Genomic DNA, 60,948 nt, shown 5'->3' on the forward strand with positions numbered 1-60,948 from the left:
GATACATATCCTAATCTTCACTAGGATCGAAAAAGCATTATTTGATCTCACTAATGCTAATTAATTCTTCTCTCTCACTCTCTCTTTCATCTTTCTAATATTTTTTATTTTATATATATATAAAACTCTGTTATTTAATAGTTGTCAATACCGAATTGATAATAGAATCAATTAGGCTATTAAATTATTGGGTCATTAGTTCAATTGTTAGATTATTAGTGTTGAATCGGTTAATTCGGTACTATGTAAATAAAAAATAAAAAATAATAAAAAATTTAAAATTAAAATTTAAAATATATATTTTCATTAACATTTTAAAAATATCTAATTATTCTAAAACAATATAAAACAAGACCAATAAGTATTTTATTAATTTTACTCTATCATAGATATTTTATTTTGTTTTTATATTAAAATAATTTTTATTTTTAAATTTTAATAATTTATTAATTAATTTATATCTATTTTATTATTATATACTACAAATATTTATTAAAAAATAATATTAATAGATATTATATAATTATAAAAAAAATAAATTTATAATTATTGTTAAATAAAAATATAATTAATTTAAAGATAAGTGAATTTATAACTAAAATTAAAATAAATTAAATAGAACTAAATTATTTGACGAAAGATATCTATATATATTATAAGTCCAATTTTAATAACTATGCTTTCTATTAGTATCCATAAATACTATATTTTAAAAAATATTTCGATTTTGAATTTGAAACATCAAACGTTAAATTTAAAATAGAATTTTATTTTTGTAAAAAGAAAATAATAAGTAAGAAAGATAATAATAATTTGACCTGTATGTGTTTTAGAAGACTAAGTTTCAGTTTGCCAAAAAAGAAATTGGCTAATTTATTATGTATTTTTAATTTGGCTATAAAGCAATTATAGTATGTTGTAGAATGTGATAAGATCCAATGTAAAAACCTTAATCAAGGATTTAGAGTTTATTATTGAAGAAGAATTTAGGAATGTTTACTATGGTTTAATTTACTGAGGTCAACTACTGTATAGAATGTAGTGAGGTAATGTAGGATTTAGTGATGTTAACTAAGATTTAGGGTTTAGCAATATCAATGTGTAATTAGGGCTTTGGATTTGTTGAAGTCAAATAGAGTTTAGGGTTGAGCAGAGGCAATTAGGATTTAAGGTTTGTTGAAGTCTAAGGTTTAGAGTTAAGTAAAAAAAAAAAAAAAAAATAGTGTCATGAAATCTACGTGAAGAAAAATTATCAAATTATGGTTGAATATTTTAATTGTGGTCTAATTTGATAATATAGAAATTAGTTTGGGTGGTGTTGCGATTATTAATTAATTATATTGGCAGTTGGTATGTTCTTTGATGGAAAGAACACGACTGTTCATAAACTTTATAAAGTTTGGGTCTCAAATTCTGAACACATAATAATAAACAAACACACTTGATTCCATCTGACTTTGTGATTCAAGAATTGGAAATTTTAAATTAAATCAAAGAATTTATTGGCAATGACTAGAGGTACGCAAATTACTAGTTTTATAAAATATCTAATTGTGGTATTAGGGCAAAATTGTCTCTGCCTTGCCATTTCAAAATTTAATTACTGTATATTATTTTGATTAATTGTTTTCAAAAGAAAAATGTATAGTATGAATTTTGGAATAAGTAAGAAAAATCATTGAAATTGAAATTGACGCACCATAAAAAGAGGGAATAATAGAAAATACTCTCAAAAAGAATTCTTCAAATTTGTGTCGTAATTATTCTTCATAATAGCATGATTTTCATGATTCCGCTAGGTTTTCTCAATTTAAAAAAAAAAAAGAAATGGGAAACGAAAAAGTGAAGAAGAACGTGTGTATATATATATATATATATATATATATATATATATATATATATATATATATAATGCCGAAGGCAGGGCTAGTGACTGGAGTGAAGTCGTAACAAGGTAGCCGTACTGGAAGGTGCGGCTGGATCACCTCCTTTTCAGGGAGAGCTAATGCTTGTTGGGTAGTTTGGTTTGACACGGTAGAAAAATTTAGAAAAAATCTACATACTGAGAGTAGGTTCAAAGATGTATCTAGGGATTAGTCCTTTCAAAGTGAATTCTCCCTAGATACCCAATATATATGAGATTTTAATTCACAAGTGAATCAATTTAAAAGAGACCTAAAGTTAGGGATTTCTCAATAGGTAATGTTGCTCCAACACCCAACCAAAGGGCTACTGCAGTACCAATCAAAAAGATGGTTGTTGATACTGGACGACGAAATGGGTTTTGGAATTTATTAACATTCTCCAAAAAGGGTACTGTTAATATATATATATATATATATATATATATATATATATATATATATATATATATATATGGTTTTGTTAGTTTTTTTGTCCACTTCTTTAATTTATACTTGACAAAATAGTTGTCCACTAGATCATCTTCATTTTTGATATTATTCATGTTATTGAATTTATTTATTTAATGATTATATTTGCATGCAATATAAATTCTTCCGCTGCATATCATATTGTGATTAATATATGATTTATTGAAGAGTAGCCACAACATTCTTGATAATAATTATATTTAAAGAAATCACATAAATATTAATATGATATATTTGTAATTGTTGTAAATTATATAATAAACTTACCCATAGAAATTTATTATGTTATTTACATATAATTAGATTGAAATAGAAAATATTTCTTACTTCTTAATTAGCCTACAGGTATTAAGAAGTAGTATTTTATTTTCTAGTTTCAATACTTTAGTTAATATAGTGAATATTATGTGTGTTAAAATTTTTGCTCACAGGTAGATTTTAATGACACTATGATTCATATTTATTTTGATATGACTTGCATTGGCATGTATTATCATATATTATAGATTTTGATGTGCATATTTAAAGTTGAGTAATGTTAGCATGATTTATTATTTGCAGCAGTAATGATATCTGAAACTGTATCTGAAGTTCATTTGTTAAGTAGTGACAACTATAAAGAATAGAAAGATAAGATTCTCTTTCACTTAGGGTGTGCAGACCTTGACTATGCTCTTCGTAAGGAAGAGCCTCCGGCACCTACGGATGCTAGTTCTCAAGCCGAGGTAGCATTATACGAACGGTGGGAGAAATCCAACCGTTTAAGTATGATGTTCATTAAGTCTCATATCTCATCTAGTATCCGAGGTTCAATTCCTGATTGTAGGAATGTCAAGGATTACATAAAGGCTATTGATGAACAGTTTGAGTCTTCTAATAAGGCACTTGCAAGTACCCTAATGGCACAATTGTCATCCATGAGTCTTACTAGCGTAAGAGGTGTGTGTGAACACATCATGAGGTTGAGAGACATTGCAGCACAACTGAAAGTTTTAGAGGTTGAGATCTCTGACTCATTTCTGGTGCATCTTACACTACAACAAATATGGTCTTTAGCAACGCCAAATTTTGCAACGCCTTAAAACCGTTCTCTTAGATAGTTTTAGACAACGGTTTTTTGTGGTGTTATTGTTGAATTCAATTTGTCATTATTTTATAGCAACAAATTAAAACCGTTCTCTTTGACTATTTTAAAGAACGGTTTTATAACCGTTACTGTAACAACCCTGATTTTCGAGTACATGAGATCTTTTCTGAAAGTACGGATTTCTCCGGAAGATCAGTAAAGGGAACACCTCTGCTATATCATCAAGAATCTCAATCCTCATTATCATTATGTCATCCTTAAGCCAGAACCCAACAACAGGACACGATACCATCTGGGTAATTGTGGACAGGTTGACAAAGTCAGCGCACTTCCTTTTGATTCGAGTTGACTATACTTTAGAAAGGCTGGAACGAATATATATTCAAGAAAACGTACGACTACATGGGATACCTTCGTAAATTGTCTCAGATCAAGTTTCGAGGTTTACTACTAGATTTTGGGGAGTTTTTCAGAAAGCGTTGGAAACAGAATTGCACATGAGTATAGCATACCATCCTCAAATAGACGGACAATCAAAGCAGACAATTCAGACGTTAGAAGACATGTTACGATCATGTATGATAGACAACCAAAGCAGCTGGGATAAGTATTTGCTTTTGGTCAAATTCGTCTACAACAACAGTTTCCAATAAAGTATCGGGATGGCACCATATGAAGCTCTCTATGGAAGAAGATGTCGGACACCATTGTGTTGAAATGACGATGGAGAAGCTAGTGTCTTAGGTCCAAACTTAGTGTAAGAAACTACTGAGAAGATAAAGGAGATTCGTCGGAAGATCCAGACAGCACAAGGCCGTCAAAAGAGCTATGCCGATAATAGACGTAGACCCTTAGAGTTTAGTAAGGGAAATCATGTCTTTCTGAAAGTAACTTCGATTACTGGAATAGGTAGAGCCCTTAAGACTAAAAAGCTTAACCCACGATACATAGAACCTTTCCAAATACTTAAAAGAGTCGGTCTAGTAGTTTATCAAATAGTCCTTCCTCCTTATTTATCAAACCTTCATGATGTTTTTCACGTCTCGCAACTTAAGAAATATATTCCCGACAAGAGTCACGTTTTACAACCAGAGACAGTACAGTTATGAAATGATTTGACATATCAAGCATCACCGGTTCAGATCGTAGAAAGAAGTGATAAGCAGCTAAAAGGCAAGACTGTTCGCTTAGTCAAAGTAGCATGGGAACCAAGAGGAGAGGAAGAGCACACTTGGGAACTGGAAGATAAGATGAAAGCTGATTACCCGCCAATTAACTACGTTTTTAACAACGAATCAGGCTCATATGATAAATAATAGATAATAATTAGGAAGACAAATTGGTAGCGCTCAGTTTCTGGTATGATCTAGACATATTGAAAATTGGGTCGTTACAGTTACCATGAATTATTTTTAAGCAACGGTTTTTTTTTTGTTGTTTAAAGAATTGTACAAAGAAAACGCATTAAAACTGTTGCTGAAATGCTACACTTTAAAACCGTTCTATTAGATGGTCTTAGACAACGATTTTTACAGTGTTGCGGTTGAAGTTCATTTTTTCATTATGCTATAGTAACAAAATAAAATCGTTCTCTTTGACTATTTTAAAGAACGGTTTTACAACCATTACAACAATTGTTTATGAAACAACTATTTTCTAATATTATTTAAATAATTATACAAATTAAACAATGTTTTCAAAATATAATATTTTTTATAATTTATAATAATAATATATAATATTTATTATAAATTAATTTTATTTTTATTTTTTTAAAATAATATTTATTATTTATTTATAATAATAATTTTTGAGTATTTTATAAATTCAGTATTTATAGAAAAAATAGTTTAAATTTATATAATTATATGAAATTATAATGACTGATATGTCATTTGCCTTGCAAATTGAAAATAACCTTGAAAAGTATAAAGTATAAGGTTACATGACTTTTGATGCATCCATTTATTAATTTTTTTTTAAATTTACATTCGATTAATCGGGAATGCAAAATTTCAAATGGCTTAAAAAATCACTGCAGGAACCCTTTATTTGAAGGGAATTAAGAAAAATCGTGAATCTGATTCCTGTGCGTTGCATCTATTGTTAATATATAACAAATATTAGAATAATTAAAATAAATATATAACAAATATTAATATAAAAAAATAAAATTAAAATAAGAAAGCAGATTAGAACAGACGCGCGTTCTACTTCCTCTTCTCTTTGAACGCTACTCTTCCTTCCTCCACCGCCCTAACCCACGCCTTCAGAATTAGAGACGTCATCGAACCGCCGTTCACTAGGAAGCCCCAAATCGCACCATCATCGCAAGTCACCAGGAAGCCCTAAATCGAAACTCACCATCGTCGCGCCATCATCGTCGCTGCATCCTTCCCAAAATCGTCGCTGCCTCCTCCTTCCCGGCGTCGCTGAGTCTCTCCTCTCTGCGGCGTCGCTGCTTCTCCCCTCTCTGCGGCTTCAGTGCTTCTCCATTCTCCGCTGCGTCCTTGCGTCTTCTTCTTCGCTGCTTCTCCCCTGTTCTGCCTCGCTGCTTCTGCTTCACTGGGTTGTGCTTTGCTGCTTCTGCTTTGCTGCTGCTGCTTTACTGCATCGGCCGTTTGTGGGTTGTCATCTGTATAAGTGTTCTTCTTCTCTGATTTTTTGTTGCTTAGTTAGGGCTTGATTGGCTGTTGGGTATTTTCTGTTGCTTAGTTAGGGCTTGATTGGTTGTTGGGTATTCTCTGAAAGTGGTGATGTTTATGAACATGAGAAAGAAAGGTGTTGAATGTTGACTGAGTTTCTGTTCTGGTTTGAATGTTGTTCTGAGTTTCTGTGTACAGGAGGATGTTACTTTAAATTTGTTTTTAATTAATTGAAATATTCAATAGCTTAATCGTGTTCATGAGATTGGTTCAGTTGGTTCTAACAGGTTTTTCTACTACTCTTACATAAAAGAAGCAGAATTTTTAACGAACTCAATAGTGAGAAAATCTTATTAGAGTAATCTGAATCAATTCCATGAATACAGTTAAGTGGTTGATTACTCAAATTACTTATTAAAAACAAATCTAAACTATTAGTAATAGTTTCCTTCTTTCTATTGTGCTTAACTGCATATCCATTTTTTAGTACATAAAATTTCTTTTGGGATAACTGAGGCAACTCTATTGCCAACCAGTGTGTGGTTGTGACCCTGTTCGGGTAGCAATACAAGCAAATTTATATAATATTGGGCAGTTGCAATTTTTAACACATCCTGTGATCTGTATTGTTTGGGTGGGAGCTAAAAAGTCTTGTTTTTTTTAAAAGACTGGATTTTGATAATTCTATTGTTTATGTTTATGTTTTGCATCTTTGTTTATCTCTATCCAATGGCTGTTTAGTAGGTTTGCATATAAAATCTATGGGTAATGACACCTCTGTTGTGCCACCATCTGCTATATGCATGCAATGCAGTTGAAGTATTTTCTTTTTCTTCTTTGATTCATTGTGCTATTAAATTATAGAGATATGCTTAGCAGCTTAGCTATGGTTTTTTGTTTTAATTTATTAACCCAATTTTGGCTAGTTGGGTACTGTTTGATTTTTTAGTTATATATCACTTTTGAAAATAAGATTTCTAAAAAATGGTTTTAAAAGTTAATTTTTTTGTTAAAAAATCTGGTTATGAATTACTTATATTTTTATTCTTTGTTGTCATTGTAGTTTGTCTCTTTAAAACCAGAAAAAGGGAATCAAATAGCGGGTCTCTCTGTAGCTGCGACTACCCTAGACATTGAGCTACACTACAGGTGAATCTTTTAATATATTATCTTTTTAAATTTGTTTGAACATTTAATTGTTAAGAATATTTAGTGATTAATTGATTGCTGAAGCTTCTTTGCATAATTTGTTAGATACAAATTGTTAGTCTCATGATTGGTTGAGATGTTCTCTTTTGAACATGTGTGGTTGATTTCTAGAAATCCTTTAGAAGCAATAAGCTCTTGATTGAAAAAAAATCACTTATAGTTAGTCTAAAACATATGTCTGTGTCTTTTATTTTAGTTGACAAAGTAATGGACAAAGGGTGGACTAGTTTACCAAGACATACTGAGGGTTACCAACATGGTGTTAATTCATTTTTGGATTTTGCCTTTTCTAAAGGTAGACCACAAGGACAAGAAATTCTTTGGCCTTGTTCTATATGTAATAACTTTAGTTGGGGGCGAAGGGATGAAGTTTATGATCATTTAATAAGTAAGGGATTTCAAAAAGGTTACACTGTGTGGGTTCATCACGGCGAAAGGATAAGTCACATGGATAGTGATTCCGATGAGGTTGAAGTCCATGAAGGATTTGTCGACGATATTCCTGGGCTGCTAAACGGGACGTTTCGGCATGTGCTTGAATGAGATAAAGATGGTGATGGGCCAAATGAAGATGCAAAAAAGTTTTATAACTTTCTTAAAGAAGGAAAACAAGAGTTATATCCTGGCTGTAAAAAATTTTCGACATTATCATTCGTTATCCGATTGTATTTGTTGAAGACTCTTAATGGTTGGAGCAACGCATCCTTTACTGCTCTACTTGAGTTACTGAAAGAAGCGATTCCTCATTTGAATATTCCTGATTCTTTCAATAAAATCAAGGCAATGGTAAAAGATTTAGGACTTGGTTATAATAAAATTCATTCTTGTCCCAATGATTGTGTTCTGTTCCGGGATACATATAAAGATGATGAATTTTATCCAATTTGCGGAGCTTCCAGGTACATAGAAAATGTTGAGGTAGATACAGAAGTTGATAAGTTGAAGAAAAAATCTATGCCTGCGAAGGTTTTGAGGCATTTTCCCTTGATTCCAAGGCTTAAGAAGCTATTCCTTTGTTCAAAAACAGCTGAATCATTAAGGTGGCACGATGAACATCGTTCAAAGGATGGAAAGTTAAGACACCCAGCTGATGGCCAATCATGGAAAGACTTTGACAGGCTTCATCCCGATTTTGCTAAAGAATCTCGTAACATAAGATTAGGGCTAGCTAGTGATGGATTTAATCCATTTAGAACCTTGAGCATCTCCCATAGTACATGGCCGGTAGTTTTGGTTGCATACAATCTTCCTCCATGGTGTTGCATGAAACCAGAGTATGTCATGATGTCCTTGCTCATCCCTGGACCATGTTCGCCTGGAAAAAGCATTGATGTGTATCTTCAGCCATTAATTGAAGAGTTGCAGGTTTTATGGGAAGTTGGAGTGGAAACATATGATGCTTCAAAGAATAAAACTTTTCAACTACATGCAGCACTTTTATAGACCATAAGTGACTTTCCAGCTTATGCTATGTTATCTGGTTGGAGCACAAAGGGAAAGTTAGCATGTCCTTGCTGTAATTATGACACCTCCTCCTGTTATTTAAAACATAGCCGAAAGATGTGCTACATGGATCACCGTAAATTTTTGGCTATGGATCATCCATATAGGATGGATAAAAGATCTTTCATGGTGATGTTGAATTAAGGTCTTCACCAGCTTTATTAGATGGGGAACAAATTTTTGAAGATTTGAAAGATTTTGACAATGTATTTGGAAAGAAGCAAAAAAATAAAATTGATGGTCCATGGAAGAAAATGTCCATTTTCTTTGAGTTGCCATATTGGAAGCAAAATATATTATGCCATTGTCTTGATGTTATGCACATCAAGAAAAACGTATGTGATAACATAATTGGAACTTTATTAGACATTCCAGGAAAGTACAAAGATCATGCAAATGCTCGTTACGATCTCAAAGATATGGGCATAAGAAAAAAACTACAACCAAAGGAGATAGATGGTGGCAATAAAGCGAAAATTGCTAAGGCTTGTTTTAACCTTACTACTCAAGAAAAAACCATTTTTTTTTGTGAAATCTTGAAGTCAGTAAAATTGCCATCTGGTAGTGCCTCAAATATTTCTCGATGTGTTCATGTTGCTGAGAAAAAGATATCAAGCTACAAAAGTCATGATGCTCATTTTATGTTGCATTATTTGTTGCAAGTAGCTATAAAATGCACAATGCAGAATCAAGTAGCTGGCCCTTTAATTTATCTAGGTTCATTCTTTCGTTCCTTGTGCCAAAAAGTTGTTGAAAATGATACAATAGATCATTTGGAAGTAGATATTAGAGAAATTTTGTGCCAATTGGAAAGAATATTTCCTCCTAGTTTCTTTGATATAATGGTACATTTGCCTATTCATCTGGTAAACGAGTTGAGGTTGGGTGGCCCAGTTCAATTTAGGTGGATGTACCCCATCGAGAGATATCTGTGTAGGTTAAAGTCCTATGTTCACAATAAGAGCCACCCCGAAGGTTCAATTGCTGAAGGATATTTAGCCGAGGAAAGCTTGACATTTTGCTCAATGTATTTAAGTCCTGATGTGGATACAAGGCTGAGTAGGAGGACACAAAATTATGATAATTGCAGTGAAACTGAAGTATGTCATGATAGCTATTTTGCGTGCTTGGGGAGACCAGTTGGTGGAAAGAGGAAAGGGCAACCTTTTTCTCTAGATACCAACTCAAAAATACAAGCTCATCGGTACATCTTATTCAATTGTGATAAAGTTAAAGACTACATTAGGTATTTTTTTTTATATATTTTCCAACTACCAATTCTGTATTAGCAAATTTAACTGACTCACTTTTTACTTACTTTAGTGAGTTCATATGGGTTGATTTTGCTGTTTAGTGCTGCTTTATCCTTGTCAATGGCTGATTTATGCCTTGTTTTGATTGAGCAATGATGATGATGGCCTTATTCTGAGCTGTTTTATTAGTGCTGATTTGATTTTAGTGAGTTCATATGGGTTGATGTTGCTGTTTAGTGCTGCTTTATCCTTGTTAATGGCTGATTTCATGCCTTGTTTTGATTGAGCAATGATGCTGATGGCCTTATTCTGAGCTATTTTATTAGTGCTGATTTGATTTTAGTGAGTTTATATGGGTTGATTTTGCTGTTTGTTTAAATTCAGAAACGTCCTATTTACTGCCATAATGTTGCCGAAATTTCTAAAAATTTGTGTGTTAATTGAACTCCAATTTGTGAATTGAATTTGGTAATTTGTTGCTTTAGTTTTTTTTTCAATTAAATATCTTATAAATCAATAAGAGGGATAGAATATAATTAGTATCTTTGTATAGAGACAACAGTGAAGAAAATACGAGGACCTACACAATGCTTGAAGATTCATGCAAGACAGTTGGAAGATAGAGAAGAAATTACTCTAGATATTGAAGGAGAGGCAATTGGTCCTACTGATGAAGCTGTAAACAACTTGAGCAAATTTTTGGACACAGTGGCAAGGAATTCAGATTTTTGTCCATTAATTTACACAAATTGGAAGGGGACTAAAGATAAAGAAACCATTTGGGAATATGTTCAAGTGAGAATATTATTATTATTTCTTTTAGAAACTATTTGAAAATGTACACATGTATTTTATTCTTACTAGTAAATAATATTTGTGTTTTATAGGCTAAGTTCATTATTCCAACTGAAGGAAAGAGGATAGTCCTTGCTCGTATCAATGACAACTGGAGACGGTATAAGACCACAATCAAGCAAAATCATTTTCTGCCATACAAATGTGTTAATGAAATGCTGAAAAATCGTCCTAAAAGCATACCTGAGAGTCATTTTCGCAAGTTGATTGCTTATTGGAGAACTGAGAAAGTTAAGGTAAGACATGTGCAACTTATTGCAGTCTGTTTATGCAATTATGAGTTATATACATTTATGAGTGAAATATGATAATTTTTTGATAATACTTGTCTCTTGCTATGTAGAAAATGTCTGCACAGAATAAGAAAAATAGGGCACAACAGAAATTTAGCCATCGAAAGGGACCAATAAATTTTGCAAGAATACGTGCAAGATTGGTACAATTTTTTATTCTTTGTGCATTTGTATGTGTATGTGGGGTGCAAGAATACGTGCATTTTTAACTCTATATAAATGCTTGTTGAACTGGACTTATAGGCTACTTCTAAGGAAAATAATGAACCACATACTCAAGCATCAATGTTTGTTGAGACTCGCCAAAGCACAAAGGAAAAATCATTGGATGAAGACACTTTGGATGTTATTGTAAGTATTGGGAGTTAATTTGATTAAAATAGGTTACGAATTTCTTGTGTCTTGGTAATTTGTCCATCATTTGTGGTTACCTTTATGCTTGCAGTTGAGTTAAACAATGCTGATACTATTCTTAATTGCTATTATTTGTTTTGACGTTGTCAAATGATATATTTTTTAAGTCCAAGTGTGTAGTTACTCTTTTTTTATTATTATTTTTCTTCACATTAATATAGGTACATCTGCAAGCTGAGAATAAAAAGTCTAAAGAATCAGCAATTAGAGATTTTCAATCCATATTTGGGAAAGAGAAGGCAGGGAGAGTGCGATGTCACGGAAGAGTTACCACACTAGCTTTGTTGAAGAAAAATGAAGAAATTGCCACCCTTAAGTAGCAACATGCAGCTGAGAAAGCATCATTAGAGGGTAAAGTTGATGTGATGCAAAAAGAAGTAGTTGAACTAACATCGCTTGTTAAGATGATGCTGTAGCAAAAAAGTTCAGGAGTGGACCTTGATATGTTAGCTGCTCAACTAGGAAGCACTTTAGGCAATCCGAACAATGATGCGCATGAGAAGATATTATTTATTGTTAAAGTTTCTATATTGTTATCATATCTTAAATAATGATTGATTATGTTGATGTTGATTCAATTGTTTTGTGTATCTAAATAGAAGAATGTTATGATATATATGTTTCTCCTCTCTCTCTCAAACATTTTTAGTAGACATTATTAGTATTAAAGATGTGTAGTTTTATATTTTTTTTCTTTTTTTATAGGAAAACTATGTTGAAGGGGAAATCGAACTTGATTAAGGTCAAATTTTTAAGAGCAAGTGTTACAGAGTAAAAGTCATGAACTTGTGGATCGAACATGATGATAAATCTATTTGCTACTTAACTATTTCAACTCTTCTTTGTTATATTTTTTGCAACATTAGATGATATAGTTCGAGGTTGTCATGATAGTATTGTGGTATTTTGAATGTGATTGTGGATCTTACAACAATTTTTATAAGTCAAATTTGATGAAAAATGTTCAATTATTTTTCTTTAGTGACTTTATTCAAATAGTTTAGATTATTTATTGACTCTAAATAATTTAAAAAAATGAAATTAATTTCATTCACGAGAAAACTACTATTGTAAATAAAGAATTATATATTACGAAAAACCGTTGTCAAAAGTTACAAAGGACAACAGTGTTAAAACCGTTGCCAAAAAACGACACCAACGGTAACGCTTTAAAACCGTTATCTTAGATGACTATAAAATGGCAATGGTTTTAAAACCGTTGCCAAAAAAACCAATGGTAACGCTTTTAAACCGTTGTCTTAGACAACTATAAATTGGCAATGGTACAAAAACCGTTACCAAAAAACGACACCAACGGTAATGCTTTAAAATCGTTGCTATTGTGGATAACGAAACTACTATAGTTTAAAACCGTTGCCTATCCAGGTATGATTTTAAACCGTTGTATCATGAAAAAGAACGGTTTAAAACCGTTGTTTCTTGAGTAACGGTTTGAAACCATTGTTCAAAATTTGTTTTCAAAACCGTTGCCTATACCAGTAACTTTGGCAACGGTTTTTTGGTTACCATTGCCTTAGGCAAAAAACCGTTGCCTTTGAGCATTAGCAACGGCTGCATATACCACAGGTCAAAAACTATTGCCAAAGCATTGCCTAAAGTTTAGGAAACAGTTTTTCAATATACGTCAATGGTTTTTTCTCGTCCTGCCTAGTATGGACCATTTAAGATTTCTTATAACACACATAAGAAAAAATGGTCCATTAACGAATTACTGGTGATGTGTGTGCAAGAGGAAGGAAGGCTAATTTAGAAATTTGGTGAAAGTGCACTATTAGTGACAAATGAGGGTGGTAAAAAGCAAGCTCATAAGAAGAAAGGAAAGGGTATTTCATCCCATCCTATGAAGAAAGAAAGTGCACGGTATTTCTTTTGTAAAAAGAAAGAAAACATGAAGAAGGAGTGCCCAAAATTTAAAGTTTGTCTTGAAAAGAAAGGTACTAACCTTTATGATCTTATCCCTTTAGTGTGTTTTGAATATAATTTTGTTGAAATATGTCATAACACTTGGTGGATTGATTCTGGTGCTGAAATTCATATTTCAAATACCATGCAGGGTTTCATAAGGAAAAGGAAACCGATAGGAAGTGAACTAAGTATCTATATGGGCAATCGGATGCATTCACATGTGGAAGCTGTTGGAATATTTAGGCTTATATTAAATACTGGTTGTATTTTAGATTTAGAAAAAATCTTTTATATTCCAGATTTTTCTAAAAATTTAATTTCTTTATCTAAGCTTGTAAAACAAGGATTATGTATAAATTTTTATGATGATTTTGTTGACATTATTAAAAATTCTAATATTATTGGACGTGGTACTTTAATTGGTGATTTATTTAAAGTCTATTTAGCTAATAAAGTTCCATCTGGTCTTATGGTTATGCATGTTAATGGTATGAATGAAAAATCCTCCATGTTGTGGTACCAAAGGTTGGGACACATCTCCATTGAGAGAATGAAGAAATTAGTATCTTGAACCTCTAGAATTTACTGATTTTGATACTTGTGTGGATTGCATTAAGGGAAAGCAAACCAAAAAGTCTTAAAAAGGTGCTAAGAGGAGTTCTGACATATTAGAAATAATTCACACTGACATATGTTGTCTTGATATGTCGTTAAGTGGTCAGAAATACTTCATCTCCTTTATTGATGATTATTCACGATATATGTATCTCTATATGCTTCATAATAAATATGAGAAATTGGACACTTTTAAAGTTTATAAAACTGAAGTAGAGAAATAATGCAGAAAGCAAATTAAGATCGTGAGATCAGATAGAGGTGGAGAATCTACGGGAGATATATTGGAAGTGGACAAGCACCCGGTCCATTTGCAAAGTATCTTCAAAAGCATGGTATTGTGGCACAATACACTATGCCCGACACACCAGATCAAAATGGTGTAGCTGAAAGAAGAAATAGGACTTTGCTGGATATGGTGAGGAGTATGCTTAGCAACTCCAATCTTCCTTTATCCTTGTGGAGTAAAGCCCTTAAGAAAGTCGCGTATATATTAAATAGAATTCCAACAAAGACAGTTTCTAAAATGCCATTTGAGCTATGGAAAGGTTGAAAACCTAGCTTGAATCATATACGCATTTGGGGTTGTCCTGCTGAAGTTTGGGTTTATAATCCACAAGAAAGGAAGTTGGACCCAAGGACGATAATTGCCTATTTTATCGGCTATGCAGAAAGTCTAAGGATTATAGATTTTATTGTCCCTCCCATTCAAGTAAAATAGTTGAATCTAGAAATACAAGGTTTTTAGAGCATGATGTGGAAAGTGGGAGAAATCATCCTCTTAAAGTTGTTGAGAATGATAATGTTTGTCAAACCTCTCCATGTACAAGAGTGATTGTTCAATACAATGTCCATACAGATAGGGTCAATGTAGAACAATCTATTACTGATATTCCACATCATGAAGATAATGTTCAAGTAGATCATATGGTGGAGGATCAAACTCTTCATAATGAAAATATTGTTCAAGAACATATTGCTCAAGAGCAACTTTAAGAAGAAGGAGAACCTATTATGCCACTACCTTTATAAGAGGTTGATGATGCAACATTAAGAAGATCAACAAGAATAAGAAAGCCTGCAATTTCTAGTGACTGTGTAGTGTATCTTACTGAGTCTGACTATGATGTTTGTGGTGAAAATAGCCCAACAACATTTTCACAAGCAATGGAAAGTCGTAATTCCAATTTATAGCTAGATGCTATGAAGGATGAAATAAATTCTTTGGCAGATAACCAAGTTTGGGATCTTGTAGAATTGTCTGATGGGGGAAAAGGCCATTGGCTGTAAATGGGTCTTTAAGACCAAGAAGGATTCATTAGACAATATTGAGTGCTACAAGGCTCGACTTGTTGCTAAAGGATTTACTCAAAGAGAAGGAGTTGACTACAGGGAAACCTTTTCTCCTATTTCAAAGAAAGATTCTTTCTGCATCATTATGGCATTGGTAGCACACTTTAACATGGAATTGCATCAAATGGATGTGAAAACGGCATTCCTTAATGGAGATTTGGAAGAAGAGGTCTATATGAGACAACCCGAAGGGTTTATCTCAAGTGCTGGTAAGAAGTTAGTTTGCAAGTTTAAGAGAGCAATGTATGGTCTTAAGTAGGCTTCCTGACAATGGTATTTGAAGTTTCACAATGTGATTTCTTCATTTGGGTTCATTGAGAATATTTCTGATCAATGTATATATCACAAGGTTAGTGGGAGCAAGATCATATTTCTCATCTTATATGTAGATGATATTTTGCTTGCAACAAATGATATAGGGCTGTTACATGAAGTGAAACAATTTCTCTCTAGATATTTTGATATGAAAGATATGGGTGATGAATCTTATGTCATTGGCATAAAGATTCATAGAGATAAACATAAAGGAATTTTAGGTTTATCTCAAGAAGCCTATATTAATAAAGTTCTTGAGAGGTTTAAAATGTAAAATTGTTCACCAAGTGTTGCACCTATTGTGAAAGGTGACAAATTCTGGTTAGATCAATGTCCCAAAAATGAACTTAAAAAGAAACAGATGCAAAATATTCCTTATACTTCAGCCGTTGAAAGCCTAATGTATGCTCAGGTCTGTACAAGACCTGACATTGCTTTTGCTGTTAGCATGTTAGGAAGATATCAAAGTAATCCAGGAATTATCCATTGGAGAGCCACAAAAAAGGTCTTAAGGTACCTTCAAGGGACCAAGGACTTCATTCTTACATATAGACAAACTGACAATTTGGAAATTGTTAGATACTCAGATTCAGACTTGGCGGGATGTGTTGATTCTAGAAAGTCAACGTCAGGATGGATACATCTTTATGCTTGTTGATGGAGTAGTATCTTGGAAGAGTGCAAAACAATCACTTATAGCCACTTTTACCATGGAAGCCGAGTTTATTACTTGTTTTGAGGCTACATCACAAGGTGTTTGGTTAAAGAATTTCATCTCTGGGCTTAAAATTATGGATTGTATCTCTAGGCCATTGAGAATATATTGTGACAATTCAGCTGCTGTATTTATGGCTAAAAATAATAGAAGTAGTAGTTGAAGTAAGCACATCGATATTAAGTACTTAGCCATTAAAGACCAAGTTAGGTCTAATGAGATACAGATAGAGCATATTAGTACTAAACAAATGATAGCTGATCCTTTGATAAAAGGCATGTCACCAGGATTGTTTAAGGATCATGTTACTAGTATGGGTTTATGTTCTGTAACATCACTTATATGACTTATGTTATATTTGGATATGAAATTCTTATTATTGTTTGTTTCTCATTTGATTAGTATATATGCGTATACATGATTGAGAATGACAAATAAAATTCATTGAAGGATCTAGAATAAGCATTGGGCTTATTCCTACAGAAATACCACATAAAGAGTTTATTCAATTAGGAAATGTTACATTGTAATACATAGAAGGTAATACTCGATTAATGAAAAACCTACTGCTATGATTCGTGTAATTTGTCTTAATTGTTTAAGCATAGTATGTAATTACAGACTATACGTAACAAATGTTGGACCAAGTGGGAGAATGTTAGAATTTTTATTCTAATTGTGGTCCAATTTGTTAATATAGAAATTAGTTTGGATGGTGTTGTAATTATTAATTAATTATATTAGCAATTGGTCTGTTCTTTGATGGAAAGAACATGACTGTTCATAAACCTTATAAAGTTTGGGTCCCCAATTCTGAACACATAATAATAAACAAACACACTTGATTCTATCTGGATTTATGATTCAAAAATTGGAAATTCCAAATTAAATCAACGAATTTATTGGCAATAGCTGGAGGTACGCAAATTACTGGTTTTATAAAATATCTAACAGTGAGGTTATGTAGGATTTAGTGATGTTAACTAAGATTTAGGGTTTAGCAATATCAATGTGTAGTTAGGGTTTAGGATTTGTTGAAGTCAAATAGAGTTTAGGGTTGAGCAGAGGCAATTAGGATTTAAGACTTGTTGAAGTCTAAGGTTTAGAGTTAAGTAAAAAAAAAACATAGTGTCATGAAATCTACGTGAAGAAAAATAATCAAATTATCATTGAATATTTTAATTTAAATTTTGAATGTGAACTGTAAATTAGGATTTTAACTTTATTAAGACATGACATTTTGTTTAATTATTGAATTTATAATGGATAAAAATATAATTTTCAACATTAAAAATGAGAATTAGTTTAAAAAAATAAAAAAATTAAAATTGAACCAAGAAATATATGATGGAGGCAATAAATGGTAAAATTATTTTAGAGTTAGGGTGTTAGTTCCTAAGCCTAGTTGGAGTAAGGAGGATGTTTTTCTCCAAAATTTGACACATGACTTGTTTCTTTTTTTTTTTAATTAAAAATAGGAAAACTCGAACCCACAACTTCTAAGTAAGTATGGGAATTATGAGACTATACAATTTAAGCTATCTAATTTTTACATTTTAATTTATATGTAATTATTGTCGTCCTTTCTTTGACCCAATATGCTGTTTTAAAAATTTTGTCCTCATACCAAAAACTTCAAACCAAACCAACTAAAATAAAAAGAAATTGAGAAACACACTTAATATTAGAAACAAAAAATGGTAACTCCTAGCAAAAATAGGCAACACTACCAAAAACAGTCCAATAAACAAATTAGTCATTACCATAAGATTAAACTTAACTCTCAATTTCAATTAAAGAGAAAAAAAGCTGATAGAACTGTCATGAAAAACCGATTTGTCCCCACTGGCGTCATTTATTAATGCACCCACGTCACTTTCATCATATGAAGAAGGGAATTACCTTCATCACCACCCGAGCATAACCCTGTCAATTAATAAGTCATCCAAAGAATCGAAGTCATTCTGCTGCAAAACGTAGGCATCTCAAATTCAGAGCTCTGGTCGAATGAAAGTGTAGCCTCATTCTGCTGGCTGGCAAAAAATTCATCAACTCTCTTTATGCCAATGTTGTAATTTTGGTTTGACGCATGTCCCAAAGCACTTGTGTCTCCAATAGAAGAAGAAATGCGTGCATCTAAGTACTTCTTATGTTGCTCCAAACCTTGCTGAGGGATGCTACATGAAGCCTCTATGATATTTCCAATTAGGCCTTCACTTCTTGAAGAAAGATCAACCATAATGTTCCCAATATGAGAAGCAGAGGAGGAAAACTTCAAGTTACTATGAGGCAGTTGATCATTGTTGAAAGACTGACTGGATGGAAAAAAGTTGACACGAACTCTGGATAACTTAGTTTTTATCTATGTGACATCGCTACACAGATAATGATCCAGCAAATTAGATGAACCACGGATGCCAGTGTCGGATGAGCCTACTCTCACATAAGCAGTTCCAAGAGGAGAATAATTTCTAAATGTATTTAACTTATGAGTTTTTGGATAATTTCCTTGTAGCAGTGGATTATTACTTGTGAATCTAGATAAATAATTATCACTTTAAATATTAGCTAGATTCAATTGCCTAATACCAGCTTGAAACATCACATTTGGAATATACTACATAAAATTATTCCACAATGAGGTATCAAACTATTTATCCAAGTGCCATGTTTTCAAGTCAAAGAAACAAAACTCACTATCAAGGCCCAGTTGATTTACTACAGCTTCGAATTTTCTATGTAGCTCTTTGCTCTCATGTTAAAAACTAAAATTATGCCAAAATTTGAGGTCAAAATTTAGATCATTAAATCTAATGTCATAGAAGAAATGAAAATGTTATTAAATTGTTTAAAAATACAATATATATGTATATGAAATGAAGTTAACAAAATAGAATATGCTGATTGATGAGTCCATATTTGACGATATATTTTAGATTGAATTGGATGGATTTCATCATATAAACTCACACTTATTCACCTATATAGCATACTTTTGTGTTTTCTCTCTAAATTGAGGTTAATTGTGAAAACATGCATTTTTGTGCTTAAATTGAACAATTTAATCCTACTTTAATTCCATTCGCTACCGTGATATGTTTGTTGAGTGATTTCAGGTCATAGAGGCAAGAATGGTTTGGTAGAAGTGGAAGAAAGCATCCAAAAAGGGAGAAAACATGAAGAAAATAAAGGAGAAAAGCATTTTAGCCTGTGCCCACGCACACCTTCTGTGCCCACGCACAGGGGTCAAAATCAGGACCTGTACCCACGCACAGGCTGTGCCCATGCTCAGGGCAGAATGGAAATCAGGACCTGTGCGTCCGCACAGGACCTGTGCCCACACACAGGAGGAAAATCAGCATCTGTGCCCATGCACAGACCTGTGCGTCCGCACAGGTACCAGCGCATGCCTCCATTAAAAATGCACGTGACTCGCGATTTTGGGGCTTTTTTGGCCTATTTTTGAAGGCTTGGAGGCTAAAATGAAGGGCTATATGAAGGAGCAACAACACATAACAAAGGGAGCCATCTTAGAATAGTTTTTAGGAGTAGTTTTAGGGTAGTTTAGTTTAGGTTTTCTCTCAAGTTTCCTTAGGTTTAATTAGGGTTTGTAGCATTTTATACTTCAATTTTGCTTTTGGATTTTGCCATCTCATTGTAAGTATTTCTTTAATTTCTTTTTTAATTACATTACTTGTTCTACACTTTCATCTATTTTCATTTCTCTTGTCAATATATACATAGTTTTGCAATTTTGGATTTCTAGTTGTTGAATTTGATGTTTGATGCTTATTTTATGTTTGTTGAGTTGCCTTTCTTGCTTGTTATCATTTATGGTTCATAGCTTTTATTATTTTCCCAATTTTGCCATGTTTTATGATTATGCCCTCTATGTGTTCGATGAAATGCTAATTTTAGTTATGGGGTAATTTCCACCCCTTGGCTTGGGGGAAATGAGTGTATGGATTACTCGAGCCATAATGTCCAACATTTAGTGATAATTCTTGGGTTGTTAATTGTTCTTGTTCCCACTAATGCTAATTTGTTGCTAAGGTAATTAGCAAGCAAGCTAGGATTTGTGGGTTAAGAACACTTATGCTCATTTAACTTACTCTCCGATGTGAGGGTTGACTTAGTGAGATTAATCCATCATAATTATCATAGTTGTGGTTATGGCAAAGAAGGAATTCCATAACTCATCCCAAGCCAAGGTTTTATTTAGGTTTTGAACCACTTTTCCATTACTTTTTAGCGTTACTTGTTTCTATTACATACACAGTTCTTTTATTCCTTTATTAGTTTATTAATTGCAATTTTGTTTAGTTCTTTTATCTCTTTATTTGTTTACTTCCTTATTATTGAAAACACCCCTTGTTTCCCATAACCAAAATTGTGTGCACTCTTTGGCATTAGTTCCTAGGGAGAATGACCTGGGACTTAAAACTCCCGGTTATTTTGTGTTGATTGTGACATCTTTAGGATTATAATTTAATTGATGATCAATGGTTAGGTTTGGACTATACTTGCAACGTCAATCCTATTTTTAGTGTGAAAATCCAAACCTATGCTTTTGGTCGTTATCAAATTTTAGCGCCATTGCCGGGGAGCTAGCGTTATGAGTGCTATATTTTGGTTGTTATAAATATGTCCATAGTTTGAATAGATACTTTTTGGTTGCTTGTTTGCTTTTGTTGGTAATTAGGATTTTGTTTATTTTGTTAATTGATGTCTTTAGTTGTTATTTTCAATTTTCTCTATGAGTTATCACCCTCTTGGTTTGGAGTTTGGTTGTGCTTATTTTGTAGGGCTTGATAACCTCAATTTTGGACTGCATCATGGGATTGGAGCATCAATTTTGGAAGGAGCCACCTTCTTTATATTATAATGAGCCATACCCTTCCCAATGCACATACCCAACCCAAGGATATGGTGGATTTCACTTTGATTATGCACCTCCACCACCATATGCCTATGACCTATACCCCAACATAACCTTCAATCACCACATTTTCAAACACCACACCACCACCACCATACACCTTCTTACATGCCACCTCAAAACACTTGCCAATATGAGCCACCTCCCACATATACAACCTTTCTCCCAAACTATGAAGCTCAATTTTCACCACAATATGAAGTTCCCCAACCCTTGGCCCAAGACCAACAAGACCTTCAAGCCTTTCTCCAAGAGCAAGAAGGATTACGAAGCACACAAGGGCAATTCATGGCTACCATAGCCGAAGCGGTGAACCGCTTGGTTTTGCTATGCTCATCCAATTAAGACACTCCTCTTGAAGAGTGTGAAGGAGCAATTGAAGGGTGTAGTGAAGAGGAGAGCATGGAGCCACAAGAAAAAGAAGAAGAGATAGAGCATGAATTGGAATAAGAGGGAGAAAGTGGAGTATGTGAATCGGAGGAGAGAAAAGAGGAGTTGAGGGAGATTGATCAAGATGAGGATTCCATCATTGATGATTTTTGGTCCTCCTTGATCAATTCCCTTGATGATCTTAATGAGCCTCTTCCCATTGAGTTTGAGAGAGACATGGAGGTAGACTTCTCACAACCTCCGTGTTATGACTTGAGTGATAGGGAAGAAGAATTTGGTGAGAAAGCAATTCCGGTCCAAGAACATATTGAACGGGTGGCAATTTCACCTATGAACTTCATTGGCCCCCATCAATATGCTATCATCGAGACGGATTACCAACTCAAGGTCCTTCTTGGGTTGGTACATGGTGGAGGAAGGAGCATTGGTTGCCAAGAGAATCCAAGGCCCTTCAAGAAGAACATTTTAAGCTTTGGGATTCTAGTGGGGTGTAGAGCACAATTGGGTGATTTTTGGAAAATGTTGGGTTGTTACAAGATTTAATTAGGAGCTTTTTCATCCGGCTTGGAGCATAGTGATCAACAAGAAGGAGACCGGATGCCTAGAATATGGGATCCCAGAGGAGCCTCAAAATGCAAGCTTGGATGGAGATTCAAGGAGGAGTGGAAACACAAGCCACCCTAGCTAGAGTCTCCTTAATAACTCTAATTTAAGGACTATAAACCAAAGTGCTAGGTGGAAGACACCCCACCATGGTAACATCTTTCTTACCCTTTCTCTTTGCTTATAGTCCTAGTTTCTTGCATGTTTGCTTGTCTTAGTTAGCTTATGATTAGTTTAAATTTGAGTTTAGATAGGTTGAATTACAAATGGATCATGATTTTGTGATGTTTTGAATATTTTGGGATTGAAATGTTGATTGAGCTAAGGCATAACACCTTAGAAATGAAAGAAATTTTTTTTTGCAAAACAGGGCATCTGTGCATACGCACGCTTCTGTGCGTGCACACACAACTATGAGCTTCATGACTTGTGCGAGCGCACAAGCCTGTGCGCCCGCACACTCTTTGTATTGCCCTCTGTTCGCAGCACCAGCACGGTCTGTGCGTGGGCACTCCCCTGCTTTCCTTGGTCTGTGCGTGCACATCATCTTGTGTGTACGCACACATGTTCCTTATCGCGCTCTCTGTGCGGTCGCACAGACGTGTGCGTCCGCACGCGAGCTTGAAGAACCTCTGTTGGGAGTGTTAGCACAGCTTGTGCGCCTGCACCCCAACATTCCTTGCTTCTGTGCGAGCGCACGGACCTCTGTGTGTGCGCACACATGATCCCTTTATAAAAAAAATGTTTTGTGCGTGCACACACATGGGTGCGTACGCACACGTCTTGTTTCCCTCTCTGTTCGCAGCACTCGCACACCTTGTGCGAGCGCACACATCCCCTGTTTTACTTTTTCGTGCGTACGCATACGTACCTGTGCGTGCGCACAGGTGCTGTTTTGGGCAACATTCTTATTCCACTTTAAATAAGCCCTAACGCACTTCCCACCCATCCACCCCTCTCTTCTCTCTCTTTTGCCCTATTTTCTACTTCTTCTTACTTAGTTTTTCTTGCATCTCATCTTTGTTTTAGTAATTATATTTGTTTTGCTTTAGTTGTTGTTAAGTAGATAAATTGCAAGTGTTTGTTGATATTGATTGGGTTGCTTGTTGCTTGAAGTTTCCACCAATGCACTTATACTTTCCCTTAATTTACTAGTACCTAGTGGGTTTAAATACCCATATTTTGACTGTACCACTAGGACAATTATGTAAGTGCATATGGAATTAGGTGAATTGACTTGAAATTACTTGTTCATCATGGTTTCCGTGTTAAATTTATCACATGACCAGTACTTGCTCCTTGTTAATGCTTGGCATTTGTTTGAGTGACTTTGCTTGATTGCTATCAAGTGTATCACTTTTTGTAACAAGTACCTATACCATGTGACTCTTTCTTTGTGTTTCATGATGAATAAGTAGTTTTCTTTTCATCATTGCATTGGTTATTGCTTGTTGTGCTATTTTATCAATCTTGCGCTTTCACTTGCACAATATCAATAACCAATCTCTCATAGGTTCAATTCACTTTTGGGTTACCTAGGGTTGCTTGCGCCTTAAGTTTTGCTTATTCTTTATTTGCAACCTAGGATACTTAATTGAGAAAATCATTCTTAACTATTTCTTTTATGTGGTTGCCATTTTAACTGGTGAACATGTGTGTTCTAAACCGTGCATACTTAGAATACACTTAATGCATTTTACTATACCACAATACTATGCAAAATTCCTCAATTAGATGCTTATTTACTCTCTCCTTTACCTTTTTTGTACTACTTGTCCTATGATTCCTAATTATACTTTATTCATTCTTTTTGGGGATGAGACACAAGGCAAGGAGCCAGGAAATGAGGAGGACATCGAGGATGGAGATGCCGAGCATACAGTGGACTTGGCGATTTCCACACAACCCAAGCCTCCGCATCCGCCATCTGAAGGTGGAGGAACGTAAAGCTTCATTCTCCTTGGATTGTATTCGTGCACGGAGGACCGTGCAATGCTTAAGTGTGGGGGAGGATTCGTCATTTTGGGCGTAAATTTTCTTTACCAAAAACCTTGCACTGTATTTTTTGTTTTCTTTTATTATGTTTCTTGTAGATATTTGTTAGTATTTTTGACTATTGCATCCTTACTCTAGTTAGTATATATATATATATATATATATATATATATATATATATATATATATATATATATATATATATATATATATATATATATTACATATGCATGGTATATATTTTATAGATAGAAGTTGTGATTGGATGTTGTGAATAGTATAGCACTTAGTTCAATTTTGGTCCTAATTGTTCATGCTAGTTTTTGGTTGTTGAAAAGTAGGAACAGAACTAGGGAAATTTTGAAAATTGTATCCATCACATCATACATACATATAGGAAATAATTTCGGTGAAAAATAACAAGGACTTTCCAAGAATTTGTTTAAGGGCATTCTATTAAATTGATTTGGAAAATTGTTTTTTTTTTAAAACTTGCTTGAATGAATTTTTGTGGAACATAGAAGAGAGATAGAACAAATACCTTGTGAGTCTTAGAGCTTTAATGAGTGGTTACACATTATAACCACAATTTTTGTTTATTGTGTGCTACATCTCTTCTATGATTGTAATCTTGCTTTTGCTTGATTCTTTATTTCCAATATTTGATGTTTTGATTGCATTTAGCATAATTGAGGCCATTTTTTGAATTAAACTCACTCACCCATATGGACCTACCCTTGCATCTACCTTTGTTAACCCCTTTTGAGCTTTTTAATCACCTTTATTCTAATTGTTAGCACATCACAATCTTAAGCAAAAAACCATGAATAACCTTGAATTGCTTCTTTGATTAGCTTAGGTTGAGGAGTGTGTGTCATTTAAGTGTGGGGGGAAATTTTGGAAAATATTGGTAGTGAATAAAAATTTTTATTTTGGATAATTATTGAAAATTTGGGAAAAATGGGTGCACATTCATGTATCAATTTTCTTTAACCATATGCATTTGTCATAGAAAAAGAAAAAGAAATAGAAAAAAATTGAATGAAATGAAAGAGAAAAAAAATTATAGTAATAAGTTGGGACAAAAGTTATCCCAAAGAAAAAGAAAAAAAATGAATAAGAATTGCATATGTGTTCTGAATAGAAACTAAGGCATGAATGTGTGTGAAAAGAAGTAATGGGTGGCTAGGATGCATTTTTGTTATTTAATTGATATAGGTTGAGTTGGATACTTAAGCTAATCAAAGATTCAATCTTTTAGTCCACTTAGCCATATATTCATTTTACCCTTACCCCAACCCCATTACAACCTTCTAAAGACCTCATGATATTTGCATCCATGCATCATACATTTGTTGATTGTTAGATAAAAAGCAAATCCTTGAAAGCATGATTAGAGGAGACTTGAGTGATTAAATCTTAAACACCGAGTGATTAGAGTGCATACACACCTAGTGAGGGTTCGATCACTCAATTCTATGTCTCCACCCTTCTTATCATGCGTTCTTGCAAATTGCTTTATTTTGATGAGTTAAATCAATTCTTTAGATTTTGATTGCATTGAGCTACTTCTTTGCTTAGCCCTATACGTCTAGATACTTGCTTGGGAATTTGATTGTTTGTTTTCACCAATTCAATAGGATACTATAGTATATATAGTTATATATAGTATATACATACTTGCATGCATATAGATAGTTGCATTCAATAAGTCGTTTCCCTTTGATCATTCTCCTTTGAGTGTGTTTAGCATGAGGACATGCTATTGTTTACGTGTGGGGAAATTGATGAGTCCATATTTGACGATATATTTTAGCTTGAATTTAATGGATTTCATCATATAAACTCACACTTATTCACCTATATAGCATACTTTTGTGTTTTCTCTCTAAATTGAGGTTAATTGTGAAAACATGTATTTTTGTGCTTAAATTGAACAATTTAATCCCACTTTAATTCCATTCGATGCCGTGATATATTTGTTGAGTGATTTCAGGTCCTAGAGGAAAGAATGGTTTGGTAGAAGTGGAAGAAAGCATGCAAAAAGGGAGAAAACATGAAGAAAACAAAGGAGAAAAGCATTTTAACCTGTGCCCACGCACACCTTCTGTGCCCACGCACAGGGGTTAAAATCAGGACCTGTGCCCACGCACAGGCTGTGCCCATGCTCAGGGCAGAATGGAAATCAAGACATGTGCGTCCGTGATAAACCCCTATTTTATGATTCATCTTGTGCTCAAATTGAGTATTTTTATCAATTCTTCACCCACTTATTCATATGAATTGCATGGTTTTACTTTCCCTTCCTTATTTTATAATATATGTAAAAATATGTTTCCTATGCTTTAAAAATATTAATTTTAATTATCCTTTATTACCATTCGATGCCGTGATCTGTGTGTTAAGTATTTTCAGGCTTCATAGGGCAGGAATGGCTTAGAAGACAGAAAGGAAACAAACAAGAATGGAGGGAAAGAACAAAAATGGAGTTTTGAAGAAAAGGCAATGACGCGCACGCGTGGACGACGCGGACACGTGCCTAGCGCAAAATGGCAGCGACGCGTACGCGTGACCAGAAAAAGCTCCAAACAACGCGAACGCGTGACCCACGTGTACGCGTGACGGACGCCACGTATAAGAATCTGCAGAAAATGCCCTCAGCAATTTCTGGGCCTCTTTCGGCCCATATCCAAGCCCAGAAACACGGAATAGAAGCCAGAGAATGGGGGAATCGAAGAGGACGATGGAGAAAACTTTGAGAATTCACAATTTTAGGTTTAGATGTAGTTTTAGAGAGAGAGGCTCTCTCTTCTCTCTAAGGATTAGGATTTAGGATTAGGATTTGGGATTTCTATTATGATTAGGCTACTTCTCTTCAATCACAAGTTCAATGTTCCTTTAATTAATGTTTCTCTTCTACTTTTATTTATTCTAATGCTTTTACTTGTATTTGACTTATGTTGCCAAATTGGCTTATGAACCTTCTCATGTTAGATTTGAATATTCTATTTAATGCATATTGAGATATTTCATATTTAAGATTGCTTTCTTCAAGTTTATGCTATTAATGCTTTTAATTTAATTTAGATTTTTCTTCTTTTGGTTTTGGTTAAGTAATTGGTAACACTTGAGTTGTCAAACTCAGCAGTTGATTGAGATTTAGAAATTGCTTATTGATTTGGATCGCTCTAAAGCTAATCTTTCCACAGGAGTTGACTAGGACTTGAAGATCAAATTAATTAGTCCACTTGACTTTTCTTTATTTAGTAAGGGTTAACTAAGTGGGAGCAACAAATAATTCTCATCACACCTGATAAGGATAACTAGGATAGAATTTCTAGTTCTTATACCTTGCCAAGAGATTCTCTTAATTATTAATTTATTTTCCCTGCCATTTAAATTACTTGTTCCCTATTTCAAAAACCCAAAAATACACATTTTTCCATAACCAATAATAAATCATACCTCCCTGCAATTCCTTGAGAGACGACTCGAGGTTTAAATACTTCGGTTTATTATTTTTATTGGGTTTGCTTAAGTGACAACTGATGTCAAGGCATCTTAGGCTAGTTTCACTAGCATTTTTCTGTTAGTTTTAGTTGTTTTATGCATTTTCTTGAGCTTAAAGTAACCAAGAATGGTTAAATGAATAACAAAGCAATGAACCATCCAAACAGTATGATTTTGATGCAAATTCCATGAGTTTTTAGTTATATTACTTGAATGCTATGAATGGAAGATTTCTCATGAAATTTTGCAAGACTTTGATGCAGTTGTTTGGATGATTTCAGGGAAGAAGAGGCTAGGCAAGGAAGCAACAAAATCAATAAAGGAAGCTTGAATATCACATGTGGAGTTTAAGTTCCAGTTTAAGCTTAAACTGGAACTCAAACTACCAAGCCATATAATGCTGGGAACTATCAGTGGCGTTTAAGCTCCAGTTTAAGCTTAAACTAGAGCTTAAACGCCAAAATCATGAAAGCTGAGGAAAAGCTGAAAGTGGCGTTTAACCTCCAGTTTAACCTTAAACTGGAAGTTAAACGCCAGAAATGAGAAATGCACCAGGGAGCCATTTCCACGTTTAAGCTCCAGTTTAAGCTTAAACTGGAGCTTAAACGTGTTCGACCATTCTCCTCCAGGGTTGCTTTCTTCATTTCCACGTTTAAGCTTCAGTTTAACCTTAAACTGAAGCTTAAACGTGTTCGACAATCCACACTCCAGACTTGCCTTCTTCCATTTCCACGTTTAAGCTTCAGTTTAACCTTAAACTGAAGCTTAAACGTGTTCGACAACTCCACACTCCAGACTTGCCTTCTTCCATTTCCACGTTTAAGCTTCAATTTAACCTTAAACTGAAGCTTAAACGTGCTTGAATTATACCACCTCCAGGAGTGTCCAACGTTTAAGTTGCAGTTTAAGCTTAAATTGCAACTTAAACGCCAGTAATTGAAAAGGTTTCTGGGCCAAAGATATTGCAGTTTAAGTTAGCATTTGAGCACAAACATTAACTTAAACGTACTCTGGTATGAAACCCAATTGAATATCATGGTTTATGGGATTGGGCCTGAAGAATTGATGAGTCTGGAATTTCAAATTGTTGAGTCATGTGTCATTACTTGATTATCACTAAGTTGGCTCAATGAATGTTACAGAATTGGATCAGCAGCCTCATCAGGATTATGGATCATAAACCCAAAGCAAAAGGAAATCAGGGAAAGGCCTCAAAGCCCAAGAAACACAACAGAAGCTCAATTTAGAAAGTGTATAAATAGGATAGAATTTAATTCGGGGGAAACTCGGGGGAAAACTCGGGGGAAACTCGGGGAAATTTTGGGGGATCACTTTTTCTAGTTTTCATACTTTTTGTAATTGAATTCAGAGCTATGACTCACTAAACCCCCTTTCATTGGGTTAGGGAGATCTATTGTAATTCAATGAATCAATAATAGTTTTTATCTTCTTCTTCAACCTTTTCTCTTGAATTTTGTTAGAAAGCTTCTCGATCTAATTCCATTGGTTAGTTGTCTTGGGAAATAAACTATCCATAATTGGAATCCTTCGGAACCTTGGGAAAGGAATGGAGGATTCATGCTAGAGAAGCTTTTTCACAGTGAATTGGATTGGGGTTTGGATGGATATTGTGACATGTAATCCTACCAAATTGTGGTTCATGAAACTGTGTGGTATAATCAGTGATCGAGCATCATCTCTTCTTATGAACATTTAAACCAAGGGATTGGGAATTTGTTTGTTTTTAGAGAGAATTGGTGAGCCAAGGGATTGGGATCCAATCATATAAGATTGCCAAGCAAAATTCAATGAATGCATTGGTTGAGGAAGGGAAAAAAAATGTTTGATTCGGAGATCTCAATATCTCCTGAAACCCAATGAATTTCCCATTTCTGATCTATCACTTCTCTTTACATTCTGTAATTAAATTCATGCAATCACCCCGATCCCTTTTTAATTTCAGCAATTTAGCTTCTCGCTCTTTAATTCATGCAATTTTACATTCCGCAATTCTCATCTAAATCTTGATTCCGCTCAACTAGAACACACTTCTAATTCGAATTGCTCACTCAACCAATCCTTGTGGGATTCGACCTCACTCTATTGTGAGTTTTTACTTGACGATAACCGGTGCACTTGCCGGAAGGAATTTTTGCCGATCGTGCAATTTCTTAAAATCGTAGCATCAACAACCAAACTTTTGTATGAAAGGATTATTGCTTGGTTTAGAAACTATACTTGCAACGAGAATTTATTGTGAATTCTAAACCATCAATATTCCGATCATCAAAATGGCGCCGTTGTCGGGGAGTTGCAACTGTGTGCCTTATTATTGGTTATTGTAAATATTTTATTTTGCACTCTTTATTTGTTTTTATTTTTTGTTTTAATTTTTATTAATTACCATGAGTTCTCACCCCCGTCGCTTTGAGTTTGGTTCTAATATTGTTGAAAGGAATGGAAGCTATAGCAGGAATATGCATCAAGGTCAAACCAATCAAAGATGGACGGAGCCACGAGGATCTGATCAACCCTTTAGGCAACAACACCTTCTAAGGTACCATGGATGACGACCATTCAACAATGCATGTCGAGACAATAGTTATGGTGGACCCCTTCGTGACAACCATTACCCACCAAATTACTACGGTCAAGAGCCATTCCGAGGTGCGTACCAAGATGATAGATATGGTGGACCCCCTTGTAGTTACCAATAAACCCCATCATATGCCTATGAACCACCTCCTCAACATAGTTATGAACCACCATACTCACAAGTCTCCTACCACCATTCACCTTCATATGACCCTAACCCATATCCACCCTAATTCTAATCCAATTACTCCCAAGAACCACCACTTCCCTATGCACCATGTCCATATCCATTGACCCAAGAATCACGGGAGCGTCTCAAGGAAACAGTGGAAAAATTTCATGCAACCCTTCACCAACTGGATCAAGCAATCAATCGATTACCTTCCCGATGTTCGGACACTCAAGGAACCCCCATGGCTTCATGTGGACAATCTAATAAAGAACGTAGCATGAAGGAGATACTGGAAACTCCAATGGACAGTAAGGAGCATGACTTTGTACTGGAACAAGTGGAGGAAGCTAAAATTATCGAAGAAGAAGAATTGGTTGAAGACTTAGGAGATGCTGAACCTCCATGGGAATCCAGAATTATGGAGAATTCCGTCAAGGAATTTGCAATTGATACTAAGGAGGATAGTGCACAGCTCCCAAAGCAGGTATCTTATGAAGAACTGGACGGAACAACTCAAGAAGCGAGTTTCCTTGATAATGATAATCACGAGTCAAGTTCTCCTAGCAATGAACTTGCATCCGCAAGTGAATTCTTTGAGACTGAAGAATCTAAGTTTGCAAAGAAGTGGAGGCATTCACAGACGAATACGAGGGAGTAGAGCTTGCAAAACCACAGGAAACACCTATTCCAAGGCCATTACCACCCAATACAAATTTCAAGTGGGTAAAATCCTTAGCCTTTATCTTTACTTTTCCACTTGAATATGGTTTTCTTGAAACAGATGGCCAGCTTAGAGCTCTTTGCGGCTTTAAGATTAAAAGAGAAATGATTCGCACTCAGAGCTGGTATGCAAGATTCCATGAAGTTCCACACTTTAAATTGAGGTACAAGGATTGGTCTCGAGTTCGATTGCATGGGTTTCGGAGGATGTTTGGTCATCTTAGTGAGAATTCAAATTCCGTACCGCCCGGTTGGAACAATGTAGATAAAAGCGAAAGCGGTTACAAAAGCAAGGTTTGGAATCCTGCAATCTATTCTGACATTCAACACCCCGGGAACCTGAACACCTGTTTGAATTTACTCAAAGGCTTTATATGCCTAGTTTGGGACCCCAGAGGCTGTTGGCATTCCAAACAGTGGTGGAGATTTTTAGATGAATTCAAGCACAAGCCACCATAACAGGGAGCTCAGCAAATGTCCATCTTAAGGACTTTAACCAAAAGTGCTACGTGGGAGACAACCCACCATGGTACGATTGTTCCCTTTTCAATTTTTATTTTATTTCGTTTTGTTTATTTTTAAGTTTTATTTTATTCTATTTTTATTGAACCTGGAATTATTCATAACATCCATACCTGCATTTGCATTTGCATACTGCATATATATTAAAAAAAAGAGCACCCCATGTGTGCGCATGGGCCACGTGTGGGCGTCGATTGCAAATCGACGTAACACTCCAACGCCCAGAAAGTTGGGCTGGAATCGTGCGGCTGGTATACGTTAGGCACAATTTGGGCCACGCGATCGCGTAGGTGACGCGAACGCGTCACTTTCATTATACCTCTCCCACGTGATCGCGTCGGTGACACGAACGCGTCACTTTCACTTCACACACACCACGTGAAAGCGTGGGCGACGCGTACGCTTCGCGTGGAAATCTTAGCCCCCCTAATTGGAAACAGAGAGTTGCGCCAAAACGACGCTGGAATTGTGCATTTAGCACAATTCTGAGCGAACGCGTACGCGTGCCCCACGCGTACGCGTCACCTTCATTATCTCTCAATCACGCGATCGCGTCAATGACGCGTTCGCGTCAATGACGCGTTCGCGTCAATGACGCGTTCGCGTCATTGCCTTTTCACCATAACCACACGTTCGCGTGACCCACGCGTTCGCGTGGATTCAACACTAACCCCCAACCCACGCGAAACCCTACCCCTTTCGCGTCCCAAAACCCTCTCCCCTCTTCCCTCCACGACCCCAGCCCCATACTCGAGCCGCCCCAGTACCGCCGCCACCACCGATGACCTCCGGCCGACCACCACCCCCCATAACCCTCATCATCCTCGCCCGCTTCTTCCCTTACCCCCCATATCCTCCTTTCTCCCCCAACCACTTAGAACCGTCGCCTTGCCTCCACCACGGAATGCCGCCACTTCTCCTCCCAGTGCCGCCGCGTCACCACCGCTACTACCACACCACCACCATCTCCCTGAGCCCAATTCTTGTTCCTTTGCACACCAGGTTCCGCCAAACAGCGATTCCTCTTTCCGTAGTTAGTTAGTTTTTTGAATTATGTTCAAATTAGGATAGTTAGAGATGCATGATCGTAGTGGATTTTAGGTGGTTAGGTAGCTAGGATGTGGTTAGTGGATTTAGGCCTGATAATTGCACCGTTCTTGTTAATTGTTTCATCTGTTTCGCAATGTGAATATGCTGTGATGATAATGTTGTTCATATGCTGCTCTTTACTATTCTTTGATGCAGATTGAGTTTGTTTATTTTGAATTCATGTGAATTACTATTTGTTACTCTTTTCTGCACTATTTTATCATATGAACTGTTTTTGCTGTTGTTTATTACCCGGGAATGTTCAATTTTTAGCCGAAATGCTGCCCAATTTTTTCAGCAACATGTTTCAATCAACTCCCATTCATGAATTAGTTTTAGAAATTTTAAGTTTGCACTAATCCATTTCAACCAAAACAATTCATGAATGCACGGGCTAACTTTCTTATTCTTTCTGATTCCCTTATTCATTAAACAACATTATTGATGATTTCACTTTAATTTTGCATCAATAATCTGCAATATTTACTTGAATTTGAGTTACTTGTTTTCAAATTTGTTCAGTTTTAGTTAATTGGAAACCAAAACACCATGCCACTTACTTTAACTTCATTTTTAACTCTTAACTACTTTAACTTTCTAACTTTTCTATTAGCTTTCAACTAACCACTTTCAAACCACTTCAATGCATGATTACTATTTTTCCTGATTAACAAGAATTTCGCATATAATACATTTTGGATTGTGATTTTCATTCTCAAACTTTCCACTTGAATACAATTCAAAATTTTACATCTATTTAACTCAATTCATGCTTATATTGCTACTTTATGCCTCTTTTGCCACTCTATGCTTATATTGATAAAATCCTATTTTTTACCTGTTTTCCTGCTTTAGTTCATAAACTGTATCCTAGAATTTCTGCTTTTCAGGATGTCTGACCCTAAAAGTAAAGGAAAGGGCAAGGCAACCATAGGCAAAAGGAAAAGAGGAGAATCCTCTACCTCTATTTTGGATATCCTCCACGACGATTTCTGGCGGGAAAAGAATTTTACCCCGCAGGAAAAGGCCAATCAGTTGGTGACTGCCACAGACCCTGTCAAGTTTGCCAACAGATACTGTGAGCTAAAGTATCCATTTTTGCCACTTCCAGGAACCTATACCTGGAAAGGACCCTCAAAATTCCAGAAGAACTCAAACAATACACTTCAGAACAAATTAAACAGAGAGGCTGGTTCTTCTTGGAAAGAAACTTGACTGAAGTCAACTCATCATGGGTCAGAGAATTCTACTGTAACTACTTCAAAACGTCCCTGGATGCAGTACAGCTTAGAGGAAAGAAAATTCTGATTACTGAAGAAGCCATTGAAGAAATCCTCCAACTTCAACCTAAGTCAGATCAGCCAGACGGTTACCAAAAGGCTGATGAGGATATGAGATTCATGAGATTTGACTGGGATGCAGTCAAGAGGACTATAGCTCTTGATCCTACTGTCCCATGGTTCATGAGCAAGTCCATAGTGACCCCAAAGGGAATTAAGCTCATTTATCTGAATGATGAGGCTCGGCTTTGGCAGCAGATTCTGAGTAACTACGTGATGCCGAGCACTCATGAGACTGAGGTGCCAGCTACCATGATCACCCTCATCTGGTGTGTGATGGAGGGAAAGGACATATATCTTCCCCGCTTTATCCGGTATTACATGGCCAGGGTCCATGTTAGAGGCATTCTTCCCTCTCCCTACTTGATTACTCAGCTGGGCCGCCAAGCTGAGGTGCCCTGGGAGATTGCTGATGAAAAGCCAACCGCCGCAGACTGCAAGAAGATTATCCCTCACAGCAGGAAGTTCCAGGCCTTGGGCTACCGACCTCCTTTTCTCACTGACTCTGCTGAGGCAGCCACATCTTCTGCTGCTCCTTCAGCACCTACTGCCCCAGCCACCACTACTGCACCCTCACCTGCCTCAGAGCCCATCTACCACCTCGTGCATCGCCTATTTGACCAGTTGGACCAGATGGAGCGCCGCAACCAGCGACGATATGAGAGATCTGAGCATCGCAGCAAGCGACGCTATGAGCACTTAAAGTTGATGATCCAATCCGGCAGTGACATCCCCTCCGAGCCTGACACCCCTTCTGAGCCATCTGAGGAGGAGGCGGACGATCACGAGGAGGAGGCACGTGCAGAGGCTGAGCAGGAAGAACCTGAGCAGGTTGCGCCACATCATGAGGAGCCCCATCAGATACAGCCGGCTGATCCAGAGATCCCTCTATGGACAGAGCCTCCGCTTCAGCAGGCAGACCCTCCGACACTCATACAGACTGTAGAGCCTTAGACCACCACAGAGACACCTACTACACATCCGTCTGGAGATGACCCTTCTTCACACCCAGCTTGATTGAGCATCGAGGACGATGCTATTATTTAAGTGTGGGGAGGTCGCCATCTCTGGCGAACTTTATTTTGGTGAACCACTTTTCAAACTCTCTTTTATCCTATTTTGTTTATTTTCTGTATTTTTATTTTTATTTTATCTTATCTTATTTATCTTTCAGTACTTGCACATTTTTTCTTTTGCTGTATTTTTACTTTATTTCTGCATTTTGCACTTTGGTTTATATATATATATATATATATATATATATATATATATCTTAGATATTTAGTTTAGTTTGCACTTTTAGCTTATTAAGTTGTGATATAGAAAATATGGATTAATTAGTTTAGTTTACCCTTTTAGCATATGATAATTTGGTTTAATTGAAAATAAAAAGAGTAAACTAGAAACTTTAGTATAACAGAATCACAACAATCCACACACCTTATATATATATAGCAATAAATGTTGGTTAATTGACAACATTTTTCAAGGAAAATACTAAATTTTATAAAAGCCATTCTAAGATTCACATTGATTTGAATGGAAACTCTTGATTTATACTTGCATGACATACATAACTGATATATGATTTTTGAGCCAAAGAACACACAACTCGTGAGTTTTTGAGCTTAATTGTATGGTTATATTCAACCATAAATTTCATTCCTGTGTGTTTCGCACTTCTTTTTTATGCTTGTAATCTTAACTTTGTTTCAATCTATATGTCCAATATAGAATGTAGATACATACATGCATGTGATTGAGGCCATTGCTTGTTTTGCTCACTTATCCCAAATAAGCCTACCTCTTACATCACTCTTGTTAGCCCCCTTGAGCCTATTAATCCCCTTTTGTTCTATAACCACATCACTAGCCTTAAGCAGAAAAACAAATTAAAAATCCCAATTTGAATCCTTGGTTAGCTTAAGATAGAGATTGTGTATCCACTAAATGTGGGAAAACGTGGGAACATGGGTTGATAGGAAAGGATTAAATTAGTAAAATAATCAGAATTTTGGGAGCATGCTCATGTGAAACCAATTTAAATTAAAATACCATGTGCATTGATATATGTTGTGTTTATGCTTCAAAAAAAATCATTTTTAATTAAATAAATAAATAAGGGGACAAAATTACCCCAATAATGAGTTTAGTGAAGAAATCAATGCACATGAGGTAAAATCAAAATAAAGTTGGTATATGAGTATGTAATAAGAAAGTGAAAAAATTGGGAAGACCAGGATAATTTTAAATTTTTATAGAGAATGTATATGTTAGGTGAGATCTTAGACTAATCAGGGATTCAACTTATAGCTCACTTACCTTATATATATATATCCTCACCTTTACCTTGGCCCCATTACAACCTTCAAAAAGACCTCATGATGTTTGTATGTATGCATTAGATATTTGTTGATTGGTTAGATGAAGAACAAAGTTTTAGAAAGCATGAATAGAAAAGAATAGAGTGATTAACCCCAAACACTGAGTGACTAGAGAGTAAACACAAAATCCAGTGAGGGTTCAATAGCTCATCTCCATATATCCCTGTTTAATTGTTAATTGTCTTGCAAGTTTGTGAATTCCTTTGACTCAACTCAATGGTGAAAGTTCTTTAACATGATTTAGGCTTCGCTATGCATATGTGATTCCTTGAAAATATGAATCAAATTAACCACATATAAGCTCTGTATATATAGGTGGATGATAATTAGAATTGCATGATTCATTTAGGTAGCTTGCATTTAGAATAGATTGCATTGCATAAGATTCCACCATTCTACCTTCACTTTTTTCTCTTGGATTTAGCATGAGGACATGCTATTGTTTAAGTGTGGGGAGGTTGATAAGCCCCTATTTTATGATTCATCTTGTGCTCAAATTGAGTGTTTTTATCAATTCTTCACCCACTTATTCATATGAATTGCATGGTTTTACTTTTTCTTCCTTATTTTATAATATATGTGAAAACATATTTCTTATGCTTTAAAAATATTAATTTTAATTATCCTTTATTACCATTCGATGCCGTGATCTGTGTGTTAAGTATTTTCAGGCTTCATATGGCAGGAATGGCTTAGAAGACAGAAAGGAACCATACAAGAATGGAGGAAAATCACAAAAATGGAGTTTTGAAGAAAAGGCAGCGACGCGCACGCGTAGACAACGCGGACGCGTGCCTAGCGCAAAATGGCAGCAACGCGTACGCATGACCAGAAAAAAACTCTAAATGACGCGAACGCGTGACCCATGCGTACGCGTGACGGACGCCACGTACAAGAATCTGCAGAAAATGCCCTCAGCAATTTCTGGGCCCCTTTCGGCCCAGATCCAAGCCCAGAAACACGGAATAGAAGCCAGAGAATGGGGGAATCGAAGAGGACGATGGAGAGAACATTGAGAATTCACAATTTTAGGTTTAGATGTAGTTTTAGAGAGAGGCTCTCTCTTCTCTCTTAGGATTAGGATTTATGATTAGGATTTGGGATTTCTATTATGATTAGGCTACTTCTCTTCAATCACAGGTTCAATGTTCCTTTAATTAATGTTTCTCTTCTACTTTTATTTATTCTAATGCTTTTACTTGTATTTGACTTATGTTGCCAAATTGGCTTATGAACCTTCTCATGTTAGATTTGAATATTCTATTTAATGCATATTGAGGTATTTCAGATTTAAGATTGCTTTCTTCAAATTTATGCTATTAATGCTTTTAATTTAATTTAGATTTTTCTCCATTTGGTTTTGGTTAAGTAATTGGTAACACTTGAGTTGTCAAACTCAGCAGTTGATTGAGATTTGGGAATTGCTTATTGATTTGGATCGCTCTAAAGCTAGTCTTTCCACAGGAGTTGACTAGGACTTGAGGATCAAATTAATTAGTCCACTTGACTTTCCTTTATTTAGTAAGGATTAACTAAGTGGGAGCAACAAACAATTCTCATCACACCTGATAAGGATAACTAGGATAGAATTTCCAGTTCTTATACCTTGCCAAGAGATTCTCTTAATTATTAATTTATTTTTCCAGCCATTTAAATTACTTGTTCCCTATTTCAAAAACCAAAAAATACACCTTTTTCCATAACCAATAATAAATCATACCTCCCTGCAATTCCTTGAGAGATGACCCGAGGTTTAAATACTTCGGTTCATTATTTTTATTGGGTTTGCTTAAGTGACAACCAAACTTTTGTATGAAAGGATTATTGCTTGGTTTAGAAACTATACTTGCAACGAAAATTTATTGTGAATTCTAAACCATCAATATTCCGATCGTCAGTCCGCACAGGACCTGTGCCCACGCACAGGAGAAAAATCAGCATCTGTGCCCATGCACAGACCTGTGCGTCCGCACAGGTACCAGCGCATGCCTTCATTAAAAATGCACGTGACTTGCGATTTTGGGGCTTTTTTGGCCCATTTTTGAAGGCTTGGAGGCTGAAATGAAGGGCTATACGAAGGAGCAACAACATATAACAAAGGGAGCCATCTTAGAATAGTTTTTAGGAGTAGTTTTAGGGTAGTTTAGTTTAGGTTTTCTCTCAAGTTTCCTTAGGTTTAATTAGGGTTTATAGCATTTTATACTTCAATTTTGCTTTTGGATTTTGCCATCTCATTGTAAGTATTTCTTTAATTTCTCTTTTAATTACATTACTTGTTTTACACTTTCATCTATTTTCATTTCTCTTGTCAATATATACATAGTTTTGCAGTTTTGGATTTCTAGTTGTTGAATTTGATGTTTGATGCTTATTTTATGTTTGTTGAGTTGTCTTGCTTGCTTGTTATCATTTATGGTTCATAGCTTTTATTATTTTCCCAATTTTGCCATTTATGATTATGCGCTCTATGTATTCGATGAAATGCCAATTTTAGTTATGAGATAATTTCCACCCCTTGGCTTGGGGGAAATGAGTGTATGGATTACTAGAGCCATAATGTCCAACATTTAGTGATAATTCTTGGGTTGTTAATTGTTCTTGTTCCCACTAACGCTAATTTGTTGCTAAGGTAATTAGCAAGTAAGCGAGGATTTTTGGGTTAAGAACACTTATACTCATTTAACTTACTCTCCGATGTGAGGGTTGACTTAGTGAGATTAATCCATCATAATTATCATAGTTGTGGTTATGGTAAGGAAGAGATTCCATAACTCATCCCAAGCCAAGGTTTCATTTAGGTTTTAAACCACTTTTCCATTACTTTTTAGCCTTACTTATTTCTATTACATACATAGTTCTTTTATTCCTTTATTAGTTTATTAATTACAATTTTGTCTAGTTCTTTTATCTCTTTATTTGTTTGCTTCCTTATTATTGAAAATACCCCTTTGTTTCCCACAACCAAAATTGTGTGCACTCTTTGGCATTAGTTCCTAGGGAGAACGATCTGGGACTTAAAACTCCCGGTTATTTTGTGTTGATTGTGACATCTTTAGGATTATAATTTGATTGATGATCAATGGTTGGGTTTGGACTATACTTGCAACGTCAATCCTATTTTTAGTGTGAAAATCTAAACCTATGCTTTTGGTCTTCGTCAGTGATACTATTCAATTAAAAAATTTATTTAGGTGAAATCACATTGTTGAATTTTTTCTACTGAATTTTAATATTTATTAGTAAATTGAAATATTTTGTACTATTAAATTTGATTATATTAAGAGTCATTTAAACATTAATTGAAAAAAAAACACATTAATTACAAAATATTTTTTACATAATATTTTTTAATTTGTTAACAGTAAACACAAAAATGAGTATGTGATTTCAAGAAAAAAAATGTTCTTTTTTTCAACAAAAACTAGATATAATTAGAAAGGATATCTAACTAAAGCTTTCTGTTTTAACATAGGATTTTAATTACAAACTTTAAGGTGCATGAATGTAATTGAAAATTTGATAAAACTATAAAATTAATAGAATAATTGAACCTAAACTATATAAGAGGAATACAAAGGATTTTAACATATAATTTTTTTTTTTGAAGTAGTCTTTAACTCTTTATCATATATAAATCATAAAAAAAAGTCAATTAACAATCAAGTTACCATCCGTGCTAATTTCACATCTACTATTATTACATGTATTTAAATCATAAAAAAAAAGTCAATTAGTAATTACGTTATTATTTTTATGTATTTTGATTAAACACATTTTGATGTCTTTTTTAAAATGTGTTATATATTTGCCCCCATAACTTAGAGTGTGTTTAATTTAGTATTTGAAACATAAAAAGCATGTTTAATCTTTTTAAACTCCAGACTTTTTTAGCTGTTAATGCAAACATAATATTTTAAATAACAAATTATAATTTTTGTGTTCGTTTGTTAGATTGGGAAGTAATTGAACAAAATTTATTTTTTGTTTATTAATTTTATCATTCAATCTCATTTATAATAAGAGATACAAGAAACAATAATCAGAATTTTTGTATTTATTTTTTTATGACCATTCTTTATAAACAAATATTTTTTTATACTATCATTTTTAGTACTCTTTTCTAAGTTTTGATTTTTTGGTCAATTTTTTTGGGTCAATTTTTTATTTAGAGTTTTTTTTATGTTCTTTAGTGCATATTATTGTATCTTTGTAATGGAATTTTTAGTACTAGTTGTTTATATAATTTTTTAATCAATTTTATTAATACATATTTTTTGTATGGAACTTTGTTATTTTTTTTTGTCTGGCTTTGCATAATTTTCACGGTGTAGTTTTAAATAAGTATGTATTTTATTTACCATTGTTATTTTTAAATATAAATTATTAATTTCAGTAGAAATACCAAATTAAATACAAAAAGAGTATTGAAAAATTAAGAAAAAAATATTAAATTTCAACACATAAATTTAAGTTCTTTTAAAAAGAAAATACAGTCAAAGAGTACTAAAAAAATATGATTTGGAATTATATAAATTCATGTTTTTTTTTAATAATTTTTATCTAACGTACTTTTGAATAATGTAACCCAAACAACATTCAATTTTATTATAATTTATCTTGATATAAAATTATCAAACATGAATCACGTTAATTCCAACTTACTTTTTATCAAAATCAAATTTATAAAATCAATTTAATATAAACTTTCATTTGCAAATTTTAATCCAAATACATACTTAATATTTTTTGATCCATCACTGAGTAAAACCCCTAATTCATAACCCTAAACCCTAACCTTTTTATGCATGTAGCTTTTACATTTTGACTTTTTGATGCATGAGAAGTTTTTTGAATTTGGTGAGGGTCATGTAGCATGAAATTTATATGAAAAATTGATTTATGTTAAAATATATTAAACAATTGTATGTGTTTGTAGGGGCATGTGATCCATAGCATAGGTATTAGTGCTAGGGTTTAGGGTTGTGAAAGACCCATGTGTGATCACATTGGTTCTTAGAATTCCTGATTGTCTAACAGTGAGTTTTAGCCTGGGCCTAGCTGAATCAGATTTCGCATGTACCTCGTACCGTTTGACACAGGTTTAGGAATTTGTATCCTATTTTACTTGTTTTTTGTTTTGAACCAATGGTGTTCTTTGTATTGCGAAATCGTCTCAAAAAATTGTTTTGAACCAATGGACACTTTGGTCAAAAAATTGATCAAGTTGTCATATTGTAAGATTAAAAAATAAATGAGTAAAGGCCACTCATCAATGGCCTTGCGATTCGGGTATTCAGGAATCCCCTGAATTTCCTGAAACTAACCCTAGAATGGTTAGTCTGCTAGTGTCAATGGTAGCCACCTTGTGATTGCATTGTGGTTGTGTTGAGTCGTTAAAGTGTTGGGATGCTCTCGTGTCGGCCAGCTTTCATGGTAAGGTTATTATATTTCATTTTAGCAATAATATTTTTGGCTCAATGTTGTTTATGATATTTTGTTAGGGGCTGACTTCTGTCTCTGTCAATATGGTTCCATGCCAGGTTAGCAGAAGATGTATCCTTCAATGGTTCTGTAGTGGGCAAGGAAGACTTTCGTGCAGAGCAAAAAGCACTGATGTGCAACAAAAGAGTGAACGTGTTGGATGATGTAGATTCCCAGGAAAGGAGTCCCTGATTTTGTTTCTGATTCCCATGATTATCTTGGTGATAACTTCTATGATAACTAGGACGAAAGATCAATTGACGAGATTGCTGACCTCAAAACCGTCAACTTTAAAGAGCTAACTGTAAATCAGATTTGAAGGCTTCATTTTCCCGATCGATCGGTTGCTTTTTTTCCTTCTATAATTTGTATGCCAAAATGAATGATTTTGCTGCTAAGAGGAGTCGGATACAACGCAATGTGAATAAAGTGGTGACACAACAAGCATTTGTGTGCTTTAGACAGGGTTTTAGAGATCCATGCTCTGATAACGACACTGCTCAACGCAAATAGGAACCAAAGCCTACAACTAGATGTGGATGTGGGGCAGAGATGCACGTGCATGTACATGAGAAAACAAGCAGATGATTGTAACCTACTTTCAAGAAGAACATAACCATGAGATGCTTGATAAATGGTTAACTTTTATGCTTCATGGGCATAGGAAGATGAATTCTGTTGCAATTAATCAGATGAACATGATGCTGAAAGTTGGTATTAAAACACCTCAGACTTATTCATCATTTGTACACACTGCAGGCAGATTTCAGAATGTGCCATTTTTTAAAAGAGATATGTATAATCAGATAGACAAGAAACAGAGGCTCATAGGCAGGGATGCCATGGCTTGCCTTAAGTATTTGAAATCAACAGTGGAAGAGAGCCCAGGAATGTTCGTGCGATACCTGGCAGATGATGAGGTCTGTTGGTCCACCTTTTCTGGTTAGACAATTATAGCCAATTGGACTACCATTTGTTTGGTAATATTGTAGCATTTGATGCAACTTATCGAAGGAACAAGTATATGTTCCCTTTAGCTGTGTTTTCTGGTGTAAATCATCATAACCAAACCATTGTGTTTGCGGCTGCGCTTGTTGTAAATGAGAATGAGGCCACCTATACATGGTTGCTTGAACAGTTTCTAGATTCCATGAAGGGAAAAACGCTTGGGTGTGTCATTACTGATGGTCATGGAGCATTGAAAAAGACCATTGAGATTGTGTTTCCAAGTGCTTATCACTGCCTATGTGCTTGGCACCTGATAAAGAATGCAACATCAAACCTCAGCAACCCGACATTTACCTTTGAGTTTAAGAAATGCATGCTTTTTTATTATGAGGTGTCAGAGTTCAAAGAGAAATGGGAAAATTTGGTGTCTAACTTGGGTCTTCATGACAATGAATGGGTATGTGAACAGGCGTAAGATGTGGGCAATTGCTCACATTATAGGACATTTTTTTTAGGCTTTTGCACAACCTCTAGATGTGAGGGATCACATTTTATGCTTGAAAAATTTGTTCATTCTAGGCATAACCTTAGAGATTTTGTTGAACAGTTCTTTCGGTGTATGTCCTAAATGAGATCTAGAGAGGCACAATTTGATTTGTAGTTAGTTGTTAGGGACCTAGTACTACAAACCCCATTGCATGATTTGGAGAGGTCGGTAGCAAACATGCTCACAAGAGAGATATTTTTATTGTTTCTTCCAATGCTTTCGCAAGCTTGCACTTTAAAGGTTCTTTCATGTACGTACACACCAACTTCTGAGATTTACACGTTTTCACGGTCTAGAAGCTTGCATAAAGAGTGGCAGGTATCTTACTATCCAAATAAGGAAATCTTTAAGTGTAGTTGCCTGAGGATGGAATTGCTTGGCATACCATGTGATCATGTTGTTGTCGTTCTTGTTCATCTTGATGCTACTAAGATGCCGAAAGAGTCTAATTCTGGATAGGTGGTAAAAAAATGCTTGTTCATGGGTTTGTGCATTTATGGATAATGGCCCTTTTTACTGGGATTCAATGGTCACTTGTTGTAATTTGATGCTAAGCGATCTTTGCAGGGAGTTATATCTTCTTGGTTCTGCTGGCGATGCTGAATTCTCCGAGTTGATGGATAGATTCCAAAATGATATAGTACTTCTTAAGGAAAGAAAAAAGGTATTCATAGGGAAAGGATCGAGCCGCGTACAGAGTCAACCACCCTTGAGGGTTGCAATAGAAACCCCCTAACGATGCATCGCAAAAGGTGCCAAAAAAGGGGTTCCATGAATCACTCATCACTTAGAGGCGTTAAGAGGTGTGGCCTTTGTTGCTGAGTCGGGCATAACTGGGTGTCATGTACTTTAAACAGCCGAAGACGCAGACATGGTCATCGTTATAATAATGCATTATAGGAGAACATTCAAAACGTTGAGGTTTGTTAAGCAAATAGACTTATAGCCTTCGTTTCAATTCTACTTCATTAGACACTTGTGGTTCCTCATTCTTATCGATGTGTAATTCTATATATTTTTTCAAAGCCCCCAGGACAATTGTTATAGGCTGGAATGGACTAATGCAGAATATTCTACTTTCTTTTGGGACGGTGACGGTGACGGTGATGATGATGACTTCGACATGGAGATGCACCTCTTTCAAACTCATATTTCAGCTCGCAACTCTAAAGCAGTCGTTGATTCCCATTTAACCATGTTACTTTATTGTTGGTAGTTTTAATCTTATAGTTCTATTGTGTGCTTTCAGACTAGTTTTAATGTTATGTTATGTTCGTTCCACTTCGTTATGGTGGCGCCCGACTTTAGAGTCTTAACATGGTGTTATCACTTATAATTGAATGATTCTGTTTTTGTCTACTTTACTGTATTAAACATGTGTTCGAGGTAATATATGTTAGGTAAAAAATAAGCTGAGCGCAGGAAATGACTTACAATAACTTAACATTAAAAGTCTTAAAACACACATCCATCGTTAGGTTAATACATCAAAATGGAACTAAACATTAAAAGTCTCAATACATAGCAAATATTCTCAACAGGAGCATAAGCTTAGAATGACTTGACACATCAAACTAAATAGTTTTCGAAAAGTGTCCCAAGCTATTACGTGTGCAATAAAAGAAACAACATATGATTTTAGAAATAAGTTCAAAATGTAAGGGGTCATCATTTCGATGGTACTCAACCACCAGGGACATAACTATTGATCCATTCAGTTACCTCATTGGCAGGTGACATCAAAAGACCCAAAGTTATGTGCAGTCTCACAGTTTCTTTGTCCATACAAGGTAGCAGATTGTGCTGGAAAGCGCCAGCCATGGCCATCCAATTGAGTACCCAAATTGCACGTGCCTCCCTAACAGAAATAAAAAATTAAGTGAGACAATCAACAAATAGCAAACAGCAGAGAAACACTTTGAATAAGGATAAATAATTTACCTCGGTTGTCCCAAAGGGAGGCCATTTCCGCTAGCAATGCCATAGCAGGTAAGGGCTACGGCCTTCTTAGCTAATGGAGTTGAATACTCCTCAACAACAATCACTTGGGAAAGGGCCTCCCTCAGGTTTCTCACAAATAGTTTTCTACGAATGCTCTCCTTTTCACCAAGATTAGCATCCAAATTATACAAAATGCGATCTCAAAATACCACAACCACCAGATACCAATGTCTAGATACATCCTTCATGGGGATATAAACCTAAAAGAATACAAACAATTGTAAGGCATGCATTGATTCAAGTCTTCGCCAATAACGACAACTACAATAATGACTTACGTAGTTGAGGCTATTAGAGGCCTCATTCACCTCTTCTTGTAACGACTCGTGATGCATGAGCATCTTTACCTTATTTTCTGTTTATTTTAAGTTAGAATTTAATGAGTTTTAATTTAATTTTAGTTTTTTGAACCTCGTTGGATGCTACGTCGAGTTATTTCAGTGTTTTAATTATTTCAGGTGAAGTTCGGGTAAGTTTAGCAAAGTTCGTGTGCAAAAGAGAAGAGTTTGGAAGCTGTTCACTAGGGCGCTTTAGCGCCAGCAGCTCAGCAACGAAGGGAGAGATTCTACCTCCTAGGGAGCTAGCGCCAAGCCTTGCGAACTAAACTTCACCAAAAGAGTATCTTTAGTTGGATTTAGCTTTTAATTATTCTATTTTATATTATTTTAGTTATTTTTAATTACAAACAAAATATTTTAAGTTTAGAATTTATTATTTTATTTTAGTTTGAAATCAAATTAGGTTAGATATAAAAAGAAAAAGATTCACCCTTTGAGAGAATCTTCTCACTTTCGCACTTTCACATTTTTCTAAACCCTAGTTTTCTCTCTGAAGCATGAGCCACTAAACCTCCTCAGTTAAGGTTAGGAGCTCTGTTTATTTCTATGGATTAAGACTATTGTTTTTCTATTTTAATTAATGTATTGATTCAGTTTCAAGGATTACTTTCATTCTTCATCTTATGAATATAGGTAGATCGGAAGAATAACCGTTATTCTATATGCGATCTTATGATTCTTGGAAGAATTATCTCACTTGAACAATAGCTTGAAAGTAAATTCCTCCTAAATTGCTAATTACTTGGACTTAACGGGATATGTGACATATAATCCTTTTATATCTGGGTAATGAGGGTTTTTGTGGCTATAAACTAGAATTGAACTTAACCATCTAATCGAAATTAAGTGACCAAGACATTGGCGGTTAACTAGGTTAGAGGAGACTAAATCACTAAGACATTAGGGTTTAGTCACTGACAGTTTGCCATGAAATAAATCTTGCATAATTAAATTAGTTGGTAAGAAAAGTTAATCCGGAAGAATAAACATCTCTGATACCTTAACTGCTTTCCTATATATATATATATATATATATATATATTTCACAAAATTCTCACTGTTTGCTTTCCTACTTGCTCAATTACTGTTTAATGCTTTTGAACCCCAAAATACCACTTTTTGCTTGCCTAACTAAGAAATCATTTGACCATTGTTGCTCAGTCTATCAATCCTTGTAAAATCGACCCTCATTCACATGAGGTATTACTCGGTACAACCCGTGCACTTGCCAGTTAGTTTGTGGATCTAGAAATTCCGCACCAACTCGCCAGTTTCTCAGCAAATATTCTGTCCCGAAAATCAACCTCTACAGTTCTTTGCTAATCATCGATAATGAAAATTAAAACTCACATTTTACTATGTCCTTGTCCTACTTACCGCGAATCCAGGAGGCAAGGTCCATAATTCTACCCTATCGTCCAGAATTCTACCCCATTAGTTCCACGAGTGGTCAGACTCATCCATAAAGTAAACATTTCAAAAATGTTGTCATTCAGCATGTGAAGCGACTGGAGGGTTACTATGTTGTGTCGCCTCAAGATAAAAGGTCCAAACCTAATGAGCTCTTCCCTACAAGGTTGTGTTTGAATCACAAATTAGCAATGAAAAGCAAAATAAATATGGTTCACAAATTGGTAACATAATTATAGAGCAATTTTCACGATCGAAACTTACATGGGGTCTCCTTCTGGGTTAGATGCATATGCAGCAACTGTTCTCTACAAGTCAGTGAGTTTGTATCTGTTGGCTTTAGGAGTCGCTTGTCTTCCGGAACCCCTAACATGGCGTCCAAGCTCATTGTGTTCATCATACTACCAAACAAACTAATATTGGTGGATGGTGGTGGTCTTGGACTATTAACATGACCTATGAAAGGTGGGTTCACTGGGAAGTCCTGTATTGGTTCAGCAGCTCCTAGTCCATCATATTTTGAGTTGCCACCAATGGAACCCGTTCTTAGCAAGTTTACTGAGGAGCGCCCGTAGTTATTCTTAGTCATCATTGTAGGATATCCCTGTAAAGTTGTGCGAGGGTTTTATGAGGGTCCAACTAAGTGGGTGAAATGGTTCCCTTGAGTGAATATTAACTTCCTCTCTTGGTGTGCCACAACTTTCGCCATTGTCTGCAACATCGTTGTTATACATTAGGATTCTAATCTAGAGTATGACTGTTCAGTATTAAGGTAATTACTTTTGTTACAGCCCGTTATCGTTTTCGATCTGGATAGTGGCCCAACCACAAGCTTAATGGGCCTTATAAATAAACCACGTATCCAGTTCAATTTTTTAAAAAAAAAAACTTATCCAGTTACAAACATGACATATCCGAATTCTAAGAAAGTAGGCTTTCTACACTTTGCCCATACTAAAAAATAAAAAAAAAAGATCATTTTCAAGTTATTTTTAACACCAAAAAGAAGAACACATTTTTCTTCGAGTCAGATTTATCTGTCCCAAAAAGTTTTAAAAATATCCCCAAAAAAGACTTTTTTGGAATCTTCCCAAACAAAAAAAAAGAAATAAAAAAAACATGCATTTTTTTGTTATAATGGACCTAACAAAAAAATAACAATTTTCTTGAAGTCAATTTTCAGAAGAACCAAAAAAGAAAAAGACATCACCATACCTTGAATGATCCTTGTTGACCATTGCTCTTTTGGTTTCTGCCGTGGATAGTGGTTGACTGCGATGGCCTCATCGGTGGGTTTGTCGTCGATTCATCATCATCATGGATGGATATAGGTACCATAATGGTTGTGTTGAACTCATCCAGATTACCGTAGCTTTGACTATCTACCGTTCTCTTAGGTGTTGTTGTCGTAGACAAATTTCCAGTAACGTCTGAATACTCCTTCTCTATTTTATTTGTGACCTAGCTTGGATACAAAAAAGAGTAGAATGCATAATGTCTAGTGCCTGGTCGCGCTCAAGCTGGCTGATTTCACATGCTTCTATCTTCGATGCTAAGTGGTCCACTGTAGCAGTCAAAGCGTTGATGAACGACGTTACCTCGCTATTCGAAGTTACTTGGCCCTACAAAGAATATATAAGCAAACAGCTTTAATGTGGATGCCATGGATAAACGTTATACGCAAAGTTATACATAAAGAGGCAAACCCATGCTTACAAGCTGAGACGGTTGTGTTAAGGTAACTTCACTAGGGATTTTCGGCATCTGTTGTGTAAGGTCTAGCTCCTTCTCCGGAGGAGGTGAACCCTTGTTGGCCTTGTCTCCATTAGTTTTTAAATATTGGTCCTTCGGGTTTGCAGAATGACTTTCTGGCGAGATGACATTTCTTAAAGGAATTGGAGAATGGCTTAACTTTCGTGGCTCCTCTATGACTCCAACGATTCTTTTAAAGTGTTTTTGGGCAAGCAAGGGCTTGCCTCACATAAATCACTTGTCTCAGCACATAGATGACCATTTCCATTACCACTATTGGAATCTGGCATAGGCGGATAAAGATATCCTCGAAGTAATTTCGTTATTGTGTAACATGCAGTGTCCAGTAACTTTTATAATAGATTAACATCAACACAGTCAACGTTACTAAGTCTGGCAGATTAAACCTGAATCATATCACATATCAAGGAGCATCATAGATTGCTAAAGACTGATTGCCAAATATAGTTCTTCTCAGAATATCAAATATGGCAGCAACATTTCGAATCCTACGCCTTGTCGAGAAGATAGTACGATAATGTTGTCGCATCTATTGCCAATCATTAAGTGGAATACAAAGGTTGTATCTTTGACTCGTGGATTTTTTAATTTAACCATGATAACATGTTTGAAATGGGTTAATGGTATGTAAACCTGAAAGATATTCCAATTTAAATTTATTAATCATAATCTGCTTTGTACCAAAATGTCTTCGTAATGCTACAAAATCAATTTAATGTTAATAAATAATATAATCGTGATGTTTGCATATGTTTATCCTTTTTCAAAATAAATTCGCTCAACATGCCATTAGATCCATAAAATTCGTATTAATTTATCACACAGTGACCCACATATAAAATGAACCACATATAGGACATAGAAACTAAATATTATATTCATAACTATGGGGACAAATCATGCAAAAGCCTAAACTAGCTAGACAAAGGGAATTCAATGCTACGAAAGAAAATAAAATAACTGTCGACAAGGACATGTATAAACCCTGACAATCTTGTTTTTCTCAAGAGTTTATCAACTATCTTGAGACCTATGACCTACTTCACCCAGAGCCTTAATAGTATGTCCTAGTGAAATCTTTTCGTCTTGTAGCTCCATACGATGAAACGTCTTTGCCACTGTCTCTCTGATCCTAATAGGGCTTCCAATGGTGTTAAAAGGCCCTCCAACAAGAGATATCGCAATCAATCTTCTGATGTTGGAATCTTCAAGCTACCAAAGTTGATAACAAATGAATACATTTACATATAAATCTATCATGTTATAATCGTTGAACACATTACATTTAACTGGTATACACTCACCAGGCTGCTAATTTTTAAAGCATTAAACTTCCCGTTCGGGTTGAGCCAATAGATAACCCATGAAGCTAAGCTATCACCAAAATGGATAGACTTTTTGACATGTTAATATTGGGTTGTGCACTAAAAAATAGTTCGTCAAATCCCTATGATTGTATGGTTAAGTTAAATATTACCTTGTGTTGCAGTTTGGAACTCCCTGGCCCCCTTCTTATAAGCGAATTTGCAAGGTGTCTAGAGTATACCACTGAAGACGTCCGTACGTCTCGGAAGTCATGATTTCATGTAATTTATCCATATAAAAAAGTCACCATTATTTCAATTAAGCATGCATTTCCATGGAAAAAATAATAGAAGCAGTGAACTATCTGGTTTTACTTACAATCTTTCAGATAAGTTGCTCCCGATCATAAACCATATTAGAATCTGGATAAGAGTCAAGATGGTACACAGTCCTACCCCTAAAGTCTACCATCAAGCAATACCAATACATGAAAATGTCTTCTATATGAGTGAATATCTATTGCAAAATAAATAGCATAAGAGGAATGATAGTCTCTGCCAAAGATAGTATAACATGGATACTAATACACCATACCAACGATGTTACTAAAATTATATCTAATAACTCACACGCGAAATAAATCTATGATATCTTTAGGCAATCTTCAAAGTCCCTCCCAACATTTACATGGCTTGCTTTTTAGCTTTTACATTTCACTTTCATATTATTGTTATTATTTTTTCTATATGTAATTATTATTGTCCTCTCCCTGATCCACAATGCCGCTTCAAAAATCTTATCCTCGTACCAAAAATCTCAATCTAAACCAACTAAAATAAAAAAAATAAAAGACACTTAACATCAGAAATAAAAACGATAACCCCTAGCAAAAATAGGTAACACTACCAAAAAGAAGCCTAATAAACAAATTATCATCATTTGTCATTGCTATAAGATTAAATTTAACTATCGATTGGGGCTTTAGCCCCATTCAATACAAAAAAAAACTTAATTAGCGATTTCAGAGAGAGAAAAAGTTAATGAAATTATCATTGCACACAATTGATTTGTTCTCGCATCGCATCGCCACTGACACGCATCATTCATTAATGGGATTTTTTTTAAATTATTTATATATAATATTTATGAAAATGTGTAATATAGAGTGTATTTAAGTTTATCCAAAACAATTCATATTTTGAGTACAGTGTCTTAAATCACGTTAAACATACATTCCGAGTACATTATACCCTAGATATGAAACAACTCAGTGAGTCAGCGATGCACAACTTGAATGCTATTGAGGTATGGTCAAAATGTAGTGACCGGATATTGTGTACTCGACGTGCTTAGTGGAAAAACAGACACAATGCATTGAAACACTATATAAGGCATGTGTAGTAGAAATCCTTGGCTTCATTTTAAATTTTTTTTAACTTTGGATAGTTTTAAAAGCATACACGGCTAGACGAGTGGTTTACGTCTGATCAAAAAATATTAACAGGCTAAATGTAACCTAGCATGCAGTCGAAACATTGGATTTTGTGGTCAGTTTATGTATTTATTTTTTTTAATAGTTAATCAGTTAATATATTTTGATTTATTTAGCTTTTAGTTAATTAGATGTTTAGTATTTACTCAAATGAAATCTGTTAGAAGAGTAGAACATTAGAATTTGATTAGGTATATATGAAATAATTTATATTTGTCGTGTTAGTTTATTATGCAATAATTACAATTTTTATTTGTTATTTTTAATTAAAAAATATATTCTCTTGTGCATTAAATTTGTTAATGAGTCATGCTTAAATTTAATTAAATTATATTATTAAGTAAATAATGTATTTTTTTATGTATAGTAATATTCACATGCATTAAATTATTTAATTAAATTTAATTAAGTTATATTCGTAATTATTTGATTGTAAAGCAATATTAAATACAATGGGCACAAATTTAAGACTAATGAATAATAGTTGTACAATCACCTCGGTTGCTCTTGGCACGTTGTGTGACTTTGGGGCTCCCGCTGCCTGAGGTGCTACTACCATATATCAAGAATGTTGGGTTTGGACATGCAGTAGAGCTAAGGAATTTCATTTTTGACAATACCTTATTTTCTGCATATGTGGAGCGGTGGAGATCAGAGACTCATACTTTCCACATTGAGTGCGGCAAGGTCACTATCACAGTCCAGGATGTGGCATACCATCTTGGATTGCACATAGATGGTGACCTAATAGGCAGATGTACTAGATATTTCTAACAGTTTCATGGGCACCCCACATAGTAGTAGGTTGCAGATTTACTCGGTGACAGACCTCCACCCCATCACAAGGACAGAAAGCATAATTTCGGGCTGAAGATGACTTGGCTCAATAACAGGGTGGCTCACATTCCACCAGGCGCTGATGCAGCTACTCACCGCTAGTATGCCAGATGTTACTTACTTATGTTGATCAAAGAATACTTGTTTACAGACAAGTTAGCCAACCTTGTCCCCCCTCATATGGTTGTCGTTTTTGGAGGGCTTTGATAGTTGTAGAAGGTTGTCATGGGGCTCTACTCTACTATTGCACACATATCATTTGTTGTGCAGCGTTATCGGGCGTAATACGATAGACATTGTCAGGTGCGTGCTGTTAGTCATATTGTGAATCTACCACAAGTTCCCGACTTTTTGTCCTAGTGGATACAATATTCTCATATTTCTTCTTACTTCGAGGTAATTATTTAATATTTTTGTTTTAATAATAATGATGTGCAATATTAAAAACTAACTCTAACTTTTTTCAATTATTTGGTTGGCGGGACTTGAACAGCAGACTAGGGATCACTATCATGATAGAGGTTTTAGATTATAGTGCAGGCTGGATGCGCTGAGGTTTGATGAGGTACGTGTGTAGAATCTTCGTATGTTATACATAAATTACTTTCTAGTGCTAAATATTGTATTATGCGTATTTCCAGTTACGGTGGACACGGTACGATGATCCCTAGCTACATCAAATGATGCTTGATTGGATTAGGAGCGCTGGCGAGATTTGTACATGGAGATCCATGGTGCCGCTAGTGCGCTTTCATTTGTGGAGTTCCATCATGTGAACAGGATAAAGAGACAGCTTGGCGATTAGCAACATCGATCAGAGGATTTGATCAATGTGGATGAGTTCTTGTTTAAGACGACCCGGGGGTGACGAAGTGTGGTGACTTGAGTGACAACATAATCTGAATTAGACTCGTTCAACTCTACGTCAACATTATTTCATAGATCGACGAAGTGAATCAGCCTCATGGGAACTGGACCAGAACTGCATGGGGTATTGAAGAAGATGGCCCAAAATCACCAAACACGTCACGAACCTCAGCATACAACTCCATCACATGTTGCAGCATCAGTCTACTATTCACATCAAACATTATACTGATGTGCTTATCAGCTTCAACCCAAAACATCTTATTAGTAAAACCTCCATTAGGCAGCGGTGATAGGAATATATCTAACCTCCTTCAATTTGATTGCTCTCATGTTGATCAAGATGATATTCTTAAGCGCATCTAGAAAATCACGAAAAGTGTACAGCATCACAGGTGAATTGCACTTAAATATTACCCTCTCATACACCGTTTCTAATGTTCCCATTGGAATAAATTACTACAAAAAAATTAATTACTAGCCATTTTTTGGAAGAAAAAAAAGAATAATAGATAAAATAAAGATGGATGTAGAATGGATAAGTCAAGAAGTTATTTATATGGATATTTTTTGTTATATATTCAAGGTACAGAGACCCCTATTTATTTAAACACATATCTCGGGTACATTGCCACTATACTTATTATACTTGTATCTCGAATACAGTGTTAAGAAAGTTGTATCCTGGATACAATATGTACTTGGCTTATGTAAGGATTTTTAAATTGTTTATATCTTGGATATAAAGTACTTGAGTTATGTTTTTTTTAGTTTTGATGACTCTGTATTCAAAATATGTAAAATAGACATAAATACGCTACAGATTACATATTTTTATAAATATAATATTTAAATAATTTAAATAAAAAATTTTTATTTAATATGCCTATATCACTTTCATCACGTGAAGAAGAGAATTACCTTCATTACGATAGCATAACCTATAGTATAATTCTACACTCATTATTATTAGCTAGCTAAGATATATTGGTACTGATATTGTTTACGATTATTTTATGTGTATATCAAAATCAGTCATTAGCATAAGATATATGTTAGAATATAAATATACATTAAAAATAAATTAAACCATACATATATTTATACACAGTTATATTAATGACTAATTTTAGTGATTGATTTTAATGTACGAATAACATTTTTGTATTGTTTAATAGTGTGCTTTACTTGACTGGTCATCAGTGTCACATATTACTTTTTCATTGCAATTAAAATCAAATTTTTTTTTCAAAAATTAAAGAGTACTACCCTCCTCCCTATTAATTTTACAACTAAAATATGTTATATGTCACTTCGTTACAATTAAAATAAATTATTTCCTTCTAAAATTAAAGAGTTCTTCCTTTCTTCCTACAATTATATTTTTAAATATTAAATGTATAAAAAAATTAATTTTTTTATTATTATTCTCTTGACATGTGCCCTAAAATAACTAAATCCTAATAAATATCTAAGATTGTAGGTGTTGTAGCTTGGCCTTGTAAGTTGTAGTTGGAGACAGATTAGATTGGTAGTATTTGATAGTCGTGCCCTTCTGCTATTATGTAGGGAGGGGAATGGAAACTAGAAAACCCCATGTTAGGGACACGCGACTTTCATTCTTCATCTATGAAGCACAACACATTTTCTAACACACTTGGACAACTTAAATTATCAGTTCAGCCTTATTTTTAATAAATATTTTTAAAATAAATTTTAAAATAATATATATTATTATTTATTAAAATAAAAAATATTTTAAATACTTTATATAATTAAAAATATTAAAAATAGTTAAAAAATTATTTTATATTTTAATATAAATAAAATATTAAAATATTATTATAATTTATCAAAAAATATTTTATATTTGATATATATATATATATATATATATATATATATATATATATATATATATATATATATCATGTCTCTATGTCTTATAAAATTTTAAAATTTATATATTTATCTGTCTCGTATTATATCGTATTCCATATTCGTATCAATGTCCGTAGATCATAATTCATCATGCAACCATCCCTAATAGTAATAGTAATTTACGTGTTTAGTTAGGGGATATCCTACCAGTTTTGGAAATTATTAATATTCCACATCAAGATTCAAGCGTCAACCACGTGCACAGGGACTAATTAAGTATGAGATTTGAGTCTTGGTCATGTTCATTTCAGCTTGTTCGTTAGGTCTAACTAGCTAGTGTGCAACATGATCCTTTATCATAAGGTTGTTTGCAAGTTGTTGTTTTGTAAGCTCGACTACTTTGTAAGATCGACTATATTACGTACACACTAAAATTAGCTATCAAAGTCAGCCACCAATATAAAATACATATTAAAATATAAATATACATTAAAAATAAACTAAACCACACATGTATTTATACACAAATACATTAATAACTGATTTTAGTGGCTAATTTTAGTGTACAAATAACATTTTTGTGAATTTTTAAACTCTCCTCTCATTTTATGATTGAGAATTTTAACTAGCGATGAAAAACAAAGGAAAAAAAAAACTAGACCAACCACACAAGCTATGGGCCATATAATTTCCATCAGCTTGCAAGAGCTGTAAAATGTCAATATGACGAATACTTGAAAAATGAGTAAGAGTATATAATTTTGGAAAATTATCAGGTGTTCCGCTGTACTTTAACAGAACTCAAATGTTCCGTGTACGAACAAGTTACCAATTCAGGATTTGTCTTGTTCTGAAGTGGTTAAGTACGAGAATGTCCTTGAATTAGAATGTGCAATGTCTATTGTAACCAGCTAAAAAGGGTTTTGGTATAAATTGATGGAATGAAAAATAGTGAGCATATGCGTTGTGGCTTCACAAGTCGAGTAGAAGTTTAATGGAAAAAAATTGGAAAAATGCATTTGTCTCCCTTAAGTTTTCTTTGGGGCATTTTGAGTGACGGTTGGTCTGCGTCTCCAAGTGGAGGTTATGATGCGATCCCGCTGGGGGTTAGACGGTCGTGTACTGCCGGAACAAAGTGAGGCGTTCGTGTTTGTTATAAGGTACAGAAGTTTATTTAATTTTGTAATTTTTGGCTTCGTGTGCTATGTTATTGCAGTCGGTCGAATTAGAAGGCCAAGCTAATGACGGTGTGTATGATTGATTGGTTGGTTCTGCAGTTGGGGTTTTTATTTGTGACATGGAATTATAATGAGGTAGTGAAAGCAATTATAGATTCCTGTTAACATTGTGCAGGTAGTTAAACATTTCACTGGTTAGTAAGGGAAAGACGAATTAGTGTGTATTATTTTAGTAGAAAGCTATAGGAAAGATCGTGTATGTCAAGAAGAGGAGTGAAAGGCGTGGCAGTGGATGGCTGAAATGTTGGGTCCTTATAGGCATTATTTAGATAGAATGTTGCAGTGGTAGGTACTTGTGTGTGAATAACCATCGATAACATACCAAAAAACTTCAGGTTAAGGAAGTTGTTAGTTGTAAAGTAGGAATTTTAGCAAGATATGTTAGTTGATTGTGTTGCAGGTTAGAGTGAAGTAGTTAGAGTGTGTATCATGGTTGCATAGATCCGTTATTTATTTTTGTTCATGCTAACGTTCTGTACATGGGTATTGTTTTCTAATTTTCGTTTAACCGATGTTGTGGCTAAGTTTTTTTTCCTTTTAGGAAGAGGGGTTGGATATTGAGATGGAAGAAGATGGCAACGATGGAGATTCTTTTAACGAAGCACCGGGTAATTTTAGTAAGTCGTCAAAGGCAGGTTTGTTAAGTGCGGAGGATGTGTTAAAGTTGGAGTTTGGTTGTCCAGAAGAGGCAACAGTTTTTTTCGAAGAGTACAGCCGAATAAAGGGTTTTGCAATACAACAGGGGAAGAAATTGAAGAACAAGAAAAGAGAGTTTGTTAGTTACACGTTTTTGTGCAACCGGCAAGGTTACAGAGACAAAATGGCTAGAGAAGCAGGATAGGAAGAGGGAACACAAGGTTGTTACTCGGTGTGGATGTCCTGCTGAAATGCGGATAAAACCAAATGGTGAGACAGAAAAGTGGTTTGTGTCACGCTTTATGGATGATCATAACCACGAGCTACTTCCCGGGAAATTTGTAGAGTTCCTACCTTCACATCGGAAGGTTTCTGATGTTGATATAGCTCACATGGATAGCTTGAGGCAAGTTGGGATCTCGATTCCGAAGATATACGAGTCATTTGCCGCAAAGGCTGGTGGGTTCAATCTCATTCCTTTTACTAAGAGAGACCTTTACAACAAGGTTAGGCGGCAGAGGCTATTGCAAAATGGTGATGTTAATGCAGCGTTAAGGGTGTTGGAGGGGCTGCCCGTGCAGATGAAAAACTCTTCTGGAGTTATGAGGTCGGTCTAAGACAAAACATGTGTGATATCTTTTGGAGTGATGGTTGTAGCCAGGATGACTATAACATTTTTTGGGACGTTTTGGCCTTTGATGCCACTTATGGGAGGAACAAGTACAATCTCCCCGTGATTGTCTTTTCTGAAGTTAACCACCTCAACCAAACTTGCGTGTTTGCAACTGCAATGGTCTTGTGCGAGTCACAGGCATCATATGTTTGGGTATTGCAAACCTTCTTGCAATGCATGAAGGGCAAAGCTCCCACTGGCATGATAACAGACGGTGACCGATCGATGAGGTTAGCTATTCAGGAGGTCTTCCCAGGTGCCCATCACCGGCTATGTGCTTGGTATCTATTGAAGAATGCAACATCGAACGTGTGTAAACCGCGTATCACAACCTTGTTTAGGCACTGTATGCTGGCTGACTTAGAGGTAGAGGAGTTTGAGAAACATTAGGAATCAATGATGGAGGAGTGCGGTGTAAGGAAAGTGGCGTGGGTAAAGGATATTTATGAGAAGAAGTTCTCGTGGGCCACGGCGTACATACACTAGAGGTTCTTTGCTGGTATTAGAACAACCTCTCGCTGTGAGTCACTCCACGGGAAGCTAGGGAGGTTTGTGAAAAGAAGATATGGCATCCTTGATTTTGTAACGAATTTTTAGCGCTGTGTTGATTTTCTAAGAGACAATGAGGAGGAGCTCAATTTTCGATCATCGTATGGGATCACAGTCCTTCAGACACAGTTCCCAGAGCTTGAGAGGTCTGGTGCGATAAGTTTTACGAGAAAAATTTTTTCAAGATATCGTGAGTGTCTTAAGAGGTGCGTTAAGGTGACCATATTGGAATGCATAGAGCGTGAAGAGGGTTGCATATATGTGATACAAAAGTATCAAAAACCACAGATGTGGTGGGATGTATACCATTTAGCCGCAGATAATTCATTCAAATGTAGTTGTCTCAGGATGGAGTCGTTCGGACTGCCTTGTGTGCACATTCTAGCGGTACTGGTAAGGTTAGATATGGAGTTGTTGCCGAAGAGCCTTGTCCTAATGCGATGGTCGAAATGGGCAAAGGATGATGCTGCTCAGGAATGCCTGAGTTGCCAAACTGGTGATGCTGTTGCGCTGTACCGAAGTCAGGTTGGTACATTCCTCCAACACTGCAAATGTTTTGCAAAAGTTGCATGTGTTAGAGAGGAGGACTTTAGGCATTTTGTTGAAAAGGTTGTTCGAGACACGCATATGTTGGAAGAAAGGAGCATGCTTGAGTCCCATGGTACGGAGACAAGTAACATCGCCGGGTAGGGGGAGTTGGTGAAGGATCCAATTGGTGTTAGGACAAAAGGGACAGGACGCAGCAACGACCCGGTGGGCATGCGAGGGGTAAAGCGGCGACCATGCAATACGTGTGGTTGTGTAGGCCATAGGCGAACTCGATGCCTAAATGTCAGACCTCCAACAGTGCCAGGTAACCTAGAGGTGTCTACTCAGGGAAAGCAAACTTCACCCGCACAAGTAAGTAGCCTTGTTAGTATGGTTTATTTTGACTTCAAAATTCATGCCAGGACCATTTTGTATTGTTTTTCCCACTTTTCAAGGGTTTGTCAATTTCATTTTGTGTTCCTTTCGGTACTTAACAAGTGATAATAATTGATGCTAGTTAATTTTATGCGTATATGTTTGTTGATACATAAATGTGGTTATCAAGTTGATGTGGTTTGTTAATTATAAACAGGATCGAGGAGTTGGTCCAATCAAATTTAATCCCACCATGACAGTTGACTTCCCACCCATGTTCGAAAGTATTATATGATGGCTGAGTCAAAGAAGCAAGGCTGTATTCAGGAACCGTTCGTTGGACACGTTGTTGCTAAACTTGCTTGTGGTCTATATTGTTAGTAGTGGTTCGTTAGGGTCCATTAGACACTGGTCTATATTGTTGCTGAATTTTGTTGTGGTATGGTGTAGTTGTTGATTTTAGAGTTACCAAGTTGTAGTGTATGATAGTTATTGATGAATTAGCGCACATTATTCTATAGTAATTGACAATGAGTTATTATTTAATCTGGTACATCACACTGGATTTCAAGAAATAGCTACTTATTACATAAGAAACACAAAGGAATAGGCATAAAGGCTTCACATATTGTTGTTAAATTAAATGAAGAAAACATGCGTTGCAAAATTAACACTATTTTAATAAAACAGTATAATAAAAAAATCATTGTATCTAAACATAGTTATATAAAAATATTTTTTCATAAGTGTACAGACCAAAACAAATTAATACGTCTTATCAACTTAGCTGAATTGTTATTTGGAACACGAAACTTGTGGCTAGGCAAGAATGAAAAAGCATGGACGCAAGACTGAAAGTTATAATCGTAGTCATGTTGTAGATTGATGTTATAAATCTTTTAATGATGAGCAAGTATAGAGCCTTCAAGATGTGTTACATAAAAGTTTTTGTTTCAAATCTCACATTGGTGATATCCTTAACTGCATCGTGCATATCACAATACATCATTGTTTCAGTCGGAGAATGTTAGTAACCATTTTAGGAACAATGAACTTACTAATGCAGACGACATTTCAGTACAATGAACTTATTAATGCAGACAGCATTTCAGTAGCAGCCTCAAATATTTGATTAAATACATGTTTTGCAATATAAACACATCAACCGTCCATGTTAATGGATGATATACATCGTAGCTCAAAAGAAATAAGACATATTACATAAGTATTCCAC

The 60,948-nt window shown here is 35.1% G+C and overlaps 3 pseudogenes; all 3 read left to right on the forward strand.

Moving 5' to 3' along the window:
- Nucleotides 1-8,117: 8,117 nt before the first annotated feature.
- LOC148563465 (uncharacterized) lies at nt 8,118-9,591 on the forward strand (annotated as a pseudogene).
- A 14,696-nt stretch (nt 9,592-24,287) lies between these two features.
- Nucleotides 24,288-45,027, forward strand: LOC148563466 (protein FAR1-RELATED SEQUENCE 5-like; annotated as a pseudogene).
- Nucleotides 45,028-57,515: 12,488 nt separating this feature from the next.
- On the forward strand, nt 57,516-60,009 carry LOC148563467 (protein FAR1-RELATED SEQUENCE 5-like; annotated as a pseudogene).
- The last annotated feature ends 939 nt before the right edge of the window (nt 60,010-60,948 follow it).

The sequence above is a fragment of the Arachis ipaensis genome, chromosome B5 (assembly GCF_059453495.1).
Source record: "Arachis ipaensis isolate K30076 ecotype BB chromosome B5, ASM5945349v1, whole genome shotgun sequence".
Taxonomy (NCBI): Eukaryota; Viridiplantae; Streptophyta; class Magnoliopsida; order Fabales; family Fabaceae; genus Arachis; species Arachis ipaensis.